We start from the raw sequence: 71,202 nt of genomic DNA, 5'->3' as shown, positions 1-71,202 counted from the left end.
TTCACCTTGGATGTCTACACCAGTTAAAAGGAGTTTTGTGATTCTTTTATGGCTTTAATTATGAAAATAAAAAAGGCCAAAGTCTGTGAATGAAGAGTTGGTTTGATACTGTATCAGTGGAACCCTTAAAAATTGTTGGTGGCTAGAAATGGAAAGGCAAAATATTCCTGTCTTGGAATTAAACCCAAAGAAGATAAACTTTTTTGGCAGAATCTTGCAATTTACAGATTAGGCAGAGTGTAAGGGGCCGGCAGAGACGTTTTCCTTGGATATGTGGAATAGATTTCTGCCTGTTTAACAACAAAGACTTGAAGAAAAGTTTCAGTACGTAATGTTTATACATTTCTGTAATGTAGTCTAGAAAACGCTCATTTGGTTGGGTTCATATTCTTTATTTGGAAAAATTTATTTTAGTTTAAAGATTTGAAGTGCATAGTTTCAACTTTCCTGCATTAACAGAATTCATGCATATTTAATATTTTTAGTGTATATGAACTAACTGAATTTTTAAAAAAATATATATTTCACTACATTTTTAATATATTATAAAAACACATAATTTTATTTGGAAAAATTAATTTTCAGCTTTTAAGAGTGGCAAATTTCAGGTGCTGCAGGCTGACTTTAAATTGAAGAAACAAAGCTAAAAAAAAATGTTGCATATTTTTCAGTGTAATGTCATTTTTCCATTATCATCCTGGAGCAAGGATGGCAGTAGAGCATACAGAGACTGTGTTCAATGATAACTGAGGGCACAGAATTCACACATGATTCAGGGCAGGTTATCAAACAGGATTACACTATTAGATTTGACTCAAAATAAAATAAAAAAAATCATGAATGAAATTTAAGCTTGCAATGAAGTCAGAACCTACTGGTCAGTGAAAACAGTTGCTGCTGAGTTACTCTTTTGATTTTATTATGCAATAAAATCAAGAATATGTCATGAAAAACTTAAATAAATACACATTTATCTTCCATTAAAAAATAGAAATTTATGATGCATGAAATGTGAACAGTTCTCTCTCTCTCTCTCTCTCTCTCTCTCTCTCTCTCTCTCTCTCTCTCTCTCTCTATATATATATATATATATATATATATATATATATATATATATATATATATATATACACACACATACATATATATATATATATATATATATATATATATATATATATATATATATATATATATACACACACATACATATATATATATATATATATATATATATATATATATATATACACACACATACATATATATATATATACACACACATACATATATATATATATATATATATATATATATATATATATATATATATATATACACACACATACATATATATATATATATATATATATATATATATATATATATATATATATATATATATATATATATATATATATATATATATATACATACAGTTGTGCTTATATCTATCCATACCCTTTCATTAAAGAAGGAAAAAACAGCTGCCTGTAAAATAAGCTGAAATTGACTAAAGTATAAATAAATTAATAAAAATTTTATGAAAATCATTCCATTATTGTCTAATTTTTTTTTTTTAAAAAGCAAACAAGTAAGATGATTTATTACATATTACATCACTTATAAACTAATATTTAGTTGAACAATCCTTTAATGTTTCTGCTCCAGTCAGGGGTTTTCTGTTCCTCTCAGTCAGACTTCTGCTCCTGTTGACAGGTATTTTGTACCACTGTTCAACAGAAAAGTGCTCTAATTTATCCAGGACCAATTTGTTTGTTTGTCTTATGTTAGTGACTCTTGTAAATTCAGCATTTTTTTTAATGAAAGGGGATGAATACATATGAGCACAACTGTATATATATATATATATATATATATATACATATATATATATATATATATATATATATATATATATATATATATACACAAAAAATTAAGGAAACACTAAAGTAGATCTTAATGTATGAAATATTTTTATTAAATACTTAGTTGAATGTGCTGACAACAAATTCCAACTTTGATGAAATGTCCTTTCAACAAGTCAAAATGAGGCTCAGTAGTGTGTGTGGCCTCCGCGTGCCTGTATGACCTCCCTACAACGCCTGGGCATGCTCCTAATGAGGCGGTGGATATTATCCTGAGGGATCTCCTCCCAGACCTGGACTAAAGCATCCGCCAACTCCTGGACAGTCTGTGGTGCAACTTGCCGTTGGTGGATGGAGACATGATGTCCCAGATGGGCTCAATTGGATTCAGGTCTGGGGAACGGGCGGGTCAGTCCATAACAATGCTTTCATGTTGCAGGAACTGCTGACACACTCCAGCCACATGAGGCCTAGCATTGTCTTGCATTTAGAGGAACCGCACCAGCATATGGTCTCAAAAGGGGTCTGAGGATCTCATCTCTGTACCTAATGGCAGTCAGGCTACCTCTGGCGAGTACATGGAGACTCTGTCACGTCTGTCACATGTGCTCAATGTGAACCTGCTTTCATCTGTGAAGAGAACAGGGCGCCAGAAGGAGGAGGTAACAGTCCTGTTGCTGGCTTGTTGCCCTCCCACGGCCTCCTCCACATTTCCTGATGTACTGGCCTGTCTCCTGGTAGCACCTCCATGCTCTGGACACTACGCTGACAGACACAGCAAACCTTCTTGCCACAAATCTCATTGATGTGCATTCTGGATGAGCTGCACTATCTGAGCCACTTGTGTGGGTTGTAGACTCTGTCTCATGCTACCACTAGAGTAAAGCACCGCCAGCATTCAAAAGTGACCAAAACATCAGCCAGAAAGCATCGGAACTGAGAAGTGGTCTGTGGTCTCCACCTGCAGAACCACTCCTTTATTTGTGTCTTGCCAATTGCACATAATTTCCACCTGTTGTCTATTCCATTTGCACAACAGCATGTGAAATTTATTGTCAACCAGTGTTGCTTCCTAAGTGGACAGTTCGGTTTCACAGAAGTGTGCTTGACTTGGAGCTACATTGTGTTGTTTCAGTGTTCCCTTTATTTTTTGGCAGTGTATATATATATATATATATATATATATATATATATATATATATATATATATATATATATATGTGTGTATAAAGAAAGAAATATCTGTGGCTACTTACGAAAACTGTTTAGTGTTAATCGTGTTTGTATGTTCTCATATTGTTGGCTGAGTCCAATGTCGTCCGTATGATCTGAGGCAGGATGACGGATCACATGCGCAAGAGCTCTGAAAAGATCAAGAATAATATTGTATAATATTATTGATAATCTGTCAGTAAATACGTACACATACACATTTTGCGCTGACCTGCTTCTGGAAAGGATGAAATAACTATCAAATGATCTGAATGGCCATCGAAGTCCCAAGTTCATAGAAATCTGTTGTTGAGAGGCAGTTTAATCGTAACTTTTTACATTTTAACACTGATTACAAAATCTAGATTGACTGATAACTAAAAGTTCCATAATGAGAACATTTATGTTTTTTTAACCTCCCATAAAAGTTCACAGCTTACACACGTCACATTTTTAAGTTTGTAAGGCAGGTCTTAAGTTTGATCACAGTTTAATGTTACCCTGACGTCATCACCATGATGTCATCAGTATTATTTTCTCTAGCTGATGCTGCAAAAACTTTGGATTGCTGAATAACTCCATGCACTTATAGTTCTTTGACATCTAAGCTTTTTCAGCATAGTTCAAAAACCTACTAGTGCCTGCTAACATCTGACTATTGAATGTAGTGTGAAAATGTTTGATACCCATATAGTGCAACAAGAGATGACTGCAGTATCTATAGGCATGAACTTTGATTTATGAACATAAAACATGTTTATTTTCTTTGACGACAATACAGTTGGGGATGGATAAACTTGCACAGTTCACCTTGTCTTAACAGAAATTATGTTTACTGACACCACACATGGAGGCTCTGAAACTGAAATAACACATAACAAGCTGATGATCTCTTATTAGAAATAATAAACTAGCCTGACTCCCAGAGAGCCATGCTTATCAGGGACTGTGGTCGAACACATTCTTTAGGACGATGTGTGATGTTGTACCTTTATGTTGTTATAGCTTGAATGTATAGTGAGGCTGGATTGGTAAGTTTTAGCCCTCACAGCAATAAGGATAAAAACGCTACTACTGGCAGTGGGATTTAACGTGACAGGAAGGATTTAATCAGTTTGTTTTAGTAAGTGTACATGCTCTTAAAAAGCTTTTTAAAATGGTACTTTCAGTACCAAATAGCATAATATACATAATAGGCAAGGATTTTATCATCTCTCTCCAGATTGCTTTTGTTTCTTTACAAGAGTGTCAGTCTTTTTTTAATCTAAGCAGCCAGTAACATGAACATTTACACAAACTATAAAAACTCTAAAGGCTGATCTACTGTGGTTTAACAACTCATTGAAAAGGATCCTAGCTATAACCTAACTTAAATTTTCATAGAGCTTCTTAAAAATTTCAGATCTGCTACCAGAATTGCCCTTAGCATCCTGATTTAGGTGTCACTTATCACAAATGTGCAACTACATGTGAGCAGTAATATGGTGCTGTACAAGGATTATTTAAAATATACAGTTAAGTAAACTCCAAGTAAACTGAAACATGAAGTTGTTGTGTCTAGTAATGACAGAAATTATACAAATGCTGGTATGTGTGATTTATAACTATAAGTGTTACTGCTTTCTTCTGCTTTTTTATTACAGCCTTCATCTGACCAGACATCTCATTGTAATCAATGCTCTATTGTGCAAGAGCATCTTGGGCAAAACAGCAGAAGCAGCAGTACAGTGAAAGATACAGCCATTTTAGAAATGTGTTAATTGATACAAAAGGAAACAGAAATTAGCAATGCATCACTAAACTATAAAACTATTAGATAAATAGGCCAATTTGCATCTGTAAGCATCTGCCTCAGATTTACTTAGAATTGCTTTGAAATATTCAACAAGATTAGCTTTGAGAAGTTGAAAGTTTAAAACTGCAAAGGGTAAAACATATTTGGATGCCCTTTAAACCATATCAGTATGAGTTCTACGTCTGCTTGAGCAACATGTGAAATGACAACTCTATCTCACACTTTTTCTCTGTAGTGTCTGAATAGCCTTTTGGAAAATAAAAATGGCAACACTCTATTTAGAAAGCCTTAACTTTTGCCAATAATCATGTTTCTTGCCATTGTAGGCATTTAAAAAAAAAAAAAAAAAAAAAAAAAACAAAACTTTCACATATGTTATTTATTTATTTGCTGATTCACTTATTTTTATACAAATTATTGTCTACCTTGCAAGTAACTCTGAATACACTACAGACTTTGATTAGGACAAAAACAAAGAGTTCAATGTTACAGTGACCCTGAGATTGGTTTTAGTTTCAGCAGACCAAAAATAGACAGAGATCACTAATCTAATGACAAATTTATTCAATTTTTGGATATATATCTGCCTTTGGATATTCTCTTCCTTCAATTATCAATCCCTCAGCACATATATACGTGTGTGTATATATATATATATATATATATATATATATATATATATATATATATATATATATATATATATATATATATATATATATAATTTTTTTTTTTTTTTTTTTTTAAATTTAATTGAAGTAAATGTCACTGTTGCTTTCTGCTTTCTTTGCGTCTGGACAGAGGAGACAACTGTTTGTTTATATTCCTGTTTAAATTAGTAAATGAATAAATGAGATTCAACGAAACAAAACTTATGGTCAAAATGTTTGCTTACCGTGACATATTTTCTCTGTTTGGACGGTGCGTCTTTTCCAAACCCAGTTTAGTGAAAATCCCTATCAGTGCCATAATGGCAACGACCCCACATATGACATACACAATAAGGTTGGTCTTATCCTTTGCAGACTCCAGTGCAACGTCCACTTTGGATGGAGGTCTTCCGGTCATCATCCAGGGCGGGGTATCATAATTCTTACAGGTGGTCTGGTCCAGCCGGGAGCTTTTGAACGCGCAGCAGAACCTGAAGCCACAGGTGCCGCAGCAGTACAGGTAGCTGCCTGTCCTGCACACAAACGGCGGGTCCCACTGACCCATCACGTCGTAGTAGCCACGACACTTGTCCTCCGTGTGCGGAATCTCCGTGACTATGCTCTCCTCTTCTGCTGACTCGTTAAACCCGGTAACTATCATTAATTCATCCACGGTTTGAGCCGCCTCGCCGTCTGCGTCGCACACGATAACTTTCACCAGAAAGTAACCGAGCAGCAGCTCAGCACCCCGCATCGTAGCTCACTGTCTTTGCGCCCCCCTGATGCCCAGACAAGGTCTCATAAACCTGGCATCATCTTTGGACTAGTTGAGATAAAGCCGTGCGTAAATATTAACAAACTGATTCCAACCTCCATGCGTAAAAGGCTGTTTATTACCAGCGTGTAGTTTACTCTCAGCTCACTAAAGATGCTCTAACACCCAGATAAAAGACTGCTGAAGCAAGTAGTTGGAACATAAATATAAAGCTGAATCTTAAGCCTCTTGACGTGCTGGATGGTGTCAGACACCTCTGAAGCTTCACACCTCAGAGTCCGTTGCTGAAAGAGGCGGAGAGGGTGGGATAGAGACAAAGCAAAAAACCCTATGAGTGAGTGAATCGGATAGAGAGAGGGAGAGAGCCAATGGGAGAAAGAGATGTGCTGTGTCTCTAATTACAACCCCTTACAGACCATTAATATTGTTGTACTCCGTGATGAAAACGACAGCGGAGGACCAGTCTGTGAAGCGAATCCTTCCAATGACATAAGAATGAACTTCAGGGTCATTTCAGACTGGTTGACGGGTTACAAACAGTTGTAAAGTATTTAAACGAAACATTTATGGCTGTTTTAATTAAATTTAGAATGAAAGTAAGATGTGAGCAGTAGATTGTTTTTACCCCGCTAAACGTTTTCCCATCATACATGAATGCTCATTACATTATTACTATTTTTTTTTTTTACATGGGATTTTAACCTCCTTTTCTTGCCATAGCTTTCACAAAAAAAAAACACAAAAAAAACCCAACATTTAATCAATGACAGAAGTATCTCAAATCAGTAAAATCAAAAGGCATGATGGCTTAAATACATTTTAATTTTATTACACAGACAACTGCTGTATCTGTAGAAGTGGAAAACAATTTTTATATTTGCACATTATATTAGAGTCAGTTTAAGCAGTTTGTTTACTCTCTTTTGTTTTTGTCATTTCTTCCACAAGCATTGCATGCAATAGCAGTATGAAAATCTAAAATCCTGTTTTTGTGCACTTGACTGAGAGCACAGTGTTGTAATCACTGCAAATCTTTTGGTCAAGTCAGATATCCTGTAATACAGTTGCAGCGTACAGCCTTACTCCAGACTGATGCAAATGAATGGCAAATCACCTGAAGACATCGTTGTCAATGTGTGGTTTTTTTTATGTTATCTGTGCTTGACTATCAGTCAGATGCACAAATGAGACAATTTAGAACTGAATACACACATGTTATCGATTTAAATTCAAGCATGAAAAAAAATTTAGTTTAAACATTCAACCGTGTACTGTAATCATATGCAGAGAACTGACAGTGTTCATTTCATGGACAAACTGTCGACCTTAGCTATTAATTACTGATCATTTACAAAGAGTAGAAGATGAAAGGGCCAGACAAGTATAAATCCGCTACAAAGCTTGTTGGTAAATTATTTTTAGAGAAATCTTTTTTATCTAAAATTATGATTAGTGGAAAGGAAGCTTACCATCTGCCACTTGAGATGTCTCACTCTTTTTCTCGTTTGATGTTGAATCATCTTTTCTGTGGAGGCTACTTTTATTTACTAACGGCTGTCAGGGGAAATTTTGGTTGTCTCGTCTTTGAGCATCTTTAAAGTTGCCTATAAATAGTTTGCACAGTCCCCAAGGATGAAACAACTGGGTTTCTTAAAAGTGAAAACAATGAGACTTTAGAAGGACCAGACATACTTCATGGTGAGTTTTACTTAGAGGTGAAGAAATGTCGTTTTGTTTAGTGGTGGTTCAATTTTTCCACCAATGTGGAATTAAATGACTGACTTATCATTGAAATTTGAGGCTTTTAAGTCCAATTTAGCATCATGTAAACAGAGCAAAGTATATTTCCCCTATACAGCTAAGAGTGTATCTGAGAAATGATTAAAAAAAAAATTAAAAAAAAAAGTTACATTTGTCTTGTCTTTGTCTTTATTATTTTTATTCGGATTTGAATTGACTATTTAAAAGTCAGGAATAAAAGTATAATATATGTAGCATTTAAAAAAAATAGAAGAAAAAAAAAGTTCTGACATACTTTTTGTCTCCATTGTGTCATTGTTTTATGATATTGTACATAACTAAATTACACATTCTAGCTAGCTAGCTAGCTAGATAGATAGATAGATAGATAGATAGATAGATAGATAGATAGAAATTCAATGTTCTGTTTCAATGACTTCTTCTATTTAAGTAGTCTTCATCATCCCGTTCACATTTTCTGTTCACCTAAGAAATGACAAGTCATTGAGATATTGACATGTTACGCTGCAATATACCAACCACCTTTCTTTGGCTTTGGTTCCCATAAATTGTATGAGACAAATGAATTGTCATTGTATGATTCTACTTAAATGTTCTATATCCATAATTTTAACATTTTCTGTAAATTCCACCTGAAACTTGGATATCATTAACTTAAATATCTACGATATGATATCAAACTGCAAAATGAGACAACCGGTGTCATAAATGTAAAGGCTATTTTTGTACGGGATCATATTTTCTTAAGCAATATCAAGTGATTTACTTTTGCAGAATCACTCGAAGGTAATCAAATGTGGCCATGTGACAACTGCGTGACACTTTCAAGTAAATCTTTCCAAAAAGTTCAATCATTCCATGGCATGCTTTAGGTGGGAGCAGGTGGCCAGACGGGAAGGTTTCTGCTGCCACAGGAACTGAATCTAATTAAGTATACACACAGCAGGGATTTTTACTACAAGCTTTGTTACAATTGTAGAATGTAGCTACATCCATCAGCTCAGGGCTGAGATACAACACTCCTTGAAATATCTGTTAAATTAATATTTCACTGTGGCATTTTGAGCCTCAAAGCTCTTCATCAGAAATTCTGCTCCTGTTTCACTTACTATGGCAAAACTACAAGAGTGCTTTGTTTGGTGGTTCTATTACAAATTCTGGCAACGTGATAGTCTGTGTGTATTATATGCAACCATATTGACACAATATTGGAGTGTATAGAGTTTGTAATGAAATGCTGCAGTTAGCTGAGTTAAAAATGTGGGTCAAGCTTGACAATGTGTTGACCGAGCCTACATAGGAGTCTGAAGTACAGAGGAAGACAAGCCCATGGGCCTTATTTTACTTTTTGTCCCTGATCCACTTTTTATTACCTCTGGCAACCTGGAGGTAATCTGTTCTCTGGTTTGTCTGGCTGTCTGTCTGTCTGTCTAATAGCAATATAACTCTGAAGTTATGGAGAAATTTTGATTAAGTTTTCATGAAATCTCAAAAATAGAATAAGAACTAAGTGATTAGATTGTGGGGGTAATCCGGACCACCACCTGGATCTAGGAGTTTTTCAAAGTTTCTTTTCGATGGAGAGATAGGAATCCTTTTGTCATCTGAGCTTCTAACTCAAAAATAATTCCCACAATCATTGGGGGAGAAGAAAAAAAGAAAAAGAACTGCAATTGCTTGGCAGCTCTCTGCTCTCTGAGTGCTTTATATGAGATATCTGTGTATGTTGTACAAACATGTAATACTGTATATCACATGATGAGAAAAGTCAGACAAACCATAGACTGGACTGGTGTGCCCCCTTTCTCTGCATGTTAATCTTTTTTTTTTATTGGTTTTCCTCATACTTCGTGGTGTTCTGTGTTAAAAGTTTTAATACAGTTGACTCACTGACTATTCCTAAATAAAAAAACCAAAGTAAAATTGTAAAATATGTTATCTAAACTACTAAACATTTGCATGGATGTTGTTTACATTAAAATTACATTGTTTAAGTTGGTCTTGCACTTTGCTGTGGTGGTCAGCACCGCAGCCTTGCAGCAAGGTCACTGGTTTGAGTCTCAGCTGGGGAGGGATTCAAACAGTGGCCTTTGTGGTGTTTGCATGTTTTCCACATATATGTGTGGATTCTCTTCAGGTACTCCGGCTTCCTCCCACCATCCAAAGACATGCATGTTGGATTACAATCCGTGTGTTTACATGGGAGCTTTAATTCCTGTTTAATTCAGAATAAAAGTTAATTCTACTTTGAACTGATGAAAAACGACCATGTAAACACCTAATTCCTAATGCTAATTTCTATTCTAACTTGAACTTAATTCCGATGTAAGTGGCTGGTTTATTCGCATTTTAATTCCGAACTATTTAATTCCTCTGTCATGTAAACCTTAATTACGCTCTAAGTTAATTTGTTCTCATAATGCGCATGCTCGTTACCTTGTCCTGTTCCGATGACGCGTGCTGTTTTGCCTCCCGTGTTCGTTGGTCTATCTTTCTGCTTCTTCTCAGTTACTGCAAAAAGTGAAGTAGTATGCTCGTGTTGAGCTGGTACTTCAAAATTGTAATAAAATAGTGGCGAAACTGGTACTTTTTATGTCGTTTTTACAAGTTACCACTGAAAAGACGAGAAGCAGGGAGCCAACTTTGTTTATTCCCGGTATACATCATATGTCACTCTGTCCAATCAGAACCCTTCCCAACCCGCCGCTCTAAAGAGGAATTAAGTGAGGACGTGTTTCATATAAACATTTATTCGGAATTATTATCTTCATGTAAACTCGTAAGCGAATAAGTTCATTCTGAATTATTTAATTCAGAATTATTAATTACGAATTAAAAAACACCAAGTAACCATACTTATTGATCACTAAACTCTCCCTATGAGCGAGTGGTTGTTTGTCTTTCTGTGTGACCCTGCGATGGACTGGTGACCTCTGTAGGTACTTTCCCCTGCAAATTGCTCCAGCTTCTCTGCAACCCTGAATAAGAATAAGCAGTATAGAAAATGAATGCATTACTATATAAAGTTGGTTGGTTTAGGCATGCTGACCTTTCCATTTGATAACAGGACTGCTGCATGTCGCTTTCCTTTTTAATAAAAGAATTAACAGTGAAATACTTGCAGCTACATTTCATCAGCATTTCTCTGCTAAAAGCTGTGAACATAGTAGAAAACACTCGGTGTCATTTGTCATGTGGTCTCAGTGTCATGGCCTTCCATCACAGCTCAGTGATTTTTTTTTTTTTTGTGCTGGTGGGTTGAAACCTCCTCTCTTCAAAGAGGGGCACTCAAACAAATGTACGCAACCTTGTGATTTGACTGTCTCAACTCTGGGATTTCTTTTCATCCCCAGACTCTCTTGCTACCGAATGAACCACCTATTGTTGTCATAGACAACATATGAATGCACTGCATTGTCATTCCAAGCCAGAAAAAAAGGGGTTTGTGGAGGAGATATATTACCCTCCTACAAAACAATGCAAATGTGCAGGCAAGAAATTGCTCGTCAAGCCTTATTGGGCCAAAGTGGTGGAAGTTTTTACTTCCATCTTTTGGATCCAGAGTATCCAGTGCTCTTGTCATCCTGGTTGTCCTAAAGATGAGCTGTACTTGGGAATAATGGGAAGAAACTATCACCAAATTATTTTCCCCAAAATTTAAAGGTCACACCCTGAAATACAGCTAACAATATCACATAAACTTTCAAGGGTTTGTGGTATCTCCACACCAGCTTTTGAAAGCAGATCTGAGTTTCAGACTGTGACTGGTTTCATTAATGTGTGATGGCAGTGAAGGATCAAGCGACACACTTTTCCATTGCTATAGATAGATTGCTATGCCGAGACTGAAGTTGGTTAGAGATACAATATCTCAAACACATCGAGCCGAACCTTTTAAGTAATGTGTAGACAAAGTAGGCCATTCAGTGGGGACTGTTCGCCAGTGTTTAGTCTCTGCTTCTCAGTGCCTGACATTTTTCCCCTTGTCTTTTTATTCATTTTCCACACAATCAAGAGGCAGAGGAGTGCAGAGAAAAGTTGTCATGGTAACAGAAAAAAAAAGCCTGAATGACCATGAGTGAGACAGACCTGATGCCGCACAATCCAGTGCAAAAATATTTCATGAATTAATGCTAAAGCTTCAGAATATTTCACACAGATTTCTCACAGATGAAAAAAAAAAAAAAAAAAAGCCTCAAGGTCACTACTCTATTGGAAACTAGCTAGATTATCATTGCCCTAAGATTCTGTTAATAACTTAATTTTTGTTCAAGCTGTTTAATACCATTTGGCAGAGCAGCATAATTCAGAGCTTGGTTCATCTTCATGGAAGTCACGGCTGTCACTGTGGCTGCAGTTTTCCAAATAACTTCTTTCTTTTCATGCTCCTAGACTGTCTTGTGTAAAATTACTTCAAACTTTGTCAGACTGAAAAAGAAGTAATCTGGAAGACTATGCTAATCAATAGAATAACTTCGTCCAAAGCTTTAAACCTTTTTTTCTAATTTGTCTTTGATATCTTCCATGGTTGAAGCAGAATACTGGAATGGAAATGTCATGAAAAAGCTGAGGGTTTTTTTACATTCTTTTTTTAGAGAAATCTTTTCAAAGCAAAGCAAAGCTGAACTAAATCACAATCTACAGTGAAATCTGACTAGCTGATGAATGAATAATTGAATGTTGTTTGAGATGACACAGATGGTTTTGCATTTATGGCTTTCACCAAGAAAATACTGGAACCAGCCAAAATGGAAATTAGGATGGGTGGTCTTTAGCTTAATTTACTGCATCACATGTCAGTACATTGATTAATTATTTTCTATTTAACAATCTTCCTATCAGACTGTAAATAGGTAGTGAATTATTGTACCGGGGAATAAGGTGTCTTTTGTATGTCAGTCCACACAACTTGCAAAATAACATTTTTGTCTGATCATAATTAAAAGAACTTATCAGACCGTGTTTTTTAGGTAACAATGTAACGTCAATGACAACACGACCCAATGATGGTTAATGGGTTGTTTTACTAAATACCTAATATAGAACTGTATGTGTCTGATCACATCATGTTTTATAGTTTGCATACAGTTTACTTGACCTAAGTTTGTTGTTTTGTCATTGTGTTGTTAGTTTCACTGTTTTTGGTATAGTAAATTGCAAAGTGGGGTAAATCAGTTTAGCTTTATTTTAAGAGGAATAACTTAACATCTGACATTGTGCACGCAGGAAAGAAAAGGGCAGAGAAACTTTTGGGTCTAATCTATAATTAGTTACTATACAAAAATTCAGTACTGTTAAATGAACTCAATTCTGTAAACGGCAATACAGTCCATGACAAATCTCTGCTTTCTGCTTGGTATGACACAACCTCAAATGAGTGCACACATACCATATCATACATATCATTTGTGTGCGTAATTGGTCTTAAAATATATATCCATGTAAAAAAATAAGCGCAAGCTGGTCATAATACCCAGGTAGACTTCTATTTGGCCATCAGCAGACACTAAGGAAAAGCACTTTGTATGCAATCCTCTCATTACTTTGAACATTGTTCTATCATATTTATCTATGGTCACTTCAGTGCTCACACCCATGTTGAGATGCTGTTCTTACAGATGATTCTTTCCAGAGACAGTTGATCTAAGCTGAAATGCTCCGTCACTTACAGCCCTGCAGGTGCATCTGCTTATTGTTCTGATTCTTTTATAGCTGGAAATAGAAACCGGAAAGACTTCAAACTCTTTGTGAATTTAAAGCTGGAGATAAAAGAACGTCAGGAAATACTTTCAGACACTTTTGTTATTTTTATGATAATCTCTGTTTTTCTTCCCCTCTCTTCTCTTATCAAAAAAGGACTTTAAAAATAACAATGAAGCCATTTGATAGATGTCATATTTGTATCTCTAATCATCAACTAATAGTTGTTTAAATAAAGAATTGCACTTCCTATAATAAAGAATTTCCTGTAATGTCACAAATCTAAAAATGACAAGTGAAATTATATATGAGCAGTTAAAATCTACGAAATTGAAAAAGATTGAGCCACAGAATGAGAGAGCAAAGCAAACAATACATTAAAAAAAATAAAGAAATTAGGCTTATGGCATGGATTGTCTGACATCTTCCTTTGAATATATTTCATTCGGAAAGGTATCCAGTCAGTAAAAAACACTTTAGGGGCATGTAACAAAAAATCTGTGAGTTTTCCAGTATTTAATTGACACAAAGAAAACTTAAAGAAACGCTCCTTTGCATTAATACTGAAGATGCCTGGCTAAGGAAACTTAAATACTGACGCATTCTAGCGGACTTCCCCCAATTCGCTGTGGAGCGTGAGGATGGATGTTTCACCCTATTGATCTGTTTTGAGTTGCTAGTGATGCCAAGCCCATAAGCAAGATGAGCATTCACTTCTTGTCTAACTACGTGAGCTCTGCAGAGATCCTGCCTGGTATGATAGATCTGGGCCCCGAGTGCTCCTGTGCTGCCATGATTAGTGCCTCTGTGATGTCCTTCAGTCCAGCCCTCTCCAGTCATTGATAGGACTTGTTTATATCGGCCACTTCGGTGAGCTGCTGGTGGTACGTCCCATGCAGGGGCTTTTCCTCCCATAAGCAGCCAAAGCCACTGGTCAGAGCAGCCCCCTGGAGATCAGGAGACCGGAGTTCAAATCCCACAGGTGCTAGGTATTTACATAGCTCCAAAGTAACATCATCCAGTTGGGTCCTTGGGCAAGACCCTTAGAGCTACAGTGGAAATAATGAGACTTCGCACAGTCAAACAAGGTCTGCATCACACACCGAGGAACCAGGGTGTGGTGATGAGAAATGGGCCACTGGAACACAAAATAAGCAACACTGGACACAAGAGGCTATAAGGAACTGTTGGAAAGGTACTATGTAAGTAACCCTAGTGAGTGGGGCTATATGAAGAGGCTGTGGGACATATATTAAAATATCCATAAGGTAAACAGTAAGAATAAAAGCTTTCATCATTTTCCTGTTGGTCTTAGAGTGGCCACAGAATTCTTCTTTTAAAATAAAAACAAAAACAAAACTCAGCTTTCAGCTTTAGAGTTCCAGATTGAGCACTTGGGAATTTTATTTTTTGCAATATCATTAAACACACAGTTGTCAGCCAACAATCAATGCATATGTAAAAGCAGTGTTTGATTTGCTTTTGATAATACACTAATCAGTTATTCGACATGGTCTGTCTTTCTGTCATTAACATAAGTCAAAACGACACATTTTGATTAAACTTTCAGGAATTCTTAGTTATGGAATAAGGAACAAGTTATTAGATTTTGGGAGTGATTCAGATCACTACCTAGATCCATCATTTTTTTAAAGAAATCTTTACTATGACAGGGAAGGGGGGATCATTTTACCATTAGAGCATCTAACTAATAAATAATACCAACAATTACTAGCCAAAAAAGACAATGGCTTGGCAGAGGTCTGAGGTCCTTGAGTTCTTCTTGTTCTATGAAAAATTTTACACATGTACATAGGTCATTTTTGGCAATCTCTAGGAAGCAAACATCCCACATGCCTCCCTGTGAATTTTGTCATATGCATGCCAGACTTGAAATCAGTAATTGATCTAACAATTCAGTAGAACAAAAAGAACAACACTGGTAGCTTTACAATAGAGATTTGTTCCTCCATTTCAAGAATCACAGCTGTCGGTGGTTATTTTCAGATGTCATTGACTATTCACCTTGTCTTTCAAAAACATTTTTGCTGCAGGCAATGCATTATGTGTGAGAGACCTAGATATATAGGTCTGTGGAGGCAGGGAGAATGGGCGAGGGTGGGGGCATAATGCTTTTTGGTTGCTGTGAACATTAGCTGCTTGAAAAAAAAAGAAAAGAAAGAAAAACACTAAGGACCTGCCACAGCAGTGATACCCAGAATTGGGCTGCCAGCCTTGGCAGATATCCCAGAGAATTGTGACTCAACTGTAGCAAAATGTCTGAATGTCCATCCAACACATTCCCAGGTGAGAAAGTCCACAAAATGCCCTTTACTATGTGTGCTACACATGTGGCATCTTTGATTATTTATAGAGGCTTTAGGCACACAAGACTAAAATGTGTGCAAAATGTTTCCTCAAATTAGAAACCCAAGATGTTCACCCATAGTTTAGTTTTAGCTTTATGTGGACCACAAACAATGGTTCTCATGCAATTCTTAATTTAGGTATCTCTAAATCATCATCCCCCATCATAACTCTAAATTAGTTGTAATTATTTCAGATTTCAGAACTGCGATGGACTGGCGAGCTGTCCAGGGTGTACCCTGCCTGTTGCCCAAAGCCAGCTGGGATAGGCTCCAGCTTTCCCGCAACCCTGAATTGAATTAAGCGGTTTGGAAAATGAATGAATGAATATTTCAGATTGAGGAAGTGCTCTTGTCAATGAAAAGCTCTGTGTACATTCTGATTAGTGAAGATCAACCTGCAACAGGTCAACCTGCAGTGGTTAAAAGTGAAGCCTATGTGGAAGTACATAAAACTGCAGTTCCCCCTTCATCCACTAGGGGTTGGCTGCCAAACAGAGCGAATCCCCATAGACTCCCATGTTAAAAAGGCCAACTTCACAGAAGAAATAAACATGTTTACAGCCTGGTATAAAAATCCATTTTCGGTTTAGGTCAAGTTTACCTTCATGACAACTGTGGGGGGAGGGAATTTTTTTCTAACTTGCCCGTTTAAAAGTAATTTAATCTCAAAATTTGGCATATTTAGGGGCGTGTCCTTTTGATTGACAGGTACCTAATGTCACGGTTCAAGTCAGAAGAACATAGAACAACCGCAGTTTTTAGCCGGTTAACAACGTGACTTAGCTTTAGCCCGCTTACCTCCATTAGCTGGTTAGCTCCTGTTATCTTCAGGTTAGCTCGGTAAGCTCTTAGCTATAGGCAGCTCGGAGTTCGCTCGATGTCAATCATCCACCAGGAACCTCACAGCCCCCCTCTCAGCTCTACCTTTTTGCCCATATTTGTATTTTCGACACACATGCCCCTGCCAAGATGGCAATGGTAGGAACCGCCCACTGAGCTTCAATTCAGCTCTTCAGAAACCTATGGGTGACGTCACGGAGGCTCCACCCATCTTTTAAATACAGTCTATGGTTTTTCATCATTATCTGTCTCTTCTTTTCCACCACTAATTCTGAGTGCTGTCGTCTAGCGGGGAGTAAAAATCGTTATTTAAAAGGTCCAATTTGAGTAGTGCAGCGTGAATGCAAACTCAGTCCAGAAGAATGTTTCACTAACTGAACTGAGTCCCCAGCTGTACTGAGTCCATCCTGGTGTGAATGCACACAGACTCATGCTTTTTTAGTATTGAAACAACCATAATCTATAGCTTCTGTCTCAAATGCCAATGTCCAACTGGGCATGATTCACAGAGCACACCTCCCTGAAGGCTGGCAAACAAATCCAAAAATTCTCCTATTCTTCTGCTGAATCCATGAAAAGCCAAATGCATCCACCGAGCCAAGATCCCTAAAAGGAACAACTATTTCTTGCCACTAAACATATTATATTGAAGAAATCTCCAAAACACAGAACAATGAGAAGTAGTTACAGCATATGCAAAAACATATGCTTTTATGATCGATCACATAATGAAACACTTCTACAAGGATCTAACAATGATAGACTGAATACACACACACACTGACACACAAACACACATGAACACAAATGCTATGGGCCTTTTAAACTTCCATACATAGGAATATGCAATATTATAAATTACATTTTGAGGTCGGAAATAAAACAGTAATATGCGATCCAGTCAAGGCTCTACTAACAAAGCATTTAATCTTGAAGTATTGACTTTATCAGGGTTCCATAGTTTACTGTGGTGACAATGTGACCTTGACAGGAGTCTTGTAGGAGTCCACTGCATGGCGTTTAGAAGAAGTGCAGACTTCAGTCTAAAAAAAAAGAAGAGGACATCAGTGAGAGCTTTAGCTGCTTGGGTTTCCTGTGCAATGTAATATGAAACACTGTTCTTCGATCAGGCCTATTTTCAGCCCACACATTTTACTGGAGCAAAGCTGATCTCCCTAACATCCACCTGGGAGATTTTGGCAGAAGAGCACAGACACACACAGACTGACACACACACACAACCCCTCAAATCAAATTGAGGCTTAATATGACCTTTAATGAAACAAATCCGGTTTGGCCAGCCCGCCCTAGTCTGAAAATATTTTTAAGTTTTATAATGTAACATCCTGTCTTATTTTCTCTGTAATTGCTGTGATGGTTTCCCACCCCCTGCAACACTGAATGGGACAAACAAGTACAAAAAATGACTGAATGAATGAATGGATGAAATATACTCATTAAATGCTAATTAAAAATAAAAGCAAACTACTTATTTCATGGGTGTCAAAGGTCCAACAACATTGTTTTCAAAGTGTATTGTCCCAAACTCAGCCTCAGTCCTTAATTTCAGTTTTTGTGTCTAAACTTTTAAATGTTTATTAGTGATGCTTGTCCATGCACCTTTCTGGGAGAGAAAGTGACTTTCACTGGCACCCAATTGGTCATTTAAGAGGGCAGGCTCAGCTAGCCAGATGGCGGGTCAGTAGCATTATCTACTGCAGGGGGGAGTGGTTATTTCTCGTCATGAGGTCACAAAGGGAAAGATCCAAGACTCATCCATTTGAGTACATATTAACTAAAAAGAGGAGCAGGCAAGTGAGAGAGCTGACAGACTTTTCACATTTTGGGGCCTCATGTACAGGCTATTCAGTCTTTAGAAAGTGAATTATCACAAAATGGAACCTTTAAGACTTTGTTCATTTTTGTTGTTTTTGTTTGTTTTATTATTATTATTATTCTCTTATTTTTATTATTTTGTTGTCACTTGAAACACCCAATTTTTTCTTACAAAAGTACATCATTGGAGTGTTTTGTTAAAGCAGCCTACTGAACTTTGATTTTCTGTTATGATCGCTGCTCTCCATTCTTTGTTGGACCTAATGAAGGTTAATGCAGCTTCTGTCTTACATCCTATATCTTCTCTGACCTTTCTGTGTTTTTTCTCACTTCCTCTAATATTGATCTCTTGTGTTTATTGGTGAATGAGTCAAAGTCTAAAATGCCTGGCATGTGACAGTGTCAGAAAGCAAAATGCAGTTGTTACCTGGTGCATCGGGCTGGAACACAAAATTTGGGTGTGCAGTTTCTCCCTTCATCCATCTATCTTCTGCTCCTCATCCGGGGTCGGGTCGCGGGGGCAGCAGCCTAAGCAGGGAAGCCCATACTTCCCTTTCCCCAGCCACATCTGCCAACTCTGCGGGGGGGAACCCAAGGGGGTCGCAGGCCAGCCGAGAGATATAATCCCTCCAGCGTGTCCTGGGTCTTCCCCAGGGTCTCCTCCCAGGGGGACGTGCCTGGAACACCTCACCAGGGAGGCGTCCAGGAGGCATCCTGACCAGATGCCCGAGCCACCTCAACTGGTTCCTCTCGATGCGGAGGAGCAACGGCTCTCCTTTGATCCCCTCCCGGATGACCAAACTCCTCACCCTATTTCTAAGGGAGAGCCCGGCCACCCTGCAGAGGAAACTCATTTCAGCCGCTTGTATACGAGATCTTGTTCTTTCAGTCACAGCTCCCACAGCTCATGACCATAGGTGAGGTTAGGAACTTAGATCGACTGGTAAATCGAGAGCTTCGCCTTCTGGCTCAGCTGCTTCTTCGCAGTTTGCATTACTGCAAATATATATATATATATATACATATATATGTGTATGTATATAAATTACTGTTGACCTTTTGTGTTGTCTTGCCAATACACAGCTTTCCCTATATGAGATCACAAAGACTCAAAATGTTCACTTAGTTATTAATTTTTGTCCCCATCTTTCAGTTTTTAGTATCTATCCAGATTAGTCTCTGTTTCCAGCCTGCTGGAAACTGCTCCCATCTATTAAAAGCTCACATTCAGACATGAGACCTCCTCAATGAGGAAAACTGAGAAGAGCCATGTCATGGTTTTTGTTTGAGCCTAGATTAGCATCTAATTATCGATTAGTTTGGAAAAATGAATAAAAGATAACTGCCCTGATCACTGATTGATAGATTATATCAAATGTAAACATAAAAATCTGGTCAACGATGTTTTCTGTGGAAAACATAAGCCAAACCACAAGCAGTTTTCCTGATATGCTGACATTTTGTACAAAAAATATAAATATGTTTATTTTAGAACAATTGTGGAAATGAGATGAAAACAATCAGATTAACATGAGAAATTTTGCTGGATGTTGTGTTGCTGGCATCATGTTAAACACATGTAACCACTGCTCTGTGGAAAGCAGTATTTTCTTTTTTGGTAAAATTTTTATTTTGGATTAAATTTGGCATTATGTTCCAGTTTGTAGAAGCAAATAATAGCATCAGAGCATGTCAAACACCTCTTAAATAAACCTAATTTAATCTGAGTTACTTTCATCTCAGCATTGCTTTATTATGAACAACTCTGACTGAAATGTAGCAAAGGGACAAAAGAACAGGCTAATGGGCTGCACCCACAAGGATTTCATATCATCCCTTCGACTCTTATCTGTTTAAAGCAAATGCAACACTTTTCCAGATGATAGTACCCCCCAAACCTCGGAGGCACCAGGGAGATTTTTTTCTTAATGACAGTGTGGCCTCTCAAATAGTTCTGACATTTAAATTCAGTACAGGGAGTCGAGTCATGGCTGCAGTTTTGTCAGCCTCAGTCTCTGCTGCAGACTCTGAGGACAGACCCACATGCATAGAAGGACGTTCTGCTACTTCGGCTGCACTTATGTGTTTTGTCATAAAACCACTTTTTTTTTAACGGATCCTTTAAATGGTTTAGAATATTTTACACTTAGTTTGTGTCTAAGAGTTTCTTTTTCTTCTTTATGTAAAGTTTCAAGAATTGTCAGCTTATGTGGGCAACAATAAGGCCAGCATTAAACAAAAATGTTTTCCAGGAGATGTTTGACAATAAGTTTTGTTGTTGCATGATGTTTGCTGCACATAGAAAGCTTATTTCAAATGAGCAGTGTTTCTCAGAGCTGGAGTTTTTGTAAGCTCTGCTTTGAACTGTAACAGAACCCAGATTAGCATTTATTCTTACATTACATTATATTCTTACATTATTCATTAAAATCATACAAATTAGCTCTATGAATTTCATTGATTTCTATTAAAGTTTAAACCACTGATAAAATAACCTCTTCTGCTCTTTATATAATTAATGACATAAATGTACCATGATGTACAACTTTTATGAATGTTATACCCTTTATCAGCCATCAGTCAGCCATTTAGAGAAGTATTTTATTACATTTTAAAACATTGTTAAACATTAAATTTCAATGTTGCATTTGCCAATATTGTATACATTACACCATTTTTCACATATGTAGCCACACAGCAGAATGATTAACATCAATACTTAGCTGAAAATGATCTTAAGTTTATTTAAGAACACAACACTGTTACATTGTGACTTTTTCTGGTTCCTTAGTAGTTTTAAAGCATGTAGCTATAACTCAGTATGCGCCGGACTGATGTGCTTTGTCTTTTTGTTTTATATATTAATACAATGAAGCGTGCTGAGAGAAATTGACATTTATCCATGTTTTTTATCATTTCTGAAAAAGCATAAAGTCTTGCGTCATACTTTAGCAAGATAGTATTTAAAAGTGAGAATAAATGGAGGAACCGTATATTTAAAAGCAGTTTTTCTGATCATAGCTACCTCATAAACTCTTGTTTTTTAAAGTACTTGGATATTTCATAGCAGTACCGTCCTGTATGATAGTGCTGGATTCACTCCAAAAATTTGCTTCCAACAGAGAGAATAACTAACTAATATTATCACAGTCCTGTGACTTCATTTTGGGGGCAGAGCTGAAAGCAGGCATATGGACATAAGGATTTTAAATTTATCTCTGTGTGATAAAGAAGCAACACTTCAGATTTAGCCAACTAAATTCAAAGGAGCCAAGTAACAAGCTATTACTCATTAACACTTCAGTGCTCCTTTTGGTTTCTGATTAAATTTCTGTTTGTGTGTAATCCCTGTGGCATGTTATAGAAATAAGAAGTTTATTGGCTTCTTCATTGAACTGTTTTTTATGTTCATTTGTTTATTGTAACTAGTTTAAAGTGCCATACAGGTTGTCTTTTTTTATTATTTGCAGGTTTCGGATGTTTTAAGAAGGATGAGCTTTTGAAAGACCGAACTTCACTAGATTAATAGATTATGTTTAAACAGACTGATTGTAACACTAATTCTCCATTAAAACTTAATTCCCTTTTTGCCTGCTAATGTAAATTATGACAGTGAAGTTGAAAAATTAAACGTGGAAAAAAAAATCACCCGAGAACAGAAAAGTTTTCTGTTGTTTTAGTATTACAAAACATTTTACACTGAATCCAATGCTTGAGTTCTTAATGTTTCCCAGATTAGAAAATATAAGTTTAGTCATTCATTCATTTTCTAAACCACTTAGTCCAATTAATGGTCACAGGGAAGCTGGAGCCTATCCCAGCAATCTTTGGGCAAGAGGTATGATACACCCTGGACAAGTCACCACTCCATCATAGGTAAGGTTACTCAGCTGCACCTCATTTTATACCAATGGGCTGAAAACTATTGATAAGTTGGCCTGACAGGACAGTTTGAAGAAGTTTTACCTGAAGCTGCCAGAGTTCTCAGCATGAAGAATCGCCATCTGGTTGTTTGTGCTTCTGTCCACAGTTAATGTGCTCTTCTTTTTGATTCTCTCCTGACACAACTTGAGCCCTTTTCATGCTGTTTTTAATGGAAATTTTACTAATGTGTTGTTAAATTTGAGTTTAATGAATAGCTAAACTGTTTTGTTTTTTTTGTTTTTTTAATTCACTGCATCGGCTTGTGGTTTTCACTCCATATTTAGTCTTCATAAAATGTATCATTGCTTGCCATATCCTGCTACACTCATTACGTGTCACTGTGAGGAACACTTATGCCTCCTGAGTAAAAACAGGGCAGCGATAATGGCTTCCTTCTTTTTCCTCTGCCTATCAGGAAGAAAAAAATGTGAGTTGTAATTGTTGAAAATGGCTGAGGGCCTCTTCTGTACGGCAGTTGTATTTCACCAGATGGCAGTGTAATTTAAATGAATGAGATTTGTTATGTTTTGAACATACCTACACCTCCACAAATGCTGTCGTAACATTACTGTTCCATTATAATGATTTCAGAGAGAAGATCTTTCCTAGGGGATGTCATGATTTTATGTAGACGGTATTAAATATTTAAATGAATTGCTGGATCTATCCACCGCTGGCTGAAAGATAATATAGCAAAACGAAGTATTATGAATATGATGGCGCAGGAAGGATGTGCCAAATATATGGACCTGGGCCATGTAGATGAAATGAGGTATTGTTACTGATTATGTGGGTCAGAAAAATACAATGTCTTTTCTTAACCGAGGTGGGTTATGTGCCAGGATTTTGTATTTGTATTACGGGTTTCATTAGATATTGCTTGTAGGAATATTGCTATCTCATATACCTATACATAATGACAACATTTTATTATGTCCAAGCTACTTAATAAATAGGAAAGAAACTTGAGTTCTTAGTGCCCCCTTCTGGTAAAACTCACAAACAATGACCTCTACAAAAAGTCCAGTTTTGTTTTAAAGTTGCAACTCCTGGCAATATCTATAACTCACAGGGACGGCATGCAGCTGTTTCACTCATCTGCAGAACAAGTTGTTTTCTTAAACCATACCTCAAAATAATTTTACTTAAAAATAAATTAATAAAAATGAGAATAACCAGTAGATCATGTCCATTTGTATTCTTACATTTTCTATTACCAAGACATGCCTAAAACCTTGTGTCTTTTAAGTTTCAGTTTGTGCTAGTTCAGATAACTTTGTCAGCTCAGTAAATAAAAATAGCAAGGAATGATTTGATATTTGTTTTTAACCTAAATGTTTTTATCTCCTATTACTGAACACAGTTTTGCAGGACAGTTTCAAAGTTTTCTTCTGGTTTTCAAGTTCACCAGAGTTGGGTAAATATAATGAGCTGTGGGAGAAAGTGGGGTTTTAGGGGAGCCACACTAAATAATGCTCCCTAGAGAGGCCTAGATTTGTAAATGAAATCCAAAAAGTCCCACAGCAGCATCGCATATTCAACCAAAACATAAACCTGAGAAATGCCACCTAATATTGTTAGGCTATCTGATGGCATAGTGTTTCTTGTGAAAAATAACATTTCTCTTTCTGTCTGAATGATGAAGAACTACTCTCCCAGGAACCCTTGGCCTTTGTAGCCCGTGATGCATATGCCATGTGGGTGTGGGATCTGCAGTTTACTGCTTCGGGCCTGAGTAAATAGTGCAGCAATTCCAGGCATTGCTGCAAATGGTGGAGGAAGGAAATGTCTGTAATCAGGGTAACTTCACTGTTTCCCAGAGTGGAGTCAGGAAGTAAATCAGTTTCAGGGAGATGACAATAGATGAATAGAAGAAGCAAATCTGACAGACGTAAAAAAAAAAAAAAAAAAAAAAAAAAAAAAAAAGCTCCCTTTTATTGTCTCTCCGATATTTAGGTAAGCCTATAGTTTCCAGTTCTCAGCTGTAATGCATCATATCATTTCTCTCATGAATGTGTTTCACATCTTTGATTTAGTCATAAATATTCAGTTGAAAATAACATTGGTTTTTAATTCACTTTGCACTGCTATCAACTGATATGTAGTCTAACTGAGAGGAACAGTGCATACTTTATATTTCTGGGATTTATAGAGCAGTTAATTCCTCCCTGTGGTCTGGACTGTGTTCCTCAACTCTGTTGCTCTGACTGTCCGTCTCTTGAGGCACAAACCATGGTTACACTGTTATTCTTACCTGTTATTCCAATGAGCAAATATTATTCCTGATATTTTTGTGGGGACGAAAAATGTTATGCATACCACTTGCCTGTGATGATGGTGGGCATTTTATTATGCAGTTCATGAAGATTTTCTATTCATTCAAACTAAAATGGAACTACTTTGTTTATAGCAGTCCATTTGCAAGTGGCAAAGAACACAGCTGCTTATATGAATAAAGTTGTCTATGTTTTGCTTTTACCCTGTCTCTCGTCCAGTGATTGCTGGGGGATTGCTGCTTCCCGTGACCTTGAATTGGATCAAGCGGTGAAGAAAATGGATGGATGGATGAACGTTTTGCTGTTCCTGAATGACATAGCTTGTCTCAGAAAATGTTGTGTAAGACACAATCTGTTGAATATGGATGCTAATGGAATAAAATGAATGATAAAATGAAGGCCAGGAGGTGTGATAACTGAGACTCCTTTGGTCTTTGGTCTGCATTTTGTTTACAACAGTTGACCGAACAGTAAATTAAAAGTTAAAAAGGAAAACGCAGGTTTGATGTACGATTTTTCTTTTGTTATTATTTATTCATTGTTAATATTCTAAGAGTATAAGAATTGTTCAGAGATTCAACATACCATGTTATTTTTGCAACAAAACTGAGTCCTAATACTTGATCCAGTGTAAGGCAGGACATTTTTGACTTTCCACTCAGGCATGGAAAAGTTATGCGGTGCCACCCTGCCTCTGTGCAAGTCTGGTGCATTAACAGTAATTTTGAGTAATTACTTCTTTTACCACAAGGATCTCCACAAATCTCAGGATTTGTTTATGACATCACATGAGTTTGTACACACACACACATCCTTACACAAAAAATCCAGGTTTCTTTTAAAGTCTAGCGGACAGTAAGCATAAACTTTTGAGGCAAAGCTACATGCCTGTGGCTGTTACAAATAAAGTGTAACACTATAAAAAACTTAATATAAAATATTAGGAGTTAAAATGAAAATTTAAAAAATGGAGATTTGATGTAATATACTCTGTACATATATATATATATATATATATATATATATATATATATATATGTGTGTGTGTGTGTGTGTGTGTGTGTGTGTGTGTGTATAGTGGCAAACAGGAAGTCTTCTGCAGCCATGTTTGCTCTCTGGAAGCTGCCGTCCAAACAGCATACAGTATCAGTGTCATGGTCTCAGAGATCTATTATGTTCCACCAAAACACAGAGTCCCTGTCTGGCTTTCTGAGCAACACGATAAGTTGCAGAATGCCAGTGAGCAAACGAGGTTATTTTTGTCTGTGGTTGACCCCCAACCGACCCCCTGCCAAGCACATTTCTGTCTGGGTCCAACAATGAGGGGAGAGGGGAGCATACGCGTTTTGTGCAACTGTGCTGAGTAACAGCCACTGGAGGGTTTATTAGCCTTACGGGAAAGTTATGGCTGTTGAAATCAGGGAATGTCAGAGGGGAAGTGTGACAGAACTGCATATCCTTTGCTGTAGGTGTACCCTTTTTTTTTATGGGGATACCGTTTTACGCCAGACACACACATTTTTCCTCTCATTCAGCAGCTTGCTTTGACTATACTGTAAGCTATTTTTAGCAGCACAGTCTGAGGCTGTTTGAAAGTGTTGAGTTAATCACTGGAAAATGCTGTGTATGTTTTCATTGCAAGATTTTTGTACTTCTGCTGAATCTAGCATTGGTCACCCAACTCACGCAGCACCCAACTCATGCAGCACTATGAGCCCATTTTAAACAAACCAACAACAGATAAAAAAAAAACTTTAGTTAATGAAACTAATTGATCAAACATAAGTTGATGGTCAAATCCTTTACCACTCTTATTTTCATGCTAAGGAAAATAATATATTTGGCAAAGCTATTAATAGCATCTCTGTTAATTGGTGTAAATTAAATTTAGTACAACAGATGGACAAATCTAGGCCCATATTTTTATCCATTAGCTACACCTACTTTATTCTCTTGAGGGTCATGAGGGACTGCATCATTGCCAGGTCGCATTTGACAAGAGCCAATTTATGAATCAGACAAGTGGCCATTCCACCACATGCACATGGACATTACTAGATTTTCACACCCACATCCACACCCACTGTCAATTTAGAATCACAAATTTAAACCTTTATGCAGGATTGTGGATGGAGGGAAGCAGTGTCGCCTGGTGAAAACCAACAATGGTGGAGGAAAAATCTGCAAAATCCTCACAGAAACAACTTTCTTGCAAAGTTTTGTTGCCCATAAACATGATTCATGAGGTTGAAATATAAGAAAGAATGTGATGAAATGATCACCCTGGTAATTTAACTCATCTCATAAAGTCCATCCTTAACATGTGCTTTAAGTAATGCATTAGGAAGTATTGATACCATTTTTCTGCAAGCAGCTATGAGTAGCCATTGAAAAGTGTGATTAACTGCATGTTTTTGGTGATGATTTTGATGTGGCCAAAGCTGCCATATGCCGGCCTCTTTTAGCCTCTCGCAACTGCTGTTAGTAACACAACTTCAAAGAAAATTTGAGGTCTACAGGGATTTCCCTTCGCCTTTCCCACCATCTGCAATGGCCTGCATGGGATTTGATGCTAGTGAGTGATGTGTAGACTCCCTTGCAGCCTCCTCAGCTTGTAGAAACTCTCAATATATTCGTGATTTTTACATCCCTGTCCGTTTAAAGGCTGATGTTAGCAGCACAGCCAGAAACATCTGATGCACGCTGTATTATAAATGCACACTTGTGATATATTGTTTCAAATTAGATCCAGGTTTAATATGATCCACTCATGCCTTTATTTATGATAATATTGGCAGCAACCCAGACTTTTCACCACTATGATGACAAATAAGTAAGTTATGAGGCTTGAGCTGCCACTGTTTAGTAATCATGCAATCAGTCATCCTCTTCCTAACACCTGACTCTTTGAGTTAACCTTTGATTACCAGATGCAAACCTTTGATTAAACCAGACATCTGTTTTGGGGGCAGCAGCACAGATGCAAGTTGCAACACGTGTGTTTTCTACACTAAATCTGTTTTATTGAATCTGACAAATTGGCACAAGCCAAATGAGGAGCGTGTTAAGGGGGCAAGCTGTCCTCTCTTCATACCTGCACCTAGATTACTTTTAATGTGGCTCTCATCCAGCCCCACATGAGATCCTTCCTGGAAACACCCCACTTAAAATCCACTAGGAATTTGACGCACTTTGGGTTTTGTAGGAAATACTTCCATGAGCTGAAAGCGCCCATATGAATGTCTCCTTCATCACGACCCACCTGAACTTGATTACAGTGTGCCCATCAGCAGGCACCATCAGCAAAAGACAGAGTTACTGCTAAATCCTTTGAGAGTGTTTTTTTAAATGCCTCTGCCCTTTTGAGTAGTTTTATCTTTCATGTTTTTCTTCCTATGTCATGAAAGCCAAACTCTTTTTGCTGTAAAATGTTTTTTGACCTTAACTCTGAACTCAAAGCAAAAGTAAGCTAAGCATGATTTAGTAAATCTAAGTATGTGCACTGGTTTGAATCCTCACAAGGGAGTTGATTTTAATGACTTCTTTGATGATCAAAGAAACTTTATCTGGGGGAAAAGTGTGGATTTTCAAGTAGAAGCATAATTTGTCCAAGGAGGTCAAGAAGAGTCTAATGAGATTGTCAGCTTGATGGGGTTGTGGTGCACTTTCTTACCACTGCAAGATTATAGCTCAGCCAGATTTAAAAAGGATCTCAGGAAACTTAGTAGAAAACAAATGATCATATTTTTCAATTGCATACTTTTTTTGTCCTTAAAAATGCGAAGAAAATAGAACATGCAGCTTAGTTTCAGCTAAATGCCATAACATTCGTATCACGTGGTGGTGTTATAAACACAAGATGTGACGTTATGGGAATGTATCAATCCAAAAAAATGTTCTAAAGTAACGTCACAGAGGGATTCAAGCATATTAAATAGACTGAAAGGAATGCACTAATGTGTCATGAAAATGCAAAAATACATGAATGATATTGATGCATGAAGTTTGCTTCACATCCTGCTTCTTAAGGCTCCATCACCAAGATGTCAGGACACCTCCCCTTAGAGACTTGATCTTTCCAAAGTCTGTAACTCTGAAGTCTTGATAGCATGCAGCTGAGAGATGCTTTAAAACAAAAACACATAGTTATGCATGGTTCCATAATGATGTTCAGATACACCAGCATAAGTCAATCTGAGGGTCAGTTTCTAAGTATTTATTTATTTTACTTCATTACCTAAACATTGTGTGAGGCCAGTTTTTACTTTACTTTAGGAGCATATGAAAATCTCTCTGTGATGAACTGTAAACGACTGATATTCATTTCTGCTTTTTCCAGTCAAACTGCTGATGTCCAACAAGGCCTTACACACAGCTACAGGGATGGTGAAGAATGTGAGGACGCACATAAGGTCAAATATCAGAGTTTGGTGACACATTTATACACTGGCCATTTAAGAGCAAGGCCACAGTGTAAAAACAAACTTTGTCAATGATTTGTTTGTGGAGTGAAGTAAGGAATTAGATCAAAATTGACTTTGGAAACCAACCCATAATCACAGCCTAATCAGCCACAGAAATCAGAGTTTTTCTTGGGAAAATAGCTTTGTTATGCATATACTGCTAAACTATTCTACACTGTTGTGAGACTGACTTTTTTACTCATGATTTATTACTGAAACTATCTGTCTGTACCTCCATAAGAATTAGAGTAATTGTTTCTGTCACAGTATCGTATTCTCAATAAGACAGCAAGAAGTCATTATCTTTAATTGCTCAATATAATTTATTACATACGGGAATTACTGGGTGACATTAAAGTGTAATTCTGGACACATGTGGAACAAATAAAGTATGACAAGTGTCTGTTGGTGCCAGTGTGTAAGTACAGACAGAAAGCGAGGATATTAAAAATGAAGTTACAACTTCATGTTTAAGAGGGTTATTATAAGACAAGAACTTGAAAGTTATGCAGGAAGGTTTGTCTAAAGTAATGAAACTGATGACAATTTGGCATATGTTGACTGAAAAGGCTGAAAAGTGGTGATTGCGTGATGTGGAAACATCTGAACAAGCCTGACTTACAAGTTTTCCAGCTATAAATTTAGCTGGAACACTGTTCATTTCTTTTCTATTTTCTATTTGGAGGAGTTTAGGGAGGCCTATGCTCCTCTGTTACAGCTTATGCAAACACAAGAAAGACCTTAATGCTTGTCTCTCTTTTCAGTCCGTCAGTTCAAAAACAGCATGTTACCCAAGCCATTAATAAGAGGCTTTGGCATGGTATGCACTGAAGAGTGGTAACATTCTCCCTCCTTCATAAATTCAAAGTGTTACTTTCCTCTCCAAATTGAGCCATTTTAATAATATGGACTCTATAAGTACAGGGTTTGACCTTGCATATCCAACTGTCAGTTCTTGGCTATGCTCTCAAATACGTACCCCTCTTATTTCCCCTCACTCAGCACTTTCCCTTGTAATCTCTTTGTTACAATTTTAAGAAATGTCTTGTTTTTGATGGCTTTGCTTAATTTGTTCCGGATGCAGTAGAAGTGTTGTGTGCCATGTGATGGCTGTGCACTGGTGGGCAGTAAACAGTCAAGACCAGACAATTAGGGTTTGAAGGTTAAATTAACCAATCTCTGTAGATTGGTTTGCAGTAGCATGTTATGTGAGTTAGTGTGTAACACTGCCTAAGAACACAGTCTGGAGTGAATCTGGAGATGCACAGAGCTGGAGCTCTAGAGGCTAAAATGTTTTTGGATTGTTGTAGGATCTTTTAACAACATTACTGAGCTTAACAGCTACAAATGAAAACTCACACTGTTTAAAGAGTTATTATGTTGTCATATGTCAGAATAAACAGCTGTACATATGGAAACAATTTTAATTAATGTGGTAATAATCTAATTCCTATCAATAATAGTAAATGGTGAAGTTTTTGCAGAACTGTCAAGATTCTAGATTCAATGAAAATGGCGACTTGAATCTAAATTTTTGTGAGCAGTCTTAAGAAGTTGCATTGGTGCTTATTTCCAGAGATATAACTTCTGAATTGCCTGTATTAATTTGAAACAGCATTGCTTAGCCTGTGTGTCCATTATAGAGCAGTGAAGATTCATATGCAGATAGCAGGTTATGATTGAGAGACAGAATAGATGAATAAAATCTGTTGTTTTGTTTCTTCAAACATTGGATTTCTGTGTATTTAAAGACTATGAAACACTCTTCTAAATCTTTTTCCACATTCCTAAAGCTCCTCCTACAACTCACATATTTTTCATTGACATATTGCTTCCCATTATAATCCCAGCAGTTAACTGTCATTGTGCCTAAATCTGTCCCCTTCAATTATCTTAGCCATATTTTCCCTGTCACACACTGTTTGATATGCATATTTCTAGACACAACAAGTAGAAATTATTTGTCCAGAACACAGCAGTCCAGTCTTCCTTAGCATATATTGATCTATTTAAACACATGACAAAAAAAAAATAAATAAAAAAAACATGGAGGACTGAAAGTACCTATGTCTTCACCTTGACATCAGATCATCTTTGGCATCACAAGCTCCCTTCAATGTCCATCCTGATCCAGTAGACATACAGAGCTCACGATAATTAGTGTAATTCACCGTTATCTCATTTCCTGTTAGTGTGATCGTAGTCACAAATGACATCTAACCAAGACCGTTGCCTAAGACTAAGCACATTTTTGGATCAGCTGTTCCTTTGTGTTGTTGTTTTTAAATCACATTCTTTATATGTAAGTAATAGTGCAGATGTATTCACTTCAGTAGAATAGCTCATGTGAAACCAACATTGCTGTAAATCAGTGGTTTTGCACTGGGAAACAGCAATAAAAACTATCATCATACATGTAAAAACTTCTCATAACTTGTGTCCCTAAGGACGCAGAGTGTGTGTTCCTGTCATTGTTACTTAACAAAATTTCGACATTCATGCTGTATCTTGTGGATATGTGCATAATTACACTTCCAAACAGCTTGTTTTGATCAACTTTTTTTGTGGTTTCGTGCTGAACTCCAAAGTGAGTGGAGAAATGTGACCCAGTGAGGGTTAATATGAGCAGCACTTTAATCCCTCCTCCTGACGTTGAAGATACACTCACACATTCTAACACACGCATACACAAAGTTTCCCCACTGAGGCCAGCAGAGAGGCAGAAACACAGCGAACCAGCTGCCGTTCAGTCAGAGCCGGGTCTTTCTTCCCTCTCTGTGATAACCACTGGCCTCATCGCTCCATGGGACTCCAGAACTGGCCACCAAGCAAACTATCACTGTCCTCTATGGCCTGCCTTGATGTGGAGACCCCTTCAATCTGCAGGGGTAAATTCAAATCAGGTGCTTCTTTTTCAATAACCTACTTCTAACGCCTCATTTTGATTTCTTACTGCATTTACATCCGTAGAGTGGAACCCCTGTCCCCCTTTTCTTTATCTTTCTCATACTTGTTCATTTTTACTGATACTTCTTGAAGTACAGAAGTTTTACTAACACAAAGAAGCTTCATGACAACACTCATTCTTACCGGTGACTAAACGTTTCCATAAGAATTTTGAAAGGAAAACTGTGAGCTTACATTTTACATGTTTATATTAGCTTTCTTTGGAATTATGTTGAAGTTTTTGTCACATGATATAAGCATGACTTCACTCTTATAATTTGTGTGCACACAGTAAGCTTCTTTCAAATGAAGAGCAATAGCCAGATATGCTGCTGATCAAGATTCTGCTCATTATTTGCATATTTTTAATCTTTCCTGTTTGCATTCAACACCAGCAAAGTACTTTTCTTAAACTAGAGCATGAGTAATGAAGCAAAAATGAACAGAGTTGTTTCTGGTGACTTTGTCCTTTTGTAGATTCTGGTTCCCTTACAGCACCTGCAAGGCAAATGTTAATGCTCCTGTCACCTCTATAGTGAGATGCAAAGTATGTCACAGTATCCATCATTTGTTTTTATATCAATTAAAATATTTTTAATGTAAATATATAAATATATGCTGCTTTCCATTGGAGCCTTCATGAGGGTTATATTTAATTTCTGTGTTTTTAATATATTTTGGACATGACAATGTTTATGTGCTATATAAAGTTTGACAACACACCCACTTATTGGGAGCGAAGTAATATATTTATGTGTCGTTTTAAACGTGGATCCATTTTTTAAGTTATTTTGATTCTGATGAAAAAATATATATAATTCTATTCAACTCTATTTTAATCATGTGGGAAATTATATTGACATCAAATATGGTATTAAACAGCTACAGCTTCTTTTCAGATTTACTATGATTAAAAATTATTGACAGCGCTGAGCACTGAAATTAATATTATTATTATTTATATGGTTTGATTAATAAGCAGTCACAATAAATGGTTTTTTTTGTGTGTTTACCTGAGGGTTAACTGCATTATTGTTAGAGCCATTTTTGTTGACAAGTAAAACATTAAGTTTGGAGATGCTTTCTATTCAGTGAAAGTTGGCTGTCATCAGTCTCTGTTTCCTTTTACAATATGACAGAATATTACAGTTCCATTTAATCTAAGTTGACTTTTAGCATCATATAAGATGTTTTGCTAAACTAATATTATCTGATAAGTTGTGCTTTAATATATCTCTGGTTATGAATGCCTCCAGCTTTTCTGAAATGTTTATAGTCTCAGGATTTATAGCAGCAAAAGTCAACACAACCCAGTGTTGGTCTAAACTAAATTCAGCTTTGTCTGGTGAGCACCAGTTTTTATTTTTACTATTTCAAAGGGGGACCAAAATCTAAAAAAAAAAATAAAAAAAAAAAAAAAAAATCAAATAAAGTCAAAGGACTGATGGGAGACCTCCAGGGATGATTTGCTGAGAACAACATTGGTCTGAGATTAGAGATTACATCAGTAGACAAGGATTCCAGCCGAGCCCCCTCTCTGCGTTTCTTTATAACCTCTGTTTACGCTTTGTTGGTGAGCTGGAGTACGGAGCCAGTTTGCATCACAGAAAGGTTAGCCAGGGTTCAGACTGAGCGCAAGATGACACAACTTGAAGAGGAGGACCCCGGGCATAAATTGTACCCCCATAGTGGGTCTCAAATTAAACCCTGCATTCTCTCCTCTGGTGCTGGAAGGCAGCTTTTGATATTATTAATATGTAGTCGTATGCACTCATAAATGTTCTTGCTTGTGGCATTCTTTCCAAGTTACAGTGGATATAAATACTGAGACAAACCAATAGCTATTTTTCTTTTATAATCTGGTATTATCAGTCTCAAGGTGAACATAACCCCCCATGGCCTGAGTTTGTAATAGGAAACACAGCGGGTGGAGCAGGCACACTATGTTCTCTGTTGTGGAGTTGATGGGCTTCTGTGAGAGTGGACTCAGCCTTCCACCCCAGCTCTTGTCACTCTGGGTTTCCTTGCCCACCAGTCAAAGCCCATGAACATCCTCCTTGATTCCTCATACAAGCAGAGATCCCACCCCCTTAACTGCCCCAAAATTTCATGGTTCCCAGGCCTTGTTCTCACAGCTGCCCAGTTTATTTTTGCTCATGTGAGTCACAGAGGCTTGTTCGGACGCAGCGCCTTTCCCAGGAGAATTGAGCAGGTCTGTATTTGTGTGAGTGGGAGCTGTTTCCCTCAAGCCACTGAGTAAATGGAGCTAAGCAGACTGCACTTCACTACAGTGGTTATGATAAGGGCCTCTTGTACCTCACGCCACTGCCTCATTCACCACAATCACCCATTGCCCTCTCCTTTTTTTTTCTGCAATCCTCTGTCTTATTTTACTGAAGCAGCATGTCCACGCTCACTTGTTTATACATGTTTAAACTAGGATCTTACTGGAGTTTACATTTTTGAGGAAAAAAAAAACCACAGAGAACCATCCAAGTGCTTTATGTGAAGCTCAGATGCAAAACTCAACTATTTCGCCTGGAAGATAGTCATGCCTTTGATGTTTCACAGTAATATAACCAATCGCTGCTCATCCATCCAGAGCAAGATTACGTTATAAAAACAATTTTTGTTAAACGGACACAAGTGACTTGACTAAAACCAGATTTTCTCATTTTTGTAACTGTAGCCCTGACGTTAATCCCTCTTTTATATACTTGTATCCTGTTCTGGAGTTGCCTTTTTTCTCATTGCATTTGCAACCCACAGAAATATTGCATGTCATTAGGAAGGAATCAGCCAATCACACTGTTCAGGACTAACTGCGGCGCTACTCACAAGTCCAGCTCAACCATACAGGAAGTGAATAAATAGTTTGTGGTGGTGAGCAGGGTTTACTGTTATACCTTCAGGGCAGCATATTGATTGAGAAATAATAAGTACTTTTGTTTCATTTGAAGGTTTACAGGTTTGGTAGTTTAAAATCTGAGAAGATTGTGTGGTGACTCACATGAGTTGGTTCTAAGTGGTAAATGTTTAACTCTGACCTCTGTGTCTCTCTGTTCTCTCATAGTTCTTCAACTCTGTCTGCAGCAGAGGAGAACTCGGGAGCAGCTTGTGGATCAAGGTATCATGCCACGTAAGTATTGCTATTCCAAGTACAACTCTAATGCATTGCTGCTAATAAGTTTTTACTGTTGGCTGCTAATATAAAAAAAATATGACTCTAACAAAATGAATAAAATCTGCATGTCCAAAATCTAGGGAGCCATCAGAACAGCAAAATGAGACACAATATAAAGTGTGTGGCATATATTGTAGTTGTTTCATTGTACTAATAAGCCTAACAAAAATACATTGTCTGACCTGAAAAAACTTTTTTTTTTACGTCATCCTTTTGTGTTGCAAAACTTTACCAGATTCAGTCCTTTTGCACTCTTCTCTTGGATGAACATCATGTCTAAGACAACATGAAACCAATAAAAGACAAGCAGAGAGTGTGACAAACTCCTGCTGATATCTGGAAAGCTAGTGTAAGAAAAAGACACACCTCTGTCTCTTACCCTGCTTTGACTTGAGAAGCTTCCTGTGGAGATGTGTTCTGCTCTTCTCTAACTCCACACAGCCACATGAGTCAGCTACTGGGCCCTCAGTGGAGGTCATTTACCCTCTTTGTAGCTTGGCCAACCGTGGCCGAGACGCAAACCTCCCAGGACATTCTCCACTATGTACTCTGCTGCTCCTACACTTACAGGCTCATGATAGTTATGCAGTGAAGTTAAAGTAATGAGCAAGAATGTTTTGCTACACTCCTCTGACACACTCCTTACAGTGCCCCATGGACAGTGTATCCCTAAACTAAACAAGAGCCCTTATATCAAAGGTGACCAGTTGATGAGTCAGACCTCAGCGAAAGCAGGATGAGTTTATTATTAGTGATCAGAGAGTAATTTGCCGCAGAATGGAACAATCTTTTTGAGCATGTAGAGCTGATGCTTTCTTTTGGATTCCCATAAACTTCTGCTATTGAATCGAACTTTCTTGAAGAGCAGCAAAGACAAAAATATTACTCTTATGATAATCATATGAAAATGTATTGCACACAAAGCATTAGTGTTAATAACCAGTATAAGTACAATGCAAATGAAGTTCATCACTTATCTGTACATTCTTGCAAAAATTAAATGCAAAAATTTTACACGTATCTTTGAGGAAACAATATAATAACTTCAGGATGCCACTTGAATACGTCTATGTGGAATAGTGTATTTTCGGTAGTTTATAGTTGTAGGAATATCTACTAGCTTGTTCTGTGTTGTGTCTTGTTGTGTGTACCTTTAGACAAAGAAAATATCTTTTCAACCACTAATAGTAAAAAAAAAAAAAAAAAAAAAAAAAGAGGTGAAAATTAAATCAAATACAGCTTTTTAATGTCTAACAAGACAAAAGAAAAAAAGAATCTAAAAGAAAATTTACTTTGCCAGCTTTGAAAGCACCTGCTGTCTTTCATGAGAAGATTCGCAGCCTGGAGAGAGCCAGGGTAAGACACTAACTTGTGTTTTTAGCTTTGAAATTGACCAAGAATATGTATGTCTTCATCTAAACTAAGTCACCAGAAAATTTAGATAAAACTTCTCTTTTTTCAACAGACTGGGAATTTTTTAAAGCACAAACTCTGCAGCAGGCCGAAGCGCTCTGAGCTGGTCCGTTTACATATCCTGCAAGGTAATCCTTGAAAGTGCTATTTTCACTTGTTATTACTTGTTTAATCATTTTTCTGCATAAATAGTTCGGAGGTTGACTGGCTGTTTGATAGGTCGGTCTGAGCCTGCTGTGAGTCACAATGACAAACCAGTCGAGAGTCTGACTGATGCTGGCCAAATCATAAGTGAACATCATCTTTGTGTTTATCAGAAACCCAGGTGGAGCCATCCCTGCAGGCCATGCAGATAAAACTGAAGAGAGCCAGACTGGCTGATGATCTCAATGAGAAAATTGCCCAGCGTCCTGGACCTATGGAGCTGGTCGAAAAGAAAATCCTGCCTGTTGACTCTGATGTGGAAAAACTTGTAGAAGGTAGACCTTAATCAACTTACTTGTTTAAAATGTACAGAATTAGCCTGAAGGTTGGCTCAAGCCACCTTGTCAATGCATCAGGTATACATTCATCAGTGTTTGGCAATACTTTAAACATGTATCAAAATGCCAAAATTCAGTTTCACAGTTGCTTCATTTCTCACCTCGTAGTTATCCTCAAAATATTTTATAATACAGACTTTCCTATCGCTGATGCTGATCCTACAGGCGATCAGGCAGATCAGTCTAGGACACCAAATCCCTCAGATGTTTATAACTTTGATGAGGACGGCAGTGATGCATCATCACCTCAACATCCTGGCAGCCAAGAACCTCCCTGCACCACCCTGGCCTCTCCACAGGAGTCTGTAGCGACTGACGCTTCCTCTAACTTGAACACCGCCATACAGGTACCACAGTGCCTTAAACACTTAAACTCATCATTGATCAGTCATTGGTTTAAAGAACATGATTAGTCCCCACCAGTGAACCAACAAGTATTCCTAATTAATTCGATAACTTAACAATCCTAAAATGTTCATTTGTGCAAAAAAACAAGATTTTATAATTAAATTAGACTTAATCTACTTTATACACAAATTATAAGTATAAAATGTTTCTCAGGCTGTTTTTATTATGTTATCCTTGTCGTGGTGTCCATCTTTTAAGTAATAAAAATAACAGACATGGCAGTTTCACTGTAATAAATGAGTAGACTATACCTTTTTGTTTTTTGTTTTTTTTTGTTTTTGTTTTTTATCCCTGTCTTTGCTTTTTGTCAGGAGGCCTCAACACTCATCTCACAGTCTGCAAGAGATGTAGTCAACCTCGTCTCCACCACGGAGCAGCAGATTAACCAGCAATCCCATCAATCTAAAAATACCATTGTACCCAGCACGTCTTCAGGACCAGTTCTTGTGAAGGTGACTACTCCAAATAATGACTAATTCATTTAAAACATTTTCTTAAATTAAGTTTCTTAAACTTTGCACATCTAATTTACAGTCAGCTCTTATGTCACTGACCTTCAATACTGCCTGTCTCTATGATTAATTGAATCTGTGTTTTGTGGTTTTCCTTGTTTTCTTTGGATGTCAGAGTCTGCTTTATGTCATACCGACAGTCACATTACTTTAGGGTTGAATGAAAAGTCAATGTTCGGCCAAGCAAAAGGCAGATCAGAGAGCAGCACACTTAAGTTATTTCACACATCCAGGGACTTAAATCTGAGCCAAAAACAGTTTGTCTCCCATAAGGGTTAAATAACAGAGCTGTTCTTATTGAGACTTGGTAAAATCTCAGCCATCAAAGAACAGGAGTAAAGCAATAACTCATGCATTTGTCATAATCCAGTTATACTCTGAGAATGAAATATGAATGAAATGAACTCTCCTTCCTTTGGAACATGATAGGGGCATTAATTTGACAAATTGGAGGATGCACGCTTGTTTAACACCGCCTGAGTTTCTGGTTTCAGTTGAACCTGTTGCTCCTATGCCAAGCCATTTTCATGCATCACACATCCTGTAATTGCAGGTGGTAAAACAATAAGGATCATATTTACACTACCCGTTTCCTTATCCTGTCGTTTTCATCAGGTGTCAGAACAATGTTCCATCTCAGTGCTTGAAGCTATAAAAAGGCGGTATCGGTTCCAAGTTTTGTAGTGTTGGTTCTGGCAAATGAAAACTGTAGTCCTCAATAAACTGGGCTGAGCTCTCTGACAGAGATTGAATATCATCCAGATGGTTTTCTCCAGTTTCACATGCTGCTTTTCTGTGATGTTCTCTGCAGCAAAGCTTGGCGAAGTTACCCGCTGACAAAAGCCGCAGCAAAAGGAGCAAAGAGCCCAAACCGCGGGTGAAAACGTTGAAGTACCATCAGTACATTCCACCCGACCAAAAGCAAGAGCTCAGTGAGTTGTCAATGGACTCCTCTTATGCTCGTCTCCTGCAGCAACAGCAGCAGTTTCTGCAGCTCCAGATCCTGAGCCAGCAACAGCAGCAATACAACTACCAGGGTGTCGTACCAGCCAATCTCAAGTATGGAACCAGTCGTCGCTGTCCTTAAACACTGACAGATTTATTATCCTTCTCTTAGATATGATCCTCCTAAAGTAGACATACCATGTTTCTGTACAGTTTCTAGTTTGTAGTCTCTAGATCTGTAGTTTGCTTTCATTTTGTTTTGTTTTAACAAATCACATTTCACCAATTGCAAAGCTGTCAGTCGTCATTGTTGAACAACAGCTGGTTCTTGTCCTGATTACTTAACATTTCCTTCCCACAGCTTCCACAGTGGCAACTCATTGTGAACATGGATGACTGATTCTCTTTTACTTCTCCACTCCCTTTTCTTCTTGTTTTTTTTTTGACAACAGATCAACAACTGAGGTACAAACCAGCTGTTCAGCTGTTCTTCAGAGAGGAAACACTCTGTCTGCCACTGCACAGCCTCACCACTCCCAGACAAATCATAAACCAGGTCATTTACCAGTTAATCTGGATGAGATGAAGGTGACACATTCTAACCAGGACACAGTCTGATTATGTCAACCATGGAAATGCTGCAGTGGTAAACAAACATTTGGAGAAATTACTCATAATCTTTTGTCTTTACAGGTTGCTGAGTTGAAGATGGAACTAAAACTCAGATTTTTGCCTGTTTCTGGGACTAAAACAGATCTTATAGAGAGGTTAAAGTTGTTTCAGGAGAGCGCTACCAAGCAGAGTGTTGCTGCCATGGAGACAGCAGCTTGTCATTCTCAAAACACAAAGTTAACCCCTCCTGTTTCTGTCATAGCTTCAAAAGTGTCAAATCTGGGGATAGAGGACAGGCAAACAACAGACAGTCCTGCAAACCTAATTTTTGATACTCAAAATCTTACTGCTCCATGCAGAAGCCCCCTACACAGAGTGTCACATGAACAATGTCTCACAGAGACACCGTCCAGTGAGAAGGACTCTGAAAAGGACAAGCGTCTTCATGAGAAAGAGCAACAGATTAAGGAGCTGAAGAGGAAGCTGGAGCACGAGCAAAAATTGGTAGAGGAGCTGAAAATGCAACTGGAGGTGGAGAAGAGAAGTCAGCAGGGGGACTCTTCACCTCAGCTTAGTCCCCTGGTTGCAGTCCAGGTTAAAGAAGAGAACAGGACTCTGTCGAACTGCACAGGGACCTGCAGCTCTCCTGGTTTGTCACCACCAGTCAAACAGGAAGAGTCCGCAAATCACAATTATATAACCAGTCCAGGTCAATTCATATTCAGTCACCAGACCGTCACAGAAGTTGAAACCATGCAGTCTCTCCAGGCTGGATCTCAGAAGCTCCTTTCCACATCCCTTCCTGCCTCAGCAGTCGCTGTGAATCTCCCTGCCAAAGCAACTGAATCACACTCTACTGTTAGCGGCGCAGCCCCAGGCCACATACAGACCGCTGGACAGGCGCCACAGAAAATAAAGGTCTCAGCAGCAATACAACAACAATGCAGCACTCAAACCCAGCAACTAACAACGGTAAGACAGCGCTCAGTGGTGTGCACGAACTGTCTTCATCTGACTCCTTACTAGTCATCACTATCAGCTGTGATGAACCGTGTATGCATTCGGAATCATCTGGGGTTTTTTTCAGCAAAGCAACTTTCACCTCACAAATGTGGTGCCATGTTTTCAATGGCACTGCCCAATATACATAACCTACCACATTTACCATTCATTCCTGTGCTTTGTGGGTAGTGTGTCTCGCTTGTTGCCACAGTAATAAGAGGCCACAGCTGAGCAATAAAATTGTTTCCTGCTTGCATCAAAAAGAAATGAAAACATGGTGTTGCGAAACATAGATGAGTGAGGAGTGAACAAACCGGCCCCACTGCTCTCCTTTAATGCAGCCATCAGATTCATGTGTTTGGTCACAAATAATAATTCTGAATAAAGCATTTTATTAACACTAATCATCTTATTTCTTCATTTTTCTCTGCAGATATGGAGTATGAATACCAATTCACAAACATTGTTAAACACATTCCCGGTGGGCAGATGCACTGCAATAGCCTCCTCCAACCATGCTGTCCCAAAAGGACCAAGGAAAAAGGTAAATGATTATCCTTTTCTGCTTTCTCCTTTTTTTTTACTTTGGAAATGCTGTTACAGTACAAATGTTTGTTTTTTTTTGTAGCTGAAGAAGCCTATTGATAAAAGTTTATATCAGATGCTTCCTGTTTTCATCTGATTCAAGGGCCTCGTCCGTTTGCTTGTTAAACAGTCTCCCTGTTTCAGCCAATCTCCTGTCATTTTTGCAGCAGATAGAATTCCCAAACCATGTGTCAAAAAGTAAAGATCCACCCCGATATGAGGACGCGGTTAAACAGACGCGCAGCATGTTAACAGCTGCTCAGGTAAACCTTAATTATATTTAAAAACAGACTTTAAAAGTGTTGCCATTAATACATCTAATGATGTTTTATGTCTGTGCAGGGCCCCGATGCAGCCAGCCAGCAGATGGATGACCTATTTGATGTGTTGATTGAAAGTGGCGGTGAGAAATATTGCATTTATTTTGGCACTAGTAACTTGGGAGATAAAGCCCTAATCATCTCTTTTATTCTTGCTTTCTGTGTGTTTGCTTTTTCAGAGATCTCCCCTTTCGTCAGGCAGGACCTTCTTAGTTTGGACAAACCTCTCCCTGTGACAGCCAGTGTAACCACCCTTCCCATCAACACTGTTTTGTCCCGGCCACCACCCTTAGTAAAGGTGGCCCAGGTTCCTGCTGCAACACTCAACCCCCCAAACAGCTTGGCAGCCTTGCCCTCTGACAACCAGCTGGGAACCCTTCTGAACGGCACTCTAGGCACAGAAACTGAGCCACAGGGACTAAAGCTGATGGAGGAATTAATTTCACCTGTGGTCACTATGGATGTGGACTTGAATGAACACGTGCCACCTTCTGCTCTGAACATGCAAAATACCCCCACCACAGACAGTATGGATTGGCTGGATCTAACTCTGTCTGTGCCAACGGAGGGTGTTAATCCTTTGGACATATCAGTGCCAGTGGGCGTCTTCTCCTCTGACTTCCTGGACTCTCATGAACTGGACTTGAACTGGGACTGAGTCCTGCTAAGGTGAAACCTTACATCCATTAGGTCATTTCATTCCCATTTCATTTTTATGTTTCCATGAGACAGTGGGAGCTGTTGAACATTTTTATGACTCTCCTCTGCTTTTTTGGCCATGTATTTCAGCTCAATAATAACCTGATCATGCAATGTGAGATGAGTTGCTAAATTACGCTTTGGAGAACTTTAAACACTGATTGTTTTATAAAGTTGTAGAAAAATGGTACTGGTACTGGCAGGTTAAACTAAAGGTGGAAGTCATGTTAAGAGTGCCATCTCAAGTTATTTTACTGATTTGTGAGCCTGATTATATTTAAATAATTACTCTTTGTCCACCAGTCCCAGGTTTGGTCCCAGCATTACACTTGGTGTGATGTAAACAGGACTGACAAGATGGCCTGATCCTTTTTAAGGATGAACAAACACTGCTTACAGCGGAAAGTTGTTCTGTTGTTTACTGACCAGTCTTTGAATGATTTTGGTATCATAATAGACTATAAATATACAATGTATTCGTGTTCCAGGTGAACCTGGATCATCGATCAAAGTCTTTTCTTTCTTTCGTACTCCAAAAATCTTTTAATTTCTTGATCAGTTCTGTAAGTCTGCAAGATGTTTTCATTTGTTTCTTTAAAGTCTGTCAGTGATTTCTGAAGGAATTTTTTTTTGGCAGTGTACTTGGTAAGTCTACACATCTCATGATTTCTTTACACAGTTATTGAGATTCAGCCAAGTTACAGACTCAACCTAGACACAAATAATAACAATAACATCCACTAATAAAACACACACTGAGATAACTTGATGTTATTGTATTTTAGTGGCATCTGCTGGCTGTCTGACTAACATCAGCTTAGTACAAATCTCTACCCTGATGATTTTCTGTTATAACAAAGGTCAAATTACATGATTGACAAAAGAGAATAACACTTAGAGTCAACAAGCGTTAAGTCATGTATGCAATGGTCTGTATGTGTCTGGGTGTAAAGGATAGTGAGTTTTTTTGGCTTTTTAATGATTTTTTTTTTCAGCATCTGGAATGTCACAAAAAAAGGAAATATTATGAAAAGGTCTCTTTTTGTACGTTTTGTGGTAATGTTCTGGAATGACAAATAGCTCATCTTTATACTACAATAACTCATCATTTTATTGCAGACTTTGTATGCTCTTTACACAAGATGTATTTGTTTCTTTTTTATACAAACACAGATACAAGTGGTATGTACATATAAAAAAAAATTGGGATTACACGGTCTGCCTTTAAAGCTGGGGTATGTAATCTTGCTCAGAAACATTGTACTTTTACTCTGGGTGAAGTGGTTCTGATAGTAGTCTGTACATTTTGTGATCATGAACAATAAGAAATATAGTTAGATCCCTCAGTTTACAGTAGATCTGTAAAATGTCTGACCAATCACACAGTTCGGGTCGAATTGAAGTTGTTCATTTCTTATGTTTCACAAGCTTCTTCACGGCTGAGAGAAAACGCAGGAAGGATTTCTCCAACCCGGCTCTGTTTATTTGCCTCCTCCTGCTAAACAGCTGAGAAAAAGATAATAGTTGGTGGAAAAAACTGCAAACTAGTAAAGCACTCGGAGAGTGCAAACCTCCGCAAAGGCCCTTAAAAAGTTCCTGAATCCAAAGTGATCCGGATCACCACCAAAATTAAACCTGTTCTTCCTTTTTACATTTCCAACAACTCCAAAAAAATTAAATTAAAATCCATCCACAACTTTTTGAGTTATCTTGAACACAAACAGATAAGCGCCAGTAAAAACATAACTTCCTTGGCGGAGGTAAGAAAAAAACCTTGGATCACACAAGGAGCAAAACCAGAGGGGGAGGAGCCAAGACAAGACGCCACTTTCACATCTTACTAGCTCCCCGACATTACCTACCCCAGCTTTAAGCATCGATATTCACATTTAATAGTTTTTCAATAAAAAGAAGATGTACAAGGAAAGTTTGCATTTGGCAATTTCATCTTGAACAAAACTTATCAAATAAAATCAAATACATATTTTTTAAAGCTTTTTTATACAATTAGTACAAAGTGCTGTCCATTATAAAAACTATTTTTCAAAGTTAAAAACATATGCCCTCATATACTCTCTGTTTCACATACACAAAGCACACATAGAGCCCACCTCCCACCCTCTATCCCTATCAAACAGACTAACCAAACTGTTTCTAACACGATACAAATAATAACATAAGCAAGTGTGTGTCTTGGCACAGTTTAACCAGGTGAAGAAATTATATTTTAGCGACCCTTAGGGATCCATCTACATCAAGAGCCACCCCACTTATGACCCCAGAGGTTATCGCCACAGAAACTGTCCAGAACAGAGCAGATGGGGTCAGACCACAGCCATAAGGCTGCAGTGCAGGGCCCCTAGCCACCCCAATTATCACATTTGTACAAGAACTAAATTTCAATCTCAGTTTCAATATATAGATGGACCCATCCATCCATCCATCCATCCATCCATGCATCCCTTGATTCCTTTTCTTAACCACTCAGTCCAATTCAGGATCGCAGTAAACTGAAGCCTAAAGGCAGGTACATCCTGGACAGGCCGCCAGTTAGATGTACCCAGTAAATCTAATATAATACACATTTACATACAGGCAAACACACATCACATGTCTGTTCTTACACATGCTCAGTTTAAACCACTGAAATATTATCCAAGTGCCAAAGTAAACAAGTATCTGTGCATATTCACTTAAATTAATTGCACCTTGTATAATGATGATACCAAAGAAACTCTTCAGCAGTTCCAGCAAAGAGAGCTAAGCTGTTACATCATTGTTAAATTGATTTCCATTGCCTTTTCAGTGCAAATTTTAATCTCGAACCAAATGCCTCACGCTCAGAGTTTTTTTAATGTAAAGATTGTTGTCCGACACTTTGGACATTTGTGCGAGATGGACTTGAACTTTTCCATGCAAAAAGGAACGAGGCAACAACCAGCCACACATCTGCAAAAAAAAAAACGGAACAGAAAGAAAAACAAATGACAGCAAGCCTGGAAGCATCTGCACAAACAGAAACAGGTGCCATAAAGCCTGATTATATCTGTAGGCAAATATTTCACCACACAACAAAGGGAAGTGGAGTTCTTACCCTAGACAAGCTGTCATTAAACACACCAGCCATGTCACGCTGCTAACAGAGGTAAAAATTTCTGTTGTGATGAACTGCCGACACTCTGGGCACTGTGTCCTGGCTGGTTTTGATGGAAGTTTCTCCACATCCAGGATCACTGCAGGGGCTGCAGAGAGGAAACGTGTGCAAGTTGACAATGTTTTAGTTCTCTACATGTACCAAACTCAAAGCAGCATTTTGCTGTTTGTTATCCAGAATGTTATCAGAGTTCATAATGATATTAAATGATGGAAACAATGTTTTTTATCCTGTTTTCATCTCATGTGACAGTCATTAAGTGCATTTTGTGAGAAAAATGTTAACAAGACTCATTTGTTTTTCTATTTTATGAGTTGGTTTGTGTGGGTTGCTGGCTCACCGGGGAAGGCAGGAGGAGCCTCAACATAGAAAACATTTGAGCCAGGAGCAGGAACACAAGATTGTACCACCTGACTAGACGTAATATCTGACAAAGAGAAAATGTGCTTACAAGACTCAGACATGATGGAGTAATGATCTGCTAGAGTAAAAGTTTGGACTAACTTTTGGATTTTTTGTCCTTAGCTTTTAGGATATTTTCATAGCTTCTTTGGAGTTCAGCCTTCCTTTCAGTGAGCTGTTTGAGTTTGTCCCGAATTTCGTCAATCTCTTGATGAGTGGCGGCTGCTTCCTCTAAAAAAAAAAAAATCAAAATGAATATAGAATATACAAATAGGTCATATATATGAGTATATAAATGAGGGTAGGCTTAATATTCATCACATTAACTGAGGTTTTTCAGTTACCTGTTTCTCCAAACTCGGCACGATTCTTCAACTCTTGAAATATGCAAAGAATTTTCTTTCTCTCTTCAAGTTGTTGCCCCTTGAGTGAAATGTATTTCAGCTCCTCAGATATTTTCTTAAGCTCACTCTCTGAAGAAGTCATGATGGCAACTAAAAAGAAAAAAAAGTCAAACAAAGCAAATCTTTTGATTGTTTTCAGACTGCTTCGCCTCATATTTTAGAGCATGTGTTTACTGCGTGTTTATGCTTGTTTGGCGTGAAACATAAACTAGTGCTACTGTGGGTAAATAATTCTGCAAAATTTGAGGAAAACAATTTGAAATTTTACAGACTAATATTTACTGATTCATAGCTATTGTGTGGCCTTTTCGTTGCTCCAGAAGCTGGGTGGGCTCATGAGATGTGGAAGTGAATAGTTACAGTTCTTCTGGTCTTGAGGTGAATATCATACTTTAGTTGTTTATAAAAAAATTTCTTTGACATGATAAGACACTATATTAAATTCTGTGAAGATAAATTAATAGGATAAGTTGTGTTTTTGGTTTTTTCAAACAGCAAAACTGTACATAGACTTAATTGTTGAAGCCTTCATGCAACATACTTAAATCACTTCAGCCCTTGCATTTGAAGAAATAACAGAAATACCTCATGTAAATTGAGAATTTCTCATCATAATAAGGTCCACAATGCATGTTCTTTATCTATAGGAGCATCTAGACTGCAGAGTTTATTCCCATTGCAAAAAAAGCCCGTTTTTATGCCTGAGTAAACTGCAGTAAAACGGAGGGAAAACGAGAACATTTTTTTCCTAATTTTTTCACCTATTTGACCAAATATAAAGCCTTTCTTGTAAAACCATGCTTACAAAGATGCCAAAAACACAGATTGCAATGATCATCCTCTGACCGATCATGTGATCAGTCAAGGTGAAGCTGGATAGTCTTTAAACTAAAGTCTTTAGATGATCTGAATGATCATCTATTTAACCGAATATAAAGCTCTTCCTATAAAACCATGCTAACTATGGTGCCAAACACACATATCCCAATTATCACCTTCAGCAAAAAATAAGTATTTCTAAACATTAATGATTGGACTTAAATACATTTGTGGCCTTGTTTTGTGAAAATTAGGGTCTCCAAACTATCTAGGGTCTATCTATCTATCTATCTATCTATCCATTGATCTATTTATCTATCTATCTATCTCTCTTTCAATCAATCTATCTATCTATCTAGCGTCTTTGAGCAGCAATTGACAATGAACACCACAGTGCTGTTGTATTATTTTCCATCCATTTTTCAGTCATTTTTTTCAACCATTATATAGTATGATATGGCTTGAAATGTTAAACTGCATTCAGTTCATCAGCACTATACTTATTTAGATATGTTACGTTTTTTTAATTACATTGAAATTGTGCAGCAGAAAAGAAACATTATCAAACCTAAAAGCTTGCACTACAAACTAGTAAAAGTCACCAGCAGTAAAAAACACAGCACTTATTCGAAATAAATGCATAAAGGCAAACATATAAAGTTAAACTTCAATTCTACAAAGAAAAAATATATTTCAAAAGAGAGATCATTGATGTTTACAAAACAATTAAATTAAATTTTAAAAAAAGAAAATTTCTGCATTACCAAACTCCTTCCTTTGCTCCCAGCGTGGCACTAATATGTGACATTCACACAAGCTGAACAAGTGAATAGTGTTCACGCTTCTCGGGAAATATTCAAATTATCAGGCATGTTTATAACTGCCCTTTTTGTAATAAGACAGAATGGTTTTGTCCAGACAAAAACCTACACACATAGATATAAAATATACTCAATGGTACGTTTTTGATGTTTTCATTCTGTTAAACAAAAACAGTCAGTACACATTGAGGATGTAATTGTAGGTTTTTAATATAAAGCAATCTCTTACAGGGAAAAACATTGTTTAAAAATTGTATGGATAAATATTGTTTCAGGAAAAAATAATAACAAAATCACTTTTGGAAAAGCAACAGTTTAAATAAACAAGTTTTAGAATCATGTAAGTGATGTAGCTGTCAAGCCCATAAACTGGTATGAAAGTGAGAAGATTTTCCCTCTGGTGTGGCAAATGTTGGTTGTGTCACTTTTTCCTCAGTCTCTTCATGAACGTCACCTCATCTCTGTTCCTGATCCCATAGCTGAAGATATAAAAACATCCAAAGAAAGAAAGAAAATCAGTGTAAAGGGTTAGGCAATGACATCAAGTGCCTCTTTTTTTTTTTTACTCACTCTTTAAGTCTCATTGTGTCATCTTCGAGCTTCTCACCCTGAAATACTAGATGATAAGTTCTCCAAACATATCTCCTAAACAAAAAGAAAAAAAAATATTGTAAATGCAATCATTTTCTACATCTCTTTTATGTTCTTGAGTTGCATGTTGGGTGAATATTTTTACCAGCTGACATGTTTCACTCCACCTTCTCGTTGCTGTTTCAGCTCCATGAATCTGCGAATGGCCTTCTTCAGGTCAAGGACAGTAGCATTCTGCACCACCACAATAGCTGAAATGTTTGAGGTTTTTTTGTTTTTGGGGGGGATTACAGTAAAATTATTACTAAAAAATAATAGAAAAATTGTGTTAATGTTCACAAATGTAATAACCAATACTATAGAAAAGAATACATAAAGAAGAAATCTTAAGACTTACGCATTATTTCACCGTCTGCCTTTGCAACCCTGACAGTCATCGCCTGGCCATACTCCAAAGCAATCTGAGAATTCACCTCTTCTAGAGTCACCTGATGGTAAAAAAATACTCCAGATTCAGAAAAACCTTAATGTTGATTGTTTCAGCACATAAATTTATTCACTATCAGAGGTTTACCACAGCTACAGTGAGAAGTCACACATAAAAAAAAAAAAATAAAAAAAAAGAACGAAACAGGCTTTTAGAGACCAGGAAAAAGCATGGTAATGGTCATTAAAAGAATTTTTAAATAGCACTTGAATGTACCAGTCAGAAATCTGGACTCATGTCTACTTATTTTAAATTCCCAGTTGTGTGAACATTTTGAACCTGGACAGTAAATACAGTTTGAAGTACAACTATAGCCGGATTATATTCCAAAAATGCACAAATTCCTCTCAGATGTATGAGAGATGAGTTAAAATGATTTTGCTACTTGAGTGGTTTAAAAATAAGATCAGAATATTGCAATAAAAATGATGCACTTTTTCACAAGACAAAACACTTCTAAAAAAAATGTGGATTTACATTAATTCAAATGTATGAAAATCAAATACAAATGTACTGTATGTAAATATACTGGATATGCTTTAAAAGCATGTTTGATCAAAATAGCATCTCACAGCACGAAACGCCTGATTCTTTGCTTTGATAAGTCACATTATAACCTGTTTTTAGCGTCCTAGTGGATAAATGAGAGACAGATCACCTGGATTGGCAGATCACAAAGTAAAGGATCCTGGACGAGTCGGGCAAGTCCTTCCTCAAAAATATCCAAAATCTCTGAATGCGGGAGAGACTCCTCATCTTCCTCCTCTGCATCTGGACCTGCCTCCTCTGTCAGGATCTCCTTCTTCACCTCCTCAGTCTGTAGAAGCTGTTCTCCTCCATCTCCAGCAGCCGGACTCTGCTCCTCCTCCATCAGCAGCTACGACAACAATTAAGCAAATATGAAGAAGTCTGTTTTATACTCTGGGGGGCATTTAAACTAAGACTAAACAGCAAACAAAGAGGAAATTTTCAAAGCGTCTTATTCAAAGTTCGTCCAAATAGCAGCTAAAAACACTTTTTACGGGAATTTAACAAGTACGATGTGCACTGTAGCAATAATACACCGGAAGAGTAGCGTAGCACAACATATATGGTTCCACTTGGTGAAAGTGAAATATATTATGTTGGTTAATTAATTATAAAAACAATATAATATACTAAAGTGACCTGCCATTGTTTAACATATGCTATAGTCTTGAAGTTATAGCAACCGTGTTGTTTTAAGAGAAAGTCTGCACCGTCTCTTGTTTCCTACCGAGCTGTAAAAAAAGGTGCACTTGTTGTATCTACTTTTCCGCTGTTAACACGCATCAAACCTCCGACAGTGGAGGCAAAAGGATTTGTTAACAGTCTGATTTAATTTTGTTCGGATATTTTGGGGGGAACATGTTGCTTTTTTGTCCAACTTGTGGAAATGTTTTAATTGTCGAAGAAGGACAGAAGTGCATGAGATTCGCGTGTAACACATGTCCATACGTACATAACATCACAAGAAAGGTGAGTTCCGCTGTAAACACACTGCTCAGTTTAAAGGTGGTTTGCTATGTGAGTTGAACATTGATCCCGTTTTCTTTTTCTTTCTCCTGAAGGTAAATAATCGAAAGTATCCCAAGTTGAAAGAAGTGGACGATGTGCTTGGTGGAGCTGCTGCGTGGGAAAACGTGGATTCAACTGCTGGTAAGTAACAAAACAATTCATAAACTGTTGACGTCAGGCTGGAAGTTCAGCAACCACAATCCACATTTTATTAACATATATATATATATATATATACATATATATATATATATATATATATATATATATGTTAATAAAATATATATATATATATATAGAGAGAGAGAGAGAGAGAGAGAGAGTTATAATCATGTTCACAATTACACAGATGATGTAACTGTAATTAATATACTTTATTACAATCTTAGGAATTTATCTACTTACCAAGTGTTTCTACAGAATAATAGCCATACAGTACAAGAACATTAAATGTAAAAAGGAGAAAAAAAAATCAAGAATTGCGGATGCAGACATATGCCAAATGAACAGCAGGGGGCAGGAGTGCAAAGGCAGTGTGTCAGTGAAGGGGGATCGTCAGTCAGTCAGTCAACATTGTTAAAATGGTTCAGTTGGTGACGTCTCAAGATGACATCACCAAAATGTATCTGAAGATGACTGGTGATTATGTAATTATGATTACTGATAATGTAATCATGATCACATCTATGTAAATAACTGCAATCACTCTATTAATTATGGCAGGCATGCACATTAGTCTAAGTTTTAATCTGTTCTGTATCACATTACTGGTCTGTCTTATTTAATGCCACACACCAGTGTTTTCTATGTATGCTTCATAAAATCCAAATACATTTCTCAGGCGTACTAATTAAACTAAATCTAGGATGTATTGGAAATGTTGGTCGAGTTTGTGTCATAAGTATTGTTTATTTCAACAATCCAGAATGACATTTTGCACTTGTCTCTCTTTGCAGAAACGTGTCCAAAGTGTGAACATCCTCGGGCCTATTTCATGCAGATTCAGACTAGATCAGCTGATGAACCCATGACAACTTTCTACAAATGCTGCAATGCCCAGTGTGGACATCGTTGGAGAGATTAACACTGTGCTGCTGCAGTTTGGGGCCTGTTAAAATCGTTCCTAGTGTCTTTGCACATGTGTATATAAGGAATATATTCTTTTCCTCTGAATTTCATATTTATTTATAGCACTCGTTTTACACAGTCATTTCTAGATGACATTGAAACAGGTTTCCTTCATGATTTTTATTGATAAAATAGTAGCTGTATACAACAGTGAAATTAATTCTTACATAGTTACATTATCACAGACATTTAGAGCAATGCAGATCAGCAGTATCCACATCAATATTAAAATTCTGATGCAATCTTTTAGCTCAAAGTGTGTTTTCTTGCCACAATCTCTGTCTCAACAAAACTTAAGCAAAAAATGAAGAATGCACATAATCAGGGAGAAAGTAGGTGAGAATTATTTTTAATGTGAATCTCATGCAGACAAACTGCACTTTGTATGCATCGGTGACCAACGACCAGGCATGCTGAGGTGGAACTGTTATGCTTCACTGTTGGTGCGTATTAGGTGGAATTTGCTGTTTTGCAAGTAATTTGTTTAAAGCTCATTCCTAACAGTATCATTCGAGAGATATCTATTTGTCATCTAACATGCATCTGAGCAATGCAAGTAGTTTTAAAAAGGGCAAATGACAAGTTCAAAGATGAACATTATATGATTACTCCTCTATCCCTTTTTTTTTTTTTTTTACCGTACTCTATCAAGGAAAATATCATTTAGTCTGGAAAAGTGCATCAGTCTGACACAAAATTCAATGTTACTAAGATCTCATGCATTGTTATTTAATTGGTGACTAAAAATCTGTCACTTCTACTGTGAGTCTGCTATTCTCTAAATAAGTGCAAGTAAGGTAGGATTTTCTTATTACCTATAAACAAGTAAAAGCTTCATTATGAATTGCTTTTACTTGTTGAAAACCATATTTTCCTCAGGTGAGTAAGAGGGTGAGGTTTTTACAAATGGAAGGGGCAAAAAGTTTCATTGAACTTAAAAGTGCAAATGCTGACTTGATTATAATGAAATACAGTATGGCCAGAGGGCCTTGGTGGATAACGGCTGACTGGAGCCCAGAAGATTAATAATAAATAATACATATAACATAAAATCTGTGCTAACCTGCTAATTCTCTCACATTCCACAAGTAATAAAACATGGGGGGGGGGGGGTCTCAAGATGATTAGGAATATTAAATGTATTCACAGTTGACATTAAATAAAATAATGGAAAAAATATCTGAAATTAAAAATCAAGATGCAAACTGCAAATGTCTGAATAGATGTACTCCCTGGTAAAATTCACAGATGAGTTCAAAGTTAAAGTGACAGTTTCCACAGCATTTTGAATAAAATGTTTTTCTTATTCACATGCATAGTTGCAGACAATATTTGCCTGCAGCCTAAAAATCTTTGTAACCTTCATTATCTGCACTTCAACCATTTTTACATTTCAAATCAATAATTATACATTGAAGAAGATTATGGAAAGATATATACAGTATCCTGTGAGCTAATGAGAACACTGCACTTACAATGTAAGAGGGCTACACAACACTATGCAAAAATTGGGGGTGAGCTTTCACTATCAGCAGCAAGAGCTGTGACTTCATATGTCTGTGCATGTACATGGCTCCATGGCATACAGCTGTCGGTGGTTAGCATATACGCTTGTATGTGTAAATGTAGCCCTTGCAGTTAGGGCAGGTGTGTGTCACATCCTTAAGGTCATCAATCAGGCAGGGAATCAAGCAGCAGCCGAGATCACATCTGAGAAACAGGAAAAGAAATAAATTCAAACACCTGGATGTGGTTATATTCTGTTTGTGGCCATAAGAAAAACACTAATCAGTGAGGTCATTTGGAGAAGCAGGCTTTAATTTGTTTGGAAACGTTAAGACTGGACTCCAGAACAATGGAACAAGGTCCTGTGGTCCAATAAGTCCAGATTTACTCTATGCCAGAGTGATGGGAGCATCAGGATAAGAAGAGAGGCAGATAACCCATCATGCCTAGTGCCTGTGGTATGAGTGTATTGGAACAATCTATGATCTTGTGTTGCTGCAGTTGGTAAAGTCTAAGTTCTTCAACATTATTTGCCCAAAAGAATAAAGTCAGCTGACAGCATAAATACACTGAACAAACCAGTTATTCCATTAAATGAGTTTTCTCCTTCCCTGATGGCACAGGCATGTTCCAAGATGACAATGCCAGGATTCAACCGGCTGAAATGATAAAAGAGGTGTTCAGGGAGCAGGAGACATCATTTTCACACATGGATTGGCCACCACAGAGTCCAGCCCTGACCCCCATTGATAATCTTTCTGATGTGCTGGAGAATGCTTTGCAAAGTGGGCGGACTCTCTGATCATCAATAAAAGATCTTGGAGAAAAACTAATTCCACACTGAATGGACATAAATCTTGTGACATTGCAGAAGCTTTTCAATCTATCAATGAGCCGTGTTGACTGGTAGTATGTGGCTACAAATTCTCTTTACGTAGCAGCCAATCGACTGGATCCTTCTTGTAATAACTATCAAGCTAAATGACAAGCAGAAGAGGGAATTCAGCTGTTGGATTAGGTGTGTTGGACAAGGGTTGCATCTAAAAGTTACAGGATTGTAGATCTTAAGAACCGAACTTGGACAACCCTCGCATGGTAAGATGGATCATCAGATTGCATTTTCCCAATTTTTAAAAGATAAAGACAACAAAAGGCAGTTTACCAGAAATCTCTGCAATGAGCTTGTCCCATCACAGAGAGATATCCTGTACTTGTGCATAGTGAATCCAGCAGACAAGTCCACATGGTTTCAACAAATTGCCAGCCATCTGACAACTTTTATACCACACACACAGCACCAAAGCCTCAGATTTTAACACCAGGCACAGCTACCTAGTGTTAAACTGCAGTCTTAGTGACCTTTAACATGTATGCATCACTTTTAAATCATAAAATTTGAACTGCATGCCGCCACATTACCGATGGCAGATGGTGACTGCAGTTCCCATGGATGATTAAAAGTAGGCCACAGTTACTCTGCTTTTTAGAATATTTAAGAGTTATTATATAAACACTTAAATAACACCCCCCATAAAAACTTGTAATCTACAACAGACTTACCCAACAAAAAAGCAGAAGAGACAGAAAAGTGTGTTCATGAGGCCCACATCGTGGGAGATGCGGGTGACGATTGCCTGTTGGCAGTGTGGACACACAGTCTGCACTGGTGAGGTCTGGAACATTTCCCCCTGCAGTACTGTCACAGTGGTGGCTGCCCCTGGAGGAGCCAAGACGGTCGCTGTATGACCTCCCATGTGGACAAAGTGACTGGGACCAGGACCCATCTGTCCGGGCTTTGGGTAGGCAAAGTGACCAGGGGGAGGTGGGTAAGGGCCGCCTGCAAAGGATGAATTCAGAATCCCAAATATTAACAAAACTATAGTGTGAACTGACCTTGCAGAATAAACACACCACATTTAGGAAGGACTTTGCTGTGCTGTGGCACTGTGACAGGGAAGTAGTTACACATGAAGAGGTGTGTTGCTCAACATAACTCTCAATAACGTGAAAACACAGTGAAGCCAAAGACTAATATGTGAATTATTTAAATGCTATTACTTTTATATTTATTACTGAAGGTAAAAACATTTTTTCAAGGGAACTGATGAGTTGAGTGAAACAACAGAATTATAAACTGCATGCAGTACAAGCATGTGTTCACGGTATTTGGAGAAATTCTGCAGCACCTTGTGTTGGTGGAGGCATGGGCATCGGCATGGGCATGGGCATGGGCATGGGTCCTTCTCCTGGGACATGTGGGGGTAGAAAGCTTGGGTGTGGGGCCTCATAGGGGGGAGGGCCGTAGTCTGGAGGTAGCGGCTGTCCTTGTAAAGGAGCCGTTCTTACAGTTTCTGAAATATAAGAAAATCATACTGAAAACAGCCCTGCAGTAATCAGAGGCAAAACATTTAGAAGCAAATTAGTCATTTTAGGAACATGTAAGAAATCTAAGCTGAGCCAAACAGAGATTCAGCATTAAGTCAGAGCCTATACTGTGTGTACTCGTTAGCATTCACCACAGTACAGCATTTTTGGCTTTATTACCAGGTTGTCCATTCTTCTCCTCAATGAGTGGGGCACTGGGACCTCCGGGGTACGGAGGAGGAGGATCACTGGACATAATGGCTGGATGTCTGGGCTTGCAGTTGAATTAAACACGTGAGCACTGATCACAACTTTATAAGTCCACTTTCACTCTGAAACATAAAACATTAAAACACTTTAAGAGCCTTGGCTAACCACTGATACAGACTGATGAAATGAGCCTAAATGTTTTAAATACCAGACAGACACAATCAAATTATTCTGTTATCTCTAATGTCACACTGCACAAATATAAGTTTTACATAAACAAAGTAAAATAAAAACATTTTATGTGATGATATATTTTGGATTGCCCTAATGCCTTATTAAATTAAACTAAGCTGCCCCAGTGCTGATGAAAATAAGATACATACTGTTGTTGTCAACTGAGAGTGGAATAACTTTTAGGGATAACCGATCCACTTTTTGGAAGTTCTGATCCGATACAGATGTCTGAAATTTGAATATCTGCAGACACGATATTTGCCGATACCAAACCTGTTTATGTGAACATTATCGTGACTGTGGTTACTATTGCTGTTACAACTGTGAAAGATTTCATTAGGTTGTAATAAATTACCCATCCTTTCTGAAGTTAACTCACCAATACAAATATAATAACATTACAGATCTAACAATTTCAACAATTGATTAGGCACATTTTACATAAATACAACTATAAATGTGTGGTTTTGAAACAAACATCTTGCTTTTAGCATAACAAAAAAATGTCACATTTTAACATTCAAGGCATTTATTTCTTTTAAAACATGTCCGAAGCATTTCATCACGCACATCTGCGCTGACTTGACTGGTGTGGTATTGGGTATTGGCTGTGGTATTTTATTAATACCAAGTACAAGTACACAGACTTGGTATTGGGCCGATACAGATATCAGTATCGGTGCATCCCTAGTAATTATTATCTAAACTAAGTCCATTCATATGTACCATTAGGACAACAAACTTTAGTTTAACTAAACCTGATATTTGAATTTAATGACATTTGTTTAAGAAAGATTCCAATAAAAAGTATCCAACAGAGAAGACAACAAAAATTACAAGTACTTTACAGAAATACTGTTGAACATCAGCAAAGCCAAGAAGGTAACTTGTGTTCTTTAGTTCAAGTCTGTTAGAGAGTTCATGTTTCAGTGGGAAGTGCTGCTTTCTCTCTGCCTAAATAATTTATTGTGATGAAACGCGATGTCTAGCAAATGTTTCAGAGAAACATAACTCAGAATCATGACTAAACGAAATAAAATTTAAAAAAAATAAAAAATACAGCCACTAACTGTTATAAATGTTGTTTTCTTCCTTTCTGACTAAAAAATATGTTGTGACATACTACTTACGCAATAGTTTGTGGGAAAAACACACACAACTAATACATTAAATTCACACTCATTATGATGCAACGTGTGTATTTATTTTTAACTGTTTAAATTGAATGTGTCCAGTATACTAGATCATGTATCAATAAATTCAACTAAAAGCGAGACAATATAAAAACAGTTACACTGATGTTGTTGCCTGAAATCATCTAAACTTGATTGTTGCACTTGCTAAACTATCTTTCAATTTAAATAATCCAATGTAGATAATCCTGCTCGTCTCCAGTCGTACAACAAACTGGGTCTGGTAATCTAATCAGTGGATTTCGCTGAACCAATTAAATAGATATCTTCAAACTATTATGGGCAGAGTTGCTAGCTAAGATAGAAATAAGACATTCAATCGTCACTTATTGTGTCAGTTTAAACACATGTTCATTCCTTGTTTCCTTGTAGGGCTGGAGGACAAGTGCTGTACAGAGCTAGTGAGCTAACTTAGAAACATTTGTGTTTGTTATCTTGTTAAGCTACAGGAAACAGATTAAAGCTAGCTAGTGCTAGCTAGGCTAGGCTAGGCTAGCTTTAGCTAGCGTCGCCATTCTTGACACAGAAACAAGAGGCTGAAGATGCGTGAAGGAAAGTGCACGGTGACAAAGTGAAGCTCCAGAAAATTGTAAATGACAAAGTGGCTTCTAGTCGTCATTGTAATGTAATAAGTGTCAATATGTTTGAAGTCAAATTACCTGTTTCTAGGAGAAATGCCACCAGCAGGCGGTGTAACTCAAGTCGTTTGACGTTAGCTGTCCTCGAGCTCCTATGGAGAGTCAACATCCGCTGATTTACACTGACGTCATTCATTTGGACACGCGCCGGTGTTTGACAATTAATAAACCTTGATCATTTACTGACTAACCCTAAATATAATACATAACAGGGCACATTGTAAAGATCCACAAACATCGTGACTGAATTTATCAAGTTGATAAATGTCCAAGTTTACACACTGCTCCGAGAGAGAAAGTGAAATCTACCTCATCTACTGTTTTTGATAGGCTGACCAATGAATTATGCTATGCAGAGCAATCTTATATTTCTATTGGGATTTAATCATATGCTTATTTTTATAAAATGTTTAATTTGAAGTTGGTTTCTCAGTTGATATTTATACAAACTAATCACAAATATTAAATCAATCACCTTATTGGTATCACAGTTGTTTTTATTAGTGTACCTTTTAAAATCTTTTTTACTTTCATCAAAAAGTGGGTTTTATGTATCACTGTGTCAATTAAACCACTATTTCCGTTTTTGAAGCTGAATCTAGGTAAAATCTACATAATTAAAAATTATAATAGTAACAACAGTAACGCTTCTCTGTCATTGGTTTCGTCATAAAGAAAAATCTTTCCGTTCCCAGAAAATTCTGGAGGGATCCTGTACAGACAGTCAGTAAACTTAAGTATCACTGCCCCCAGTGGACCTAATGTATATTAAGTTCCCGTAGAGTCAATAACTAAACTTGGCACCAAATTGTACAAAAAGAAAAAGTAAAATAGATTGTCTATGAATACGTCTTATCGTGTGTTGCTAATTAGTCTGTTTAAATCCATGCGCTTAAAAAAATAATAATTTCTGCAAGAAACTAAAACAGTTATTGGAGTTTTAACATTCAAATCACCCACTTACACTGATTTTTGCTGATAAATAACACTTCCACTGTAACTTGAAGTGAAATGGCGCTATATAAGTAAAAGCTGAATCATTTTTAAGGGAGCCTAAATTACCCTTTACAGAAAAAGTCAAGTCTTTACGTGTCCCGAAGATGATTGTTGTCTACCGCCCCCATGTGGTAACAATTCATAACTACAACATATAAATAAATCAAGTCAGCGTCAACGTCAACGTTAACGTGCACAATACTTCCGGTGAGATAAGTCGCCGACTTTAAAAAAATAAAATAAAATAAACATTAAAAAAAAAAAAATACTTTGCGTTCTTAATTTTAGAGAACACGGCCAGAAAGTATATTTTCTTTTGATTTATTGGAAACTATCCAGTTAATTTTTTTTAATGAATTCCCAATTGACGCAAAGTAAGCGTGTACCCTAATACTAGTACGTTAACCGTGAATAAGCGGTATTTTTAAAAAAATAATAAAAAAAATAATAAAAAAAAAAAGTTTAGTGTATGGCTTGAAAAATACAGAGATATAATGAGAGCGATATCTTTCGACCTCTTTACGTTGCTAATTTTCTAGTTTTTTGGTCTACAGCGAGTTAGACCAAATACTTGCATATATATTTATATATATATATATATATATATATATATATATATATATATATATATATATATATATATATATATATATATATATATATATATATATATATATGCAATATATATATATATATATATATATATATATATATATATATATATATATATATATATATATATATATATATATATATATATATATGCAAGTATTTGGTCTAACTCGCTGTAGACCAAAAAACTAGAAAATTAGTTTTATAGAAAAGATTTTATATATATATATATATATATATATATATATATATATATATATATATATATATATATATATATATATATATATATATATATATATATATATAATCTTTTCAAAGTACCAATAGGGAGCATTTGGCATTTCAGAATCATTTCAAAGGTCTTTGCTGAGTAGAACAGCTCACAATAAACATCAAGTGTAGGAACAATGAATAGAAAATAAGCAAGATAAATAAATACAGTTTTTTTATGTTTATATTCCTTATAAACATTTTTTAAATATATATATATATATATATATATATATATATATATATATATATATATATATATATATATATATATGCAATATATATATATATATGCAATATATATATATATATATATATATATATATATATATATATATATATATATATATATATATATATATATATATATATATATATATATATATATATATATATATATATATATGCAAGTATTTGGTCTAACTCGCTGTAGACCAAAAAACTAGAAAATTAGTTTTATAGAAAAGATTTATATATATATATATATATATATATATATATATATATATATATATATGCAATATATATATATATATATATATATATATATATATATATATATATATATATATATATATATATATATATATATATATGCAAGTATTTGGTCTAACTCGCTGTAGACCAAAAAACTAGAAAATTAGTTTTATAGAAAAGATTTTATATATATATATATATATATATATATATATATATATATATATATATATATATATATATATATATATATATATATATATATAATCTTTTCAAAGTACCAATAGGGAGCATTTGGCATTTCAGAATCATTTCAAAGGTCTTTGCTGAGTAGAACAGCTCACAATAAACATCAAGTGTAGGAACAATGAATAGAAAATAAGCAAGATAAATAAATACAGTTTTTTTATGTTTATATTCCTTATAAACATTTTTTTAAAATATATATATATATATATATACATGTATATATATATATATATATATATATATATACATGTATATATATATATATATATATATATATATATATATATATATATATATATATATATATATATATATATATATATATATATATATATATATATATATATATATATATATATTTAGTTTCCTCCTTGCCCTTTCTCTTAAAGGGAACGCCAACCCTTAACACCAGATAACCAATCGGCTTGACTCCCTGCTACGTTGTACAGCTCAGGCAAAACAACAGCTCGTTCTGAAATTGTTTTCCTCGTTACAGTAAATCCACCAATCATCCAAGCGTCGAAAATGTCAAATTAGCCGGGGCTTTAATATCTGGTGGATGTTATATTTTTTAGGCCTCGGTTTAGGCTGAAGTCAGAGCTAATCTGAGCTACTGACGCGCCATTAGCCACTAGCTAAGTGCAGCTAGCATCCAGCAGAGGAAGATGGGGTCCATCCTGAGTCGCAGGATCGCTGGTGTCGAGGACATAGATATCCAGGCCAACTCGGCCTATAGATTTCCACCAAAATCGGGTAAGTGATTGACAGCGGCGTCTGCTGGAGTCTTATATCTCATAAACACGTAAACGATCCGTTGCACTGAGTTCTCCAGTTATTCGCTAATAATGTATTTACTGAAAATGATCAAATGATCAGACATATAATCGGTGTCAATAAACATATGTGAAGGAATTGGCGTTTTGCTGTTTTCAGCTAGGACGTCACCTGTCCTTTATTTTGTTTTACAAAACTCTTGTTATGTACCAGACACCGCCCCTGTTGAGTCTCAAACAAGTATACCCTTGTAAGGTTATAATGAAGTTGTTACAGCGTTTTCAACATGATTGTTGATCAATGTGATCATATTGATTAACACTGTAAGGGAACACACTTCAGTTAACCCTTGTATGACTTTTTGTAACACCCATTAAAATAAGATTTTATTTACACGACAAAAAGTTCACTAGCAAGAAGATTATACATTTTAACATAGAAAAACTAACAGAGAAGAAAATGTGGTAAGATACTACCAACCTAATTGAGGCTGTAAAAAAATCTTGCACAGGTAACTGCACCTTTGCTTTTGCAGTGACAGAATTAGAATACAGAAACCCACTTTTTTGTGCTAAAAGTAGATTCAGCATCTCATATAGCTGGCAATGCCTTAATTACACATTTTTTTCCTTTTTCATATCCAGGGAATTACTTTGCAAGCCATTTCTTCATGGGAGGAGAGAAATTTGACACACCTCATCCAGAAGGATACCTCTTTGGGGAAAACATGGACCTGAATTTTCTTGGAAATAGGCCAGTGCAGGTGAAAACTGATGTTCCTTCAAGTCTGAATATAGCATTTTATATTCCATGCAGTAGAATGCATATTTCGTCTGTAATAGTATTAACAAGAATGACGGTAAATTCACATTAAAAATCACTCCTATTGCTGTTCTTTATCTAGTTTCCATATGTGACACCTGCCCCCCACGAGCCTGTGAAAACCCTGAGGAGCCTGGTTAACATTAGAAAGGACTCTTTGCGCTTAGTCAGGTAAAGATGGTGAGATGCAAAAATAATGGAGTTTAAGTCAAAGAGATTCTATGAATTCTTGTCAAACCTTGATTATAGGTATAAAGATGACTCTGACACATCATTGGATGATGGTGGAAAACCAAAGGTTCAGTATGGTGTGGAGTTCACCTTTGACGCTGATGCTCGAGTAGCCATCACCCTCTATTGTCAGGCATTTGAGGAGTTCTCCAATGGGATGGCAATGTAAGAATTTGATTTCATGACCTTTTTATTTATGGGGCATTGATTAAGTCTGAAACTAACATAAACATAACTACATCTGATCTATATTATTCACCTTTCCATCCAAATAAAAGAGACTTCCAAATGTCTGTGTGCAGATCATATTATGTGCAATCACACAAATATTTTTTTTTGCAGCGTCTTCATTTTTTTGTAAAACTTTGGGCTGGAACAATTATGCCCTGTTATGGGTGGTGAGATTCAAGCTTCAGAGCACTAAGTCTAGAATAGATACAATGGGTCCTTAGCAACAGCAGTCACCATGGATACTGTGTGCTTAGATGAAGATGAATATAATATACTGATCTGAAGTCACTGTTTTATGATGAAACTTAAGATCAGATATTGCGACTGTTGTCTCTCCTTTTCATATTTAATTATGTAATATAACTTACCAATTAAAAATGAATAACAGATGTCAGACTGATCCAGTGAAATAATAATGCCCCTTTTTAAGTTTTTTTTTTTTTTTTTTGTTTTTTGAGCACAATGAGTTTCATTTCTGCACGGGAGAATACCAGACTTGTCTGTGTAGTTACAGCCCAAAGGATCCATCCATGGCCTCTGAAACGGTGCATTACAAGCGAGGAGTAAGCCAGCAGTTCTCCATGCCATCTTTCAAAATAGATTTCAGCGAGTGGAAAGAGGAAGATGTAAGTTTATTGTTTAGTACTGCATTACAAAAGCAGGCTATGTTGATTATATCAGCAAATGAATCAAATCAGACTGAATATATTTCTAAATTTCTTTAAAGCTGAACTTCGACCTGGACCGAGGAGTATTCCCCATGGTAATCCAAGCTGTGGTTGATGAAGGGGATGGTAGGTCACCACAGCTACTCAATAGTCACAACAACACATTTATTACAGTGTTACTACAAATGCTTGCACTAACTCTTTTAATGTTTGTCACTGATGGTTGTGAGTTTTGTTTTTGTCTTTTTTCAAGATTGTCTTGGACATGCTCATGTACTTTTGGCAGCCTTTGAAAGAGTATGTACATACTTATAAAAAGTAAATAATTTGCGACATGTAGGGGGCTTTCATTTGAGCTTAAACATGTTTCTTTTTATTTGCAGCATGTTGACGGCAGTTTCTCGGTCAAGCCACTGAAGCAAAAGCAAATTGTAGGTTTAAAAACGTTCTTTGCTTTCATACTGATTTTGTACGCCATTCAGTTAAATTAAATTAACCATTGGACAGTTTTTCATTTCAAGTCTTGACTAGTTTGTTGTCTTTGAATTTTAATCTGCATTAAAGTCATCAATTCAAGACCTTTGATGATGTAGACATTGTAGGCAAATTAAATTAGTGTTTTGTTTCCCCTCAGTTTTCACCATCAACCTAACTGCACCACAACCATCTGATTAACAGGCACACAAACAAGTCTGCTTAAAATTCCCCTTTTCTGTAAATTTATAGGTAGACCGCGTGAGCTACCTCTTACAGGAGATCTATGGGATTGAGAACAAAAACAACCAAGAGACCAAGGTAGCAGTTTACATCTACATATGCAGTATGACGCTGAATGAAGATCAGCTGGGTTTTTTTTTTTGTGTGTTTACTTCTGTTTTGTTAAATTGTGCTTCTTTTTAGCCATCTGATGACGAGAACAGTGACAACAGCAATGAATGTGTTGTCTGTTTGTCTGATCTTCGGGACACGCTCATCCTGCCATGCAGACATCTGTGTCTCTGCAACTCTTGTGCAGACACTCTGCGTTACCAGGCCAACAACTGTCCCATCTGCAGACTGCGTAAGAACGGCTAAATTGTCTGTTTTCTGAGTAGGTTCGGTAATGCTATGTGTTGAATTATTGCCATGTTTAATTGTACTTTGGTTTATTGTGCCCAGCCTTCAGAGCCCTGCTGCAGATTAGAGCTGTGAGGAAAAAGCCTGGAGCGCTTTCCCCTGTGTCCTTCAGTCCTGTTCTGGCTCAGACTATGGATCATGATGAGCACTCAGTAAGTGTAATCCATATCCTGTGCAGCAAGATCTCCTAGTATCAGCTGTGCCTTGTAGAGTTACATGTGAGGTCACATCTTTTGTCTTGTGAAACTCAATAAACTCGTCGCCTCTGTCTTTAACTCTCTGCAGGGTTCAGATTCGGTCCCACCCGGCTTTGAACCAATCTCGCTGTTGGAGGCTCTGAACGGCCTGCGCTCAGTGTCTCCAGCCATCCCATCTGCTCCCCTGTACGATGAAATCAACTTCTCCGGGAGTCTGGGAGGTGACAGCCGACAGCTGAGCTCTCCAGAGCATTTAAGCGATGGAAGTCTGCAGAAAGGCAAAGTCAGCAAATCACCTGACAGGTAATGAGAATGTTATCATGTACCTCCACATCTGGTCAAGATGGGAAACGATAAATAGATCGATGGCTTCAAACTTCATTTCTCCAGGGACTTGGTCGGTTGTCAGTGTAATTTCTAATTTGTGTCCACACTGCAGATTTTCTCACATAAAAAAAAAGTTTATTTGTTGCAAAACTGTAGGAGGAAGTTCATTCCATGTCATTTTAATTTCATCTTTTTTCACGCCTTGTTTTCTCTCCAGCACCCTTAGATCACCGTCATCACCCATCCAAGAAGAAGATGAAGAGAAGCTGTCAGAAATGTCAGATGCTCAGCCACACACACTCCTCTCCAGCAGCCCTGCTCCCACAGACGTAAGCGCTCACTTCACAGCCTGATATTTCAGCATTGACACTGCTGCAGACCAAACCCTTTTGTTTTTCTCCCAGGCCACAGCAACCGAGGACGTGGCAGAATCTCTCTCTCCAGACGACGGTGAGTTTTCTCATTTAGGCACTTGGCCAACAGATGGTCAGTTGTAATGTTGACATTGTTGCTGTCCTGGGTGATCCAGAGGACAGGATGCATTCTGGGGGAGACATCCTGCAAGACTGCAGCAGTGAACACTGCAGCTTGACCAAAACAGAGAGCGACCCAGCGGGTGATCTGTCACTACCTGGTGAGAAATCCTCTGACAGGAAAACTCAGCAAATGTTACCATGTTGAAGCTTTTTCCATACTTTTCTCCTGGAAAAAAAAAAGTTTGCTTTTTGATGTATATATCATCTGTTTGGGAAGTACGCACTGAAGTGACCAGTGCTTTCCAATGACAGAGCAAATCTGCTGACTACGTTCCTTAGACAAACCATATTATCTGCCTCTTGGTTACTTTTGTCTCTATTAAATGCCAAATCTCCGTGCTGGTGCTTTAGCTCAGTGTCTTTAATCTTTAAAAGACTTTAGGGCTGTGATTTCCTGAGCTTTGCATCTAACCTGTGTGCTTTTTCTTGCCTCTGTGTGTTTCCTAACACTCCTCTCCTGTTCCATGCCATTCTTTCTCTCGGTACCGGCTCACTTTTTCAGCTCTAGGTCCGGATTCCTGCTCTATTGGTATGGAGGAATAACTGGTATGTAGGCTTTCCTGTCTGCTTTGCTTCTGTATGTACAGACTCTACTGCATCTTCTTCATGAATACATCCACTGTTGTAGTTGGGGGGGGGGCTTTTTTAAGCCAGTTTTACTAGCCCGTCAAGCCAGATTTCACTAGATTAAACTTTTTGCTGTGCATCCCTGGTCTTTCTGAAAGTCTGATTATATATCTTCCTCCCCAGGGTCATCAGAGTCCACAGAAAGTCTGAAAAGTGAGAGCACAAACTGCTCCAGCCAGCCTCTTCTATGTCCCACAAGCAGCCTTCATATGGAAGACGAACACCTCAACCCCTGATTTATTCCCATTTTATTTCACACAGATAATCCAATCCATTGATTATTGTCACACACACACCCAGACCCCTTTCCCTGCCTCGTCATCTGCTTGTGTTATGAGAGAAGAGTACCCCTGAAAGAAAGTTTAGGATCCTGTTTGTTTAATCAATGTCTCAGAAACAGAGAAAGGATTGTTTTCACTACCTTTCTTTGACTGATGTTGGTAAAAAGGTTAAATGTTTGAACAGATTTCGTTAACTCTCATGGTGTTTCATGTGTTGGCTGGAGTTGTGGTCTTGTAATGTAGATTCCAGAGGTGTATCACTACCTGTTATGGTGGTGCTTTTAAGCACACTTACTTTAAATCAAACGTGTATCAACTTCTTAACACTAAATTCAAAAGAATTCATAAAAAGCAGTTTGTGTTTAGATATTGTATTAATTAGCAAAAGATCAGATTAATGGATTTACAACTTGTTTTTCTCTGTCAGACAGATTTATGAAGGCATTTGAAAGCATATTACTTATGAACTTGTGTGTCTGCGTGAGATAATTTTGCAATAACAAAATCATAAATGATTCATTCCTTTTAAAAACAAAGTATACAATGAAATGGTTTCAAATCGTTTTCTGTCTTAAACATCAACATTGTCTTATTTAAAGTGTTGATGTCTGTGTATGATAACAACTAGAATCCTGTGTAGTTAGTTCCAAAACTGTATACTTGCATATCTTGTAGAAAAAAATCCAAAGTTGAAGTAATGAAACAACTTTTCGTTAACATGTGCATTATTTATGACTTTGTTATTAAATAAAAGCAACAAATTCACAACCTAACAGCTAAATTCAAAGATGTCTATAGCCAGGAACAAGCATAGATGCTCCACCTACATGTTTGCTGATGTGGTACTGCACAGCACGCGTGGTTGTCATTGATGTGGCAGATCTATGTAGTCTTTATTTTTATTCATGTGGCAATGCCAGTGTTTGCTCATGCTGTAGCAGCAACAACAAAGGAGCTGCGTGTTTGTGTGGCTACAGCGGCTTTACTTACCTTGGTCCTGTACGTGTAGCACCATGCATATAGATCTATGTGCCTTGAATTAATATGGCTGCCTGCTTGTTGCAATGGACATTAGTGTTCTTACAAATTCTACAATATACAACAGTTTCAGCCCATGGAAAGGATTTGTGATGCTAATGTACAGATTCTTCTTGTTTTTCTATTGCAAACTTCCTGCTTCTGCAAATGTGTATCTTTTCATTGATTAATATTAAGTTGAACTATACATTTACTTTATAATGTCCAGGTATCAGTTATGCATTATTATTAGTATCTAGGCTCAAGCTTGTGTGTGTTACTGGAAGGAACACATCCAATACAACAGATGCAAACTTGATTTTTTTTATCTTTAAATATTTGGGCTCACATTTGCATGTAAATCTCTTGAGGTTTTCACCCCCTCCCCCCTCCCAGTGCTTTTACACCAAGTTCTGTGATTATTTTGTCTTTGTCCCTTCCTCTTCTGTGCCATTTCAACTTGACACTGTGCCTTCCTGTTCTGACCATTATTGACCTGGTATCCAGGATGACCCCGCAGTAGGTGGTTTTTGGCTTTCTGTTAAACAATACATGTCTTTCTGTCTGTATAGCAGCATGTGTATAACAATAAAGAACAAATATCCAGTACCTCAACTACAAACTCATGGGTGTGTGTGTGTTTGTTTTTTTTCTTGTTTTTTGAGCTACTGTAACACTTCATTATTTATGATTAAATGACTAAGGACTTTTATGATTTTCTAGTCAATATTTATCTGTCTATAAACAATGACAAAGTGGAACTGGTGGATGGATGATGATGGAACTCAGAAAATGCATAGAAACTGGCAGCAAGTTGAGGGAAAAAGTCAAGTTTCATCTAATAAAAAACATTTATGTAAAATCTAGCAGTTACGAGCAAAACTTTCTGTAAATGTACTTTATTGTGTATAAAAAAAAAAAAAGAACCTTTATGGCAAAATAACTGGATTGTATAGTTTTAAATTCAAAGGTAAAGAAAATTCTCTGCTCATAAAGAGCTCAAACATGTTTTAACTCTGTGTGTAAACTGGCAAACAACAGAACTATCTCGTGATGTTTAGTCACTGCAGGTAACATTTGAACTGTGGACATGAGTAAACAGAATCCAGGAGTTAATTATTTGCCTAAACCCATAGATTGCTTCATTTATATTTCTTTTGTTCTTTCTGAAGTCTGCCACCAAAACTGACTTTTAGTTTTATCCTGTAGAAGATAAATGATCAATTACTCATTTAATTCCCCTAAAAATCTGATCAAGAGCAGTCATATGCAAGGTAAATTTATGTACATATACGGACGTACATACATACATGAATGAATGAATGATAGCTATTTATCAACAAGATTAAAAACACTTGTTGATAAATAGCTATCATTCATTCATTCATTCATTTTCCTAACTGCGTAGTTCGATGAAAGGTCATGGGGAAGCTGGAGCCTATCCCAGCAGTCTTTGGGCAAAGATGGGGCACACCCTGAACAGCTTGCCAGCCCATCGCAGGGCCACACAGAGACAAACAACCACTCACGCTCACTCCTATGGGCAATTTAGAGTAACCAATTCACCTAACATGCATGTCTTTGGACGATGGGAGGGAGCCAGAGTACCCAGAGAGAACCCACACATACGGGGAGAACATGCAAACTCCACACGGAAAGGCCACTGTCCAAACCTTGCCCCAGCCAAGGATTGAACCAGTGACCTCTCCGCCACCATGCAGCCCATTAAATAGCTATTATACATATGTAAATGTTCAGAGATTGATGGGAGGCAGCAATCAAATCTGAGTTGACAATGAGTGTATAATGTTAAGAACCAACAGATGTAAATGTTTAAGCATAGAGGACTGAACCTTTACTTTTATGATTTATTTTTTTACTTTCACTCCCCTTTCTTTTAAAAATAAAGGAAATACACAACAACTCAAGTGATGCATGGCTTTTTCAGCCCACTAAAAAATCAACTAACTCATTTCAGTTATTGTAAAAACACAGTCATCTGTATGTCTGTCTCATTAAGTCTTTTAAATTAATCTCTGATGTATGAAGAGTCAGTTACTGTAACTTTCATCTAATAAGTTAATTATTCTAAAATTAACTTATTGTCTAGGAAAACAAAATACAGTCATGAATACACATGTAAAGGGGTGTATAATTCAGATTATCAAGTCACACTGTGGCTTCAATTGTAAAATTATAGTACACGAAAAAACATATATGGTATGTATTTGTATACAAATATGTACTTACTGGGATTAGAGCTTAGGTTGCTTTGAGCCAGTGAAGGTCAGTGTGTGTTAAACTGTAGACACAGTCTGAGTTTGACCAGGCATTATGAATTCACTGTCTTTAGAGACGAAGTTCTGTTACCTGAGTGAGAAGTGTAAAAGGTTCAAATTTATTTTGTCTACTGTTTACTGGCAGAACGGTTTTTGTTTTGGGCTTTTATTTATTTATCATTATTTTTTAATTACCTGTTTCATAAATGATGAGAAATTCCTGAAAAGCATATCCCTTTCCTCCCAGAAACACACAGGCCACAGGACAACTGTGCTTTTCCCCTACATCAGATGATCACAAGATGTTCTCGTATTTGTGATTTGGCCAGCTCTCCAGATAGCGTAGCTGATAGCTTATAAAGGAGATCTTCCGTTCATCACTGTATCCCAGACCAAAAGAAAGCATAGAGCATTCTTAAAGTTCTTAAAATAACTCGGATTCTTTAGGCAGTAAAAATAATGATTGCTAAGCCTCAAGCCTGATTATTGTGTGAAGTCTAATTGCAGATCAAAACCAGTTCAGCATTCAAATATAAGCCTTTACTTTTATTAAGGGGAACAACTTAAAAAAATGACAATACTACACAAGGTAATGGCCTCTTTCAGAAGAGAAATAACATGAGCATAAGAATTATATTCAAGTTACTTAAATCTTATTTGGAGAAGTCCTTGGGCCCTTTGAAATAATACCATGTTGGGGTTGACAGTCTGAGTAAACAGGTTTACCTCAGGTCAGTAAAAGCACGTGCCTTCTCATTTAATTAGTCTGTGCTAAATCTCTTTAAGGCATGAAATCATCCCAACAACAATCCACACAAATCTCCCTCCTCACAATGAACAATTAAATCAGTCCACATGCCCTCGATCTCTTAAAACATCACTCCATCCAGTCACATCATACTTTGTTGAAAAAAGACAAAGCCATGTGGGCAAATTGCATGTGCCAATATAATATGTGCCAATAAAATAAAGTTTGATTAGTTTGATTAGATTTGATAGAATGAGTGCTGTTCATGATGAAATAGCATCACAATCAATCACATCCCAACATCCTTTTTCTTTTATACGTGTACATTGTCCGAATGAATCTGTCTCAACTCCTAGCCTAACACAAAATTATGTTATTGCAACTTGGAATTGCAGAGTTTAACACTTACAATACCATTGTTTTTGTGGGGGCAATAAAATTCTTGCTGTAAAAACATTGGCAAGACGTTTAACAAATGTATCTTTAAATAAATGCTGCAACTATGAAGTTGTCTGTCTCGTTTAGTGTTTCAAATCCAATTCCAAAGTGTAAAACAGGGAAAATGCACCAAGAACAAAATGTCTGTCATTAAAAATCAGCAGGGGATTTAGAGA

At 37.0% G+C, this 71,202-nt stretch overlaps 6 protein-coding genes across 10 annotated transcripts in view; 3 read left to right on the top strand and 3 right to left on the bottom strand.

Annotated features, from left to right (window-relative positions):
* The window catches only part of shisa9b (shisa family member 9b), a gene marked incomplete at both ends in the record, with an annotated part of 17,955 nt that extends 11,673 nt beyond the window's left edge, over positions 1–6,282 (bottom strand). Inside the window, 2 exons of the mRNA XM_079252758.1 lie at positions 3,128–3,234; positions 5,774–6,282. Coding sequence (XP_079108884.1) covers positions 3,128–3,234; positions 5,774–6,282 — 616 coding nt within the window. The remainder of the gene's footprint in view (positions 1–3,127; positions 3,235–5,773) is intronic.
* Positions 6,283–32,263: 25,981 nt separating this feature from the next.
* mrtfbb (myocardin related transcription factor Bb) lies at positions 32,264–42,909 on the top strand. The gene is given in 15 exon segments (XM_079253305.1): positions 32,264–32,375; positions 35,492–35,557; positions 36,903–36,958; positions 37,068–37,143; positions 37,333–37,494; positions 37,723–37,904; positions 38,277–38,417; positions 39,289–39,536; positions 39,875–40,010; positions 40,116–41,006; positions 41,470–41,580; positions 41,752–41,774; positions 41,776–41,884; positions 41,964–42,024; positions 42,121–42,909. Coding segments are annotated over 15 exon segments (2,841 nt in total). The 5' UTR covers positions 32,264–32,275; the 3' UTR covers positions 42,600–42,909.
* Positions 42,910–48,541: 5,632 nt separating this feature from the next.
* snrnp25 (small nuclear ribonucleoprotein 25) lies at positions 48,542–50,325 on the bottom strand. 2 transcript variants are annotated; one of them, XM_079252470.1, is made up of 5 exons: positions 49,977–50,325; positions 49,229–49,319; positions 48,977–49,082; positions 48,811–48,885; positions 48,542–48,719 (listed from the first exon to the last, which is right to left on the bottom strand). In XM_079252470.1, exons 1-5 carry the CDS (start codon positions 50,187–50,189, stop codon positions 48,662–48,664), a joined length of 543 nt encoding a protein of 180 aa, XP_079108596.1. In that variant the 5' UTR covers positions 50,190–50,325; the 3' UTR covers positions 48,542–48,661. The 2 variants fall into 2 exon arrangements, with proteins under 2 accessions (XP_079108596.1, XP_079108597.1); XM_079252471.1 differs by lacking the exon at positions 48,542–48,719 and having other exon boundaries at positions 48,822–48,885; positions 48,985–49,082.
* Positions 50,326–50,613: 288 nt separating this feature from the next.
* On the top strand, positions 50,614–51,943 carry polr3k (polymerase (RNA) III (DNA directed) polypeptide K). Its single transcript, XM_079252650.1, has 3 exons — positions 50,614–50,815; positions 50,908–50,995; positions 51,811–51,943. The coding sequence occupies exons 1-3, from the start codon at positions 50,705–50,707 to the stop codon at positions 51,936–51,938; spliced, it is 327 nt and encodes a 108-aa protein (XP_079108776.1). The 5' UTR covers positions 50,614–50,704; the 3' UTR covers positions 51,939–51,943.
* Positions 51,944–52,007: 64 nt separating this feature from the next.
* Positions 52,008–58,240, bottom strand: cdip1 (cell death-inducing p53 target 1). Of its 3 annotated transcripts, XM_079252649.1 has the most exons (6): positions 58,149–58,240; positions 56,033–56,184; positions 55,675–55,839; positions 55,049–55,325; positions 54,068–54,147; positions 52,008–53,692 (listed from the first exon to the last, which is right to left on the bottom strand). In XM_079252649.1, the coding sequence occupies exons 2-6, from the start codon at positions 56,106–56,108 to the stop codon at positions 53,670–53,672; spliced, it is 621 nt and encodes a 206-aa protein (XP_079108775.1). In that variant the 5' UTR covers positions 56,109–56,184; positions 58,149–58,240; the 3' UTR covers positions 52,008–53,669. The 3 variants fall into 3 exon arrangements, with proteins under 3 accessions (XP_079108775.1, XP_079108774.1, XP_079108773.1); XM_079252648.1 differs by lacking the exon at positions 54,068–54,147 and having other exon boundaries at positions 52,072–53,692; XM_079252647.1 differs by lacking the exon at positions 52,008–53,692 and having other exon boundaries at positions 53,703–54,147.
* Positions 58,241–61,146: 2,906 nt separating this feature from the next.
* On the top strand, positions 61,147–68,174 carry mgrn1b (mahogunin, ring finger 1b). 2 transcript variants are annotated; one of them, XM_079253206.1, is made up of 16 exons: positions 61,147–61,487; positions 62,153–62,271; positions 62,413–62,501; positions 62,580–62,726; positions 63,301–63,418; positions 63,520–63,586; positions 63,714–63,757; positions 63,844–63,895; positions 64,191–64,255; positions 64,361–64,520; positions 64,619–64,728; positions 64,862–65,076; positions 65,318–65,429; positions 65,505–65,550; positions 65,630–65,734; positions 66,387–68,174. In XM_079253206.1, exons 1-16 carry the CDS (start codon positions 61,400–61,402, stop codon positions 66,497–66,499), a joined length of 1,650 nt encoding a protein of 549 aa, XP_079109332.1. In that variant the 5' UTR covers positions 61,147–61,399; the 3' UTR covers positions 66,500–68,174. The 2 variants fall into 2 exon arrangements, with proteins under 2 accessions (XP_079109332.1, XP_079109333.1); XM_079253207.1 differs by lacking the exon at positions 65,630–65,734.
* The last annotated feature ends 3,028 nt before the right edge of the window (positions 68,175–71,202 follow it).

Source organism: Telmatherina bonti, assembly GCF_933228915.1.
Source record: "Telmatherina bonti genome assembly, chromosome: 14".
NCBI lineage: Eukaryota > Metazoa > Chordata > Actinopteri > Atheriniformes > Telmatherinidae > Telmatherina > Telmatherina bonti.
Note: the sequence above shows the minus strand (reverse complement) of the source record. Positions and strands in the feature narration are given on the sequence as shown.

Excerpts from the sequence above, each read along its gene's own strand:
- polr3k (XM_079252650.1), top strand. The coding sequence starts at position 50,705 with ATGTTGCTTTTTTGTCCAACTTGTGGAAATGTTTTAATTGTCGAAGAA. Across the intron at positions 50,816-50,907 it reads TACATAACATCACAAGAAAG|GTAAATAATCGAAAGTATCC; the intron begins GTGAGTTCCGCT and ends TTTCTCCTGAAG. Across the intron at positions 50,996-51,810 it reads AAACGTGGATTCAACTGCTG|AAACGTGTCCAAAGTGTGAA; the intron begins GTAAGTAACAAA and ends CTCTCTTTGCAG.
- snrnp25 (XM_079252470.1), bottom strand. The coding sequence starts at position 50,189 with ATGGAGGAGGAGCAGAGTCCGGCTGCTGGAGATGGAGGAGAACAGCTT. Across the intron at positions 49,083-49,228 it reads GGCAGACGGTGAAATAATGC|CTATTGTGGTGGTGCAGAAT; the intron begins GTAAGTCTTAAG and ends CAAACATTTCAG. Across the intron at positions 48,720-48,810 it reads GACACAATGAGACTTAAAGA|CTATGGGATCAGGAACAGAG; the intron begins GTGAGTAAAAAA and ends TTATATCTTCAG.
- cdip1 (XM_079252647.1), bottom strand. The coding sequence starts at position 56,108 with ATGTCCAGTGATCCTCCTCCTCCGTACCCCGGAGGTCCCAGTGCCCCA. Across the intron at positions 55,840-56,032 it reads GGAGAAGAATGGACAACCTG|AAACTGTAAGAACGGCTCCT; the intron begins GTAATAAAGCCA and ends CTTATATTTCAG. Across the intron at positions 55,326-55,674 it reads CATGCCTCCACCAACACAAG|GCGGCCCTTACCCACCTCCC; the intron begins GTGCTGCAGAAT and ends CATCCTTTGCAG.
- mgrn1b (XM_079253206.1), top strand. The coding sequence starts at position 61,400 with ATGGGGTCCATCCTGAGTCGCAGGATCGCTGGTGTCGAGGACATAGAT. Across the intron at positions 62,502-62,579 it reads GACTCTTTGCGCTTAGTCAG|GTATAAAGATGACTCTGACA; the intron begins GTAAAGATGGTG and ends CCTTGATTATAG. Across the intron at positions 63,758-63,843 it reads TTTTGGCAGCCTTTGAAAGA|CATGTTGACGGCAGTTTCTC; the intron begins GTATGTACATAC and ends TTTTATTTGCAG.